Raw genomic sequence first — 72,089 nt, 5'->3', positions numbered from 1 at the left:
TATAAACTATCAGGATGACGGCGCAAGTTCAAATCCAGGTGATAATCTGTCGGTCCTATTGAAATCCTCGTTAAATCTGTTTAATATGAGCTAATTGACCAATTTCAACGAAATTAGGTTTAACAATATTCTGACATTCCCTTATAACGGTGTGCGAATTCGGTCTACAACCACGACTACTTCTCATATAAAACAATTTTTAATTTCTTATTATGTCATTTCGCAGTGTAGTAATTGAAAGCCAATATTGATATCGGGTTAAAATATAGTGCTGTTGTGTTGTTATTTTATTTTTTTTAAGTAAAAAAATATTCAAATGACTCTTACATTAATTTTGAACACATGCTTATAATTTTTAAAATACAGGTATGTTTCAGAAACCGAATGAAACTGATGTGATTTCAAATGATTTCAATTAAGGTGTTCTGAAAACCGAATGATTATATTTATTTCGAAGTCTATGTATTTAACATCGAAACAGCTGTTTAAAGCAAATGACATTTGTTTTTCAAAAATTAAAATTTTCTTCAACAAATATAAGTGCTGCCGTGAGAGATTTGCAAAATAATGACCTCGCATGGCAGAAGATTAGAGATTCAGGGATAATTCAAATCTGGTTAAAGTTTCTAATGCATTGTTGAAATACATACTTTTATAGACTATTTAACTTTGTAGCGCATTATCTTGAAAACAAGGTTGTATGGTATTTCTGTTCCACACCGTTTCAATCTGCGGTTTGTGTCCTTCCAAAATACTTCACCAAAATCTTCATAATTTCCCCTAAAATTGAATAGAACTGTCTTCTCTTCAATATTTTTGTGATTGTTCCTAAAAAGTTAATAAAGCTAAAGTTAGTTTAGGTAGTCACGAATGATTTCGCTTGGATAGCTAGAAACGGCGGTTCGTTGTGATCAAAAGACCATCGCATATCAACAAAGCGCCTTAAGGCAGCCATAAATTTGTTGAGGCGGCAAATATCATATAGATGCTTCAACCTTAATCTAACAAAAGTTGGACAGTGGAAGATGAACCGCGTGAGACCCAATAAGACAGTGTTCATTCACTTCTATCATTGCGACGAGATGAACCTTGCTAAGATCTAACAATTCAGTAGACCGCTAACACCTGCTAGTTGTTAACTAACGCTTTTTGAGGTCACACGAGGTCCACTGATCCAGTGCTACAACTCAAGAGGCCAACGGAGCATCGACCCAGTCAACTCATCATTTTGCAGCTTCCAGCCATTCTGCTATGAGCTGGCACCCAAACCAGTCTGACATCGATGTAACTTTATGCTACTGCTGGTGCCAGCATGACTGTTCCGCTGTCGGACTGAGTGCACGCCTCTCTGAATGAAGTTGAACTTCGATGCAGTGCTCCTACTGCTATCTTAATTGCAGTTACTTCTGCCTGAAAAATACTACAGTGGTCTGATATCATGAAACTAAAGTTAATAGAGAGCTCTTGTCAGAAGACTATCCCTCGAACCTTTCTTAACTTACATAACACTTGTTGGTATCTACGCAGAAAAAAACCACACGTCATAAGTTTTTTGTTAACAAATTTTGTTACACAAATATGTGTTTTCAGAACAAGAAATTTTATTTCGAAATCACATCAAAAAATAATTTGATTTCTTTAACAGGCAAATTCGATTTTTACACCATGCATGTGAAAGCGAAATACAGAACATGGCTGATAATTTTTTTTATATATAAATTGTTTTTCCTTTTAACATAAAAACATAAAAGGTATCTATGCTCTTCCCCTGAACTTAGGTAGCTTAACCACCTATTTTCAGCCAAATCGGTTTAGCCATTCTTGAGTTATAAATAGTGTAACTCACACAACTTTATTTAATGTACATATAAAGGGTTATCCGTTTTGAGGTTCTCTACTTAAAAAAAATACAGAAAATTCAAATTTAATGGGGAGTGTTTATTATCCTTCAAAAGAATATACTTTGGCATTTATTTTTTGAAAATTATCTCTTTCAAATGTTGGCCGCGGCTACGTCTCAGATGGTCCATACGTTGAGTTCAATTTTCGATGACTCGATCGATCATTTCGATTGGTAACTGAATCGAAGCGGGATTGTCCGCATATGCTTTAGACTTTACATATCCCCACAGGACAAAATCTAACGGTGTGATATTAAATGATCTTGGTGCCCAAAACGTGAAAAAATCTGCTCACTAAAGTGTTCTCTGAATAAATCTGTTGATTGATGCGATGGGCGCCCACACATCTAGTCGAAACCAAATGTCACGAGCTTCAATTTCAGGCATCAAATAGTTGATTCATCATGGCGCGATAACGGTCAGCATTGGCGGTTACGTTCTCACCAGCATCATTTTTGAAGAGATATGGACCGAAGATTCCACCGGTTCACAAACCAAACGTCGGATATAACTTTTTAAGAGCCAATAGAGCGAAGTGATGTCGCTTGAGAAGGTCGAGCGGCTTCAGTTCTTGCACAAGCTGTATTTTGTACGCTTTAAATTTAAAATCTCGACGTTAAATATGCCAAGCCGTTCCGTACGTCAGTCCGAGTTGCTGGGAACGGCGCCGAATCGACTATGCACGGTTGTTGTTGTTATTGGAGTAACGGTTATCTAGTCCCCGCTTGGATGGTAAGCTAGGGGGGGCCCAGTAAACGAGCTGTTTCGACAGGGTTGGACCATGGGGAGATGGGTGATGAGTGGGGTTCGCTGGGTATGCAAAGAGGTTGTTAGTGGCATGCGGAGATTCATTGAAGGACATATATTGGGTATGTCGGGGTCGATTCTAGGTACTCCTACTTACCTAGAATCGACCCCGCTACAGTATCCAGAACGAAGTTGCGAGAGGGTCACTCTAGATTTACGAGGCAACTCGAGCTCTACGTCTGCGATGGATGGTGATTTGACTCCTAGTACGCCATTCACTGAGAGGGAGTCGATGAAGGTGGTGGAAGGTTTCTACGAAAACACCCCAGCAGAAACTGCTTGAAGAGGAGTTCGTTATGTTTCTTAACCGGAAGCATACGGGCCTCACTATAGAGGTGTTTTATTGGGGACATCAAGAGGCATCTTGTGATAGTTCGGAGTGTAGTGTTTTGACAAGTTTGAAGCTTCTTCATCTGCTTTGCACCACATCCAGGGGACCATATTGGAGCAGCATAGTTTGCGACCGGCTACATCAAAAACAACCGGCCGGCCGATTGCCTTGTAAATTGCCACCAACGTTTCTTTGTCTTTCCCCTGCCGGGAAGTGATTTGATGATTTTGTTGCGGCAGTTATCGCGGTCGTGTGAGGAGTGAAGGAGCACTGGCTGTCGAATGTAACGCCTAAAATTCTAGGGTTATTGGCTGTTAGAATTTTAATGCCATCGACTGATATGTCTAGATCCAGTCTGTATTCCATCGTCCAGTTTGTAAAGGTGATCGCTGTGGATTTAGTAAGGGAGAGAGTCAGGCTCTTTGCAGAAAAGAAGCGAGAAAGGTCGGAGAGATAGCCGTTTACTTTCGAGCACATGCCATCGATTCTATTGCCCGACATCAATCTCATGCACTCATTAAACAGTAGCGGGGAAAGGACACCGCCCTGCGAAACCCCCTGTTTAATTCTTCTAAGTGTTGGACCTCGAAACTGTAGGGATGAATGTCGACCGCTCAGATAGTTCATAGTCCACCGCTTCAGCCCTGGAGGGAGCGTGGATTGTTCTACGTCCTCAAGTAGCGTTGTGTGGTTGACTATGTCAAAAGCTTTTGACAAGTCCAACGCTACGAGGGTCGTCCTCTGGTTTAGGCCATGAACTATCTGGGCGCTTATGACGCTAAGTGCTGTGGTGGTGTTGTAAACTTTTCGGAAGCCATGCTGGCCTGCTAGACTCAGGTGGTGAGTGAATGTCGGAAGTAGCAAGGCCTCAAGTGTCTTCACTACTGGGGAGAGGAGAGTTATCGGACGATAATACTCCCGTATGTTAGTGGGTTTCCCAGGTTTCAGTAGTGGGGCCACTCGGTATAAAGCGAGCAGTAGCAGCAGCGATCACCTTGCGGAATTGACGCTCGCCAACGATGACGTAGGAACGGGTAGTGCAGTGAAGGTGCTCTCCGTAAATTCTGTGAAGCCGACTCAGTTAGCTTTGTTAAAGTTAACAAAGGTGCGGTTGTCCACAGAAATAAAGTCTCGAGGCTTTTCGATCGAAATAATTATGGGCAGACGGTCTGATGAGAGAGTTAGCATAGATCGCCAGGTTATGCTATTTATCAGATCATCGCTAGCGTTAGTTATATCTGTCGAGCTATTATAGGCGCCCATAATTCTGGTGGGGGCTTCGTCATTCATTGTGAAGAATGTCGAATCGTCAATCTGTTCCGCCAGCTCCATCCACCTACGATCGTTTGACAGGCAGGAATGCTAAAGAATTTCGGTTTTCACCACGAAGCAGCGCACCTATGTTCGGGAGATATCCTGTTGGGCAACATGTAACTGGGTCGATGCATATATTAAATATCTCACGCTCGACATCGCCTGACCGGACAGCTATACCCTGACATTCAAAGACAGTGTCCCTGCGGTCGATGTCGACAAAGATGAGACGATATTTCACGGTGTTGTGCAGTATAAAGGCTAGGCCTCCACCATTATCTCGCTCGCGATCTTTACGTAAAACGTTGAAACCTGCACAACTCAGAAGATCTGGGCAACTGTTTTACTTGGTTTCTTGGACCGCAGCTATCGATACGCGTTCCGGGCTCATAAATGCAATTATCTCCTCGATCTTACTCTGAAGTCCGTTGCACTTAAATTGTATAATTCGCGTTTGTCGCGGGTGTCCGGTTCTGATCCTGGGGGTGAGGGAGGTACGTGTAGGTGGTGGTGGTTGCAGCTGTAATATCCGCATGGGCAGTTGTCTCACTGAGGTATTGTTTGGCGACGACACTATGGGATTACGGGGGCAGACTCCTACAGCACGAGGCAACATACGACGCACTTCACTCACGTTTAGTCCGCAGGCCGGAACACGACAGAAAGTGACACCAGCCAGTGCGAGAATTGCACTTGACTGAGGAACCAGGAGTTGCTGAGTGGTTCTCGCACGAGAATTGGAGCGGGATGAAGGTAGGCGGGAGGGGGGTTGGTCAGACTGGAAGTCATGCTGCCTTGAGCTCCTTAGGGCCTCGGAGGTCCTTTCTTGGCCACTCGACTGGAATAACGGCGTAGTGCGCGAACATGGTGCAGATTGCACAGCCGTTGAGCCAGGTGTCGCAGTAGTGCGTTTGCAGCATGTTGCCACGTAACTTGTGGTCAACTCCCTATGAGCCTTGAGGCCTGAGCAGGTCTTGAGATGGCTATATTAATTGCATGTGTTGCACCTAACCGAGGTGGAGTTTGGATGGAGCCTTTTAGCGCAGATGCAGCAGAGGATTTCCTCGGGGCCCGGGTTGGACTCGATGTCAGCACGGCGTTGCTAGGCGTTGCTATAAGGACGACAAACTTAAACTAAAACTCACAGATCTAAACAGGGTTAGATCGCCGAAATAACAGCCCTTGGTCGGATAAAATCCGGGTCAATTCCGGTAAGGGAACTGGCTGTTGTGTGCTTCGTGTACACTCTCAACTACGGCCGCTGTATTTTTTTCACTGCTTGCTGGACGTGGTCTATTTGGTCGAATATTATCCAATAATTAATGTAGGGTCTCATTTTCGTACTTCAAGCAATATTCTGAAAAAATAATTAGGGTAATTGGTTCAGCTGTTCAGCGCTTCGCAAAACATTCAGTGATTAATTTTTACATTATAGATAGGTCATTCGATGCTATGGCTACGATAATATATATATATATATATATTAAATCTTTTACATACAAGTATATTATAAACTATTTAATGCAGGGAAAATATTATTTACGAATAAAGGTGAAAACGTAAATGCTGGTATAGGAATAAAAGGGATTGTACTGTGGGTTTAATTTAGAAAATGATTCATACAAATTTGTCAAAAGAAAAAATTTTGAATTTTCCATTTGGAATTTTACTGAAAATAATATTTTATTTATTTTTTTTCTTTTTAATTTTGAAAACATGCTCATGTTTAGAATATATTTTTATATGAATTGTTTTTAATTTTTAAAATTTGAGATTTAAGCTATCCTACCATTTATGGGGTTACATACAGTTAGAATTTTCAAAAAATCGATTTATTTTATTTTTTTCTTAATGTACATATATTTAAGAATGCACACAAAAAATTTCATATCGTTCCGGTGAATATTTTCGAAGTTATACCCAAATTTGAAAAGGCGTTTCAGAGTGCTTGGAAGTACAAATCCAGAGGCTACCTGAACGCTGCCCCTTTTATGCACCTGCCTATTGTAAATGCTTCCTTCTAATGTATTTAGATGTTTAACTCAACAGTGTGATTGTTTTTTTTATACCTGGAATAGACGACTCAATGTAAGTTAATAAAAAATTTTATCATCCCTTGTAAAGTGCACTCCAAACTTTTTACTCAGAATGGTGTTTTCTAAGTCGGTGACCAACATTACTCGAAAACGGCTACACCGATTAGTCTCAAATTTTTACACGAGCTTCTTAAATATATTTTTTGGTAAGTAAAAGAAGATTTTTTTTCTCCAACAAATATTTTTTTTATAAACATTTTAGGGCTGAAATTTCCTTGAAATTTTTTTTTTTTTGTTTTGAGAAACCGCCATTTTGTTATAAAATTTTATTTTTCTTAATGTTTCTATGAATTACTAGATTTAACATTACTTTAGCGAAATCTGTTTGGTTTTTAATTTCAGATGATCCAGTTCAGAGATATAGTGGTCACCGCAAAACGTCTTTTTTGAGAGAAGCTCCCGGAGATCAGCTGTAGCTCTTTTCCAAATAAATATTTTTACTACTGCTAAGTCTTAAAATATAGTTAAAAGATACCATAATATGTGTATTATTTTTTGGATCAATAAATTTGTATAAAACCCCTTATGTTGGATCAACCTGGACGCAATGTGCTAAATCGGTTCAGTAATTTAGAATAGTTGTATAACCCCGGACAAAACGTGACACTTAATTATTAGTTATACAAGTACAGAGATTTTATACAACCTCAACTCATATGGGACTACCCCCTGAATTTAAGCATATTAATGATGGGAGGAAAAAAAACTAACAAGAATTTTTTTAGTAGCGGATGGAAAAGAAAAAAAATCAGCACTAAGTCACTTTGTCTATATGGCAAATGTGAGATGCAGTGTATGGAATATCTTAATATCTAGTATAAGAAATTAAAGATTTAAGTTCTTCTTAAGATTTTATTATATATAATGATAAACTTCTTTTGAATTTTACAATGATATTAATATCATTGATTTCAATATAAATTGTATGCATTTATATGATTAACAATGCGAACGGGACCCGTCTTGAAACACGTATCAAGAAGTCTAATATAATATATGAGCAAATTAACTTCCTTCGTTTATTTAAAAAAATATAGTTTTCCACAAACGCGCGGAAGAAATCAAATATGATAGTTTGAGTGATCCTGATGAATAACTGATCTCTTTATTTCAATTTACTCTTATATATATAATTTTCTTATTTGCTTAATTCTTGTCAGTGCTTAAGTGTCAGTTACAATATTCGCTTATTCAGTAATTGGTTTTATTGTTTACATTTTGTGGGTGGTCTTAGCGTAATGAAAAAAATATTGGTTACTTAAATAAGCAAAGATGCTTATTAACAAGCTGTATTATTGCTAAGTGCAAAGATACAGTTTAGTTTATATTGTAACTAACGTAAAGCTACTGTGTGGAGGCTGCCGTTAACTCCCCCCTAAGATGAATCGTTCCAGATGAAATATCATTTTTCGATAAGTTATTTATTTTATCCAAAATAGCGTTATATGATATTTTTTGAGATTCTATATTTCTATTTATTTTAGAAGTTTTATAAGATTTTTTAAATTTTACAATCCTAACTTTATGAACATTATTAACAAAATTACAAGTATGTACCATAAAAATGAATGATGTTTAAAAACTTTCATTCGTTCAAGTAGCCAGAGGCATATACATATATGTCCTCCTTACCAGGATCTAGTTGTAGGGCGGTGCTTTTTCTGGCTAGCTTATCTGCTACACAGTTCCCGGGGATGTCACTGTATCCTGGGACCCATTGCAGGTTTACCGTGAAATAGGATGTCAGATCCGCCAGAAGATCATGGCGTTCTTTCCCTGTCTTCGACGAAATCCTATGAGACATCAGCGATTTCAAAGCCGTCTGGCTGTCTGTATATATAAATATATTTCTGGATGAGATCACACTTCTTGTCAGTACGAAAAGGCTTTCTTTAATTGCGGTGACCTCCGCTTGGAAGACACTGCAGTGGTCTGGTAACCGGAAGGCGATTTTGGTGTCTAGTTTAGCTGAGAAGACACCGCCGCCTACTCAGTTATCCAGTTTGGAACCATCCGTATAGAAGCTTATCCCTGCTTCCTTGTCCTCTACGCCCCTTTCCCACTCCTCTCTGGAGGGGAAGGCAATATTGGAGACCGGATTTAGATTCAGCTCTGAAGGATTGCGAAAATCCGTGGTTATGGGAAGAAACGGGAACTTCCTAAGTATCATAGAATGCCCTTTGTTACCGGCAACTAGTAGGGAGGATTCCCTCAGTCTCAGAACTGACTTCGCTGCCATTTGCTTGCAAAACAGATTTATTGACAGTAAGTGTAAAATTACGTTGAGTGCCTGGCTTGGCGTAGTTCTGAGAGCCCCCCTGATGCAAATACTGGCTGCTTTTTGTAAACTTGCCATGCTTCTAATCGCATATTTTTTTCTTGTAATTGGTTACCATACTAATATGCCGTAAGCCATGATCGGCCTTACAATTGCTGTGTAGAGCCAGTGAGCTACCTGAGGCGTCAGTCCCCTTCTGGACCTCACCATTCTTTTACACGTGTATAGCGCTGTAGCTGTTTTCTTTACCCTCGCTTCCAAGTTTTGTTTCCAAGAAAGCTTCCTGTCCAAAATTAGTCCCAAGTAGCTTGCTTTATCTCCTATCGTTAGCCTGGTGCCAATTAAAGATGGCGCCGTGATTTCTAGAGTACTGTGTTTCTTAGTGAACAATACTAGTTCTATCTTGCTAGCTCAAATTCAGTCCGCATGATACGGACCATCGATTAATATCGTTTAATATTGTCTGCATAAGGCTAGCGAGGGTATTCGGGAACTTGTCTCTAACCGAAACTGCCACATCATCAGCGTAGGCCACAACATGTACCCCCTTCTTTTCTATATCCATAAACATTTTATTCATTGTCAGGATCCAGTAAGTGGGGATAACACACCTCCTTGGGGTGTACCCCTTTGGACAGATCTGCGCATCGTTGAAGCTCCCAGTGATGAAATAATTGACTTGCCCAATAGCATGATTAATTTCCGGAGAGGCTCAGAGATGTTCAGATCTTTAAGCGCGCTCAATATGACCTTCGGTTGGATGTTATTAATGGAACCTTCTATGTTTAGAAAAGCTACGAGGGTGTATTCTTTTATCTACCCTTATAATATGCATGCTGCGAAACTGCCATTTTTCCTGGATTTAGTTGCCCCTTATATGTATTTCTATTAGTCTCTCCAGCGTTTTTAAAAGAATTGATAAAAGACTAATTGGTCCAAAATCCTTTGGATTAATGTGAGCTTTTGCCAGCCTTTGGTATATATATCACCTTGACTTCCCTCCATACCAAGCGAATATAGTTTAATTTCAGTGCTCCTCTAAACATGGTTGTTAAACAGTTTATTGTTTAGCTCAGGGACTGCTGCAACTGAGCCGGGAATACACCATCTGGTCATAAAGCTCGAAGCTGCCTATTGCCCATTAAACATTGCTATCTGACACTATTTCTAGCGGAGCGGACTCTGAGCCCACTTCACTCTCCAGTATATGCTCCCTTATGTGGTTCTAGGAACTGTCTGGGAAGTGAGTATCCATTAGTAGGCCTAGAGTCTCTTCACTGGATACCGTCCAGCTGTGGTCTGGCTTCTGAAGGTATCCGATGCTATGTTTTGACTGTGTCATTATTAGTCGAGACGCTTCTGCCGTATTCTCTATGTCATTACAAAAAGATTTCCACGAATTTTTTTTTGCCTTCCTTACCTCCTTTTAATATGACCGTAGGAGGTGATAATAGTCATCCCACTCTTCTTCTTTTTGGGATAATTTGGCAAAATTGAATTGCTTCCTGCAATCTTTCTGCATGTTCTTAAGTATTGGAGACCACCAAGGAGGTCTAATTCTTCTCCTACTGTATGTTAATGGACAATACACCTCTAGTGCTTGACGACAAGAATCTGTGAACTGTTTAACGAGGATGTCTAGGTCCTCTTTGTTCTCTCATGTGCATCTGCCAGTTCGTTTTCCTATGATTCCTAAATTTCTTGTCCCTAACTATATTCTCTTCAATTATACACTCAATGTTGCAGTGATCTGAGAAGGAATGCTCCTCCGGTACCCTCTAATATGTTATTTTATCCACCAGTTCTTTCGCTACATGTATTATATCTAATAATTTCTGTCGGTTTCTGGTTATAAATGTTGGCGTACTGCCTTTCTTGCAATAGCTTACTTCCTATTAAATAATAAAAGAGCAACTCACCCTTTTCATGAATATCCGTGCTTCCTTATAGTGTGTGGTGCGCATTGGATTCGCACCCAAGTATAATCAAGCACTTGGATGCTTCGGTGTCTCGTATCAATTTTTGATCAGCTGCGATGGTACTGCTACCTCGTCATACGGCATGTAGCATGATGCCAGCCGGTATTTTTTTCCGCCCGTCTCCCAGCTTACTACTGTAGTGTCGTTACAACTGTAACTGTGTGATAAAATCACATTAAGCTTTTTACTTGCCAATATACACATAGCCAATAAAGTCTGCGTTCACCCGACACATTTTTTAAGCGAAGTAAAAACACAATGTAAATAGGTAATTCATTCAAATTTTCTACATGTATTTCTTCTTTATATGTTTAAGTTCAAAATGCAAAAACAAAAATGTATATTCCTATTTTTATTTTTGTGATAACGGGATTTTAGTGTAAGGAGAAGTAAACATAGGCACCATTAAGTCTGCGTTCGGTTGGGATGGGATATCTTTTTAGTCTACCGCTACTAGCCTGGCTCCGGGGTAGACCTCCCCTACCTTAGCCATCAGGCATCTGTACACGACGGGGGTGGACCTGGATTGCTTGGTCGCACTTCCAACGCCACATTCGTCAGTGTGGATTGCTTCCACTTCCATTGGGCTCTGGGGATTTTTCCTCCGGGATCTCCCTCATCCAGCACCCCGATGACAATACGGTTCCGGGCCATATGAGCAAAAGATTTTGCGGGCGTCACGCCCTTAGTCTTCGGTTTCTTAGCTGACATTTGTTTCTTAACTGCCACTGCCGGCGCTTCCAGCTTGAAGTTAGGTAAGACAGCTCTCGCGCAATCAATGGATTTCTGGAGCTCTTTTGTGAGCTCCTCAATGGTTGGCGGTTGCAGCTCCACTTTCCTCAGCAGGTAGGCATCGCGTCGCTTCTCTGCATACCTTGCCTCCGCTGGGTTGTCAATCTTAAAGGTAGGCCATTCTGGTCTCTGGCTGCCCACTACTGGCAGCATCACTTTTGGCATCTCCCTCCTTCCCCTGCTTAGCAGCCAAGCCTTGGCTACAGGGGTTGGTATGGGCTGCCTCCGGTGCTGTTGCTTTCCTGGCGTCAGTGTTGGCTTCTGCACCTTTAGTGTTTGCCTTTGCTCCAGGACCAAGCTTTGCTCCTGTCCTCGCCTTGGCTGTTGTCAAGCTTGTGCCAAACGCTGCTCTCCTCTGGAAACAACTCGCTCCCTCCGGCCTTTCTGAAGGAGATCCAGACTTCTTTTTGTTTAAATTGTTTTTATTTTGTAACTGGCTCATATTTTGGACCCACGAATATAGGGGAAAGTATGTCCGCTTGCACATAGCCCCCGCTACGCAAGTAAGGCTATCTTATTACGAAGAGCACCAGGTATCCGTAACCTCCGTGCTAGACTGGGCTATTTAATGGTCCCCAGCCAGGTTCATCTTCGGCACGGGTCGCATGACATCTTGATCCAGCCCTTTGCACACCTCCTACCAAAGTAAGACCTCCTATCTAGACACCTAGATAGGAAGCCTGACCTTGGCTAGATACCTCACTACTGCAACAGGGGCGAATAGCTGCCAGCTCGTCCTTGCCTACGTCGTGAAACTGTGGTATCTATTCCCAGTCGGCATCCTCGTGGAGGGTTCAGTGGAGGATTTTTGCCAACCTCCTTGTTTGGTATACCCATGGGAACATTTTTTCAAATGAAAACTTGATAGTAAATGTTTCTTTTAATTTAACCTTTGTTTCATATAAGTCTTCAGGTGTACAATATATTGCAGTTACAAGATTTGGTTGTACAAGTAAGAATTCTTTTAGAATAGTCATTAAATTTTCAAGTGTATTCAATAATATGTCTAGTTTTATTAAAATATTAATAGATCCGTGAATGGTAAGGCGACCTTTACTAAGAAGTGTTTGTTGCTTGAATTGATTCAATGGTTTTTCAGATTCTTGAATCTGTGAATTATCAGAGCTCTCTGCTGAATGTTGTGTGTCCATTTCTGATGAATCATCAGGGTCGCATCCACGACTATATTATTTTTTCCAGGTTTATAAATCATTTTTAGAGCATATTCCTCAATAATGGTATGCCACATTTTCATTTTTACATTAGGATTTCTCGAAGAGACTGCGAAAGTCAGAGGTTGGTGATCTGTTTGTATTTCTAAATCTGATACTCCATAAAGGTTGTTGCTTAAAGTTTTTAATGCCCAAACTATGGCATAAAGTTCTTTCTCATTAGTTGCATAATTATTTTCTGAAGAATTCAATGCTTTAGAGATAAATGTAATAGGTTTTCCATCTTGGCTAATATAATTTTTTTATTAAAGTCTGGTTGCTGCGAAATCTTTGATAAATTTTCTATAATATCCAGTCATTCTAATGAAACTTCGAAGTTGTCGTACTGTTTATGGTAATAGAAAATTACAAATCGCTTCAACTTTATGCGGATCCGTTTTGATTACATCTTTTGCAACTATATATCCTAAAAATTCAACTTAATTTTAAAAAAACTTTGACTTATCTAATGATATTTTCATATTCGATTTTTTAAGTATGTTGATTACGCGATTCAAATGTTTTATATGATCGACTAAGTTGCGTGAAAAACAATTATATCATCAACATATACGTGACAGAATTTTCCAAAAAATTCTCTTAATACACTATCCATAGCTCGTTGGAAAATAGAGAACAGATTTTAGAATCATAAGGGCTTTTATTTGGTCGTAGAACTTCGTGTTTAAAAGATTATCGATTTCTTTATTCACAAAAGCATTTGATGCTAAAGGATACTGATAATGTTTACTCCAAATTGGAGTATTTACCGAGGTTCTTATTTCCGCACGAATATCCGTACGAAACGGTAAATTCATGTTTATTGAAAAATGAATAATTTCATTTATTTTATTTCTCATTTTTTCCGCAAACATTCAATTTTTCTTTATTTATGCTGGTATTTGCGTCGGCTGGTGCTTCAGAGAATTCTTCCTCCAAAGTAATTTTGTTTAGATAATTTTCTTTATTGTCGGTAAGTACATCGACTGGCGTTGTAGAACTTTTTTGTTCCACAGTAAATTTTATTCTTTTGTTGCCGGTATTACCATCGGCTGGCGTTGTAGAACTTTTTTGTTCCACATTATATTTTCATACTCTCGCAACCTGTTGCTACAGAGTACAATAGTTTTGTTCACCTCACGGTTGTTTGTATCACCTAAAACTAATCGAGTTAGATATAGGGTTATATATATATATATAAATAATCAGGATGAAGAGACGAGTTGAAATCCGGGTAACTGTCTGTCCGTCCGTCTGTGCAAATGTGATGAAACTTGGTACACGTTTCTTGATACCGTAAGACGGTTTCTACTGCAGATGGGCGTAATCGGACCACTGCCACGCCCACAAAATTAATTAAAACAAATAAATTGCCATAACCAAGCCCCACAACAAGATACACGATGGTCCCGCCCCCTAATAGGTTAAATGTGAGTATCTCCTACACCACTGAAGCCATAATAAAAAAAATTTACTGGGAACAAATGTTTTTAGCATCTCTATCGACGGTGTGAAAATGAGTGAAATCGGATGACAACCCCGCCCACTCCCCATATAACGGTACTGTTAAAAACTACTAAAAGCGCGATAAATCAAGCACTAAACAAACCAGAGACATTAAATTTTTATCTCGGGGATGGTATGAGATGACTTTATAGGAACCGCGTTCAAAATTAGACAGTGGGCGTGGCACAGCCCACTTTTAAGTGAAAACCCATATCTTGGGTTCTGCTCAACCGATTTCAACCAAATTCGGTACATAATATTCTGCTCATATTTCTATGTTATGGTACGAAAATAAGGAAAATTGGATTACAACCACGCCTATTTCCCATATAACACCATTTTAAAATTAATCTGTTGACCTTCTACCGGAAATATCGGCCAATCCACAAAGAAATCTCAAACGAGTATACCATTTGACTTTGCGAGAGTATAAAATGTTCGGTTACATCCGAACTTAGCCCTTCCTTAGTTGTTGAAATTGGGTTTGTGGAAAACGTAAGTTATTATTGAAATTTCCGTTATTGATGTTAGTACGTTGTCTGTAATAATTCGGATTTTTACTGAAATGGGATGCGAAAATTGCTTTTTTTTTGAAAATTTGATTCTAATTCTTATGCTTTTGCCAACGCATTTGGCAAATCACTTGGTGAAAGTGAAAATAAATTTAGCCAATATTCCATTTAGACCTGTTATAAATATACGCAACGCGTCCCGCCTATTTTTTGCACTTAATTCTTTAGTTACGGCACTATCCGATCCGTAAGTCATTATCGTTTTATTAATAAGTAGAGTTAATTTTTCATTGACCTTATTATAGTATTCAATAATTGAATAAGTACCCCGTCGCAAAATGCTCATCTCCTGTTCGATAATATGAGCTGGTCGCTTGTCCGCGTAAGCAAAAGCGAGTCGTGCCAAAATGGCATCGAAATAAAGAACCTTTCCGTGAATAGAAAAAATGTCGTTAGCATCGTTTGTAATTTTATTTCTTAGTATAGTTAATGCAGCAACTCATTGCGTTATTGGCTGTTTCCCTCCAGCTAACGCATTTAGTTTGTTTTCCATTAAATTCTGGTAGTGACTTGACCACCTCATGTGACTCATCACAATTGGTATGTTAATCGATCACTTCTATATTATAATCAACGACTGTAGTTGCCTGTGTTAAATCCTGTAGTTGCCTTCGCAACTCCAATCTAAGAGAAGCATTTGTTTCAGTTATTAGTCTAGCAAGAAGATTCTCTTTCTCACTATTTAAGGCCATTTTTTATTATTTTAATGCTTGTATGTTTTAAATATGGGCAAGCTTCAGTTCTATGGTTGCTCTTGCAATGATTACAATAGTACAGCCTTTCGTATTTTAGTGTACTTGAACTATTTCCCATTAAAGAAAATATATATTTTCTTCTAGGAAAGGATGCTTTTTATTTTTAATACAGTTTTAACCTCTTTCTTTTTCGTATAATCAAGTCATAGCTATTGTTTCAGATAATATTGTATCCCTATTGTAATAGTCCTCAACTGTTGCTACTTTGTTTTTTACTATGTATTTAAAAACTGCCCTCATACATTTTATTTTATATTTTTTAGATGGGTCATCCTTTAGTAAATAATTTTTAGAAACATTTTCGGTTTTCCCTAAGTTTCGAACAATTTTTTTTTAATTTATCAACATCCAAACCTACTGGTAATGGCCCTGACATATTTCTAATAAGTATATAATAACTAATGTGCTTTTACTTTTCTTATCTTGTTTGTTTCCACCTTGTAAACATTTTTTTTTTAATTTATTCCTTTTTGTTGTCTGAGGCGTCTGTCATTAGTCAAAGTTTTGGACATACAGTTTTTTAATATACTAATTACGACAGCTCAAATATTATCAAATTTTCTGGATAGTTTTATGTATTTATTGTACAATAAAATAATATTTGAAATAAATTTCCATTCACAAAAACAAAAGAGAAATACAACAAAAACTGAAATGAACTCATTAAGTACAGTTTTTCTCGTAAAAAGTAAATGGCCTAAAATTACATTATTTAATATTTGGTCCAAAGACCTTTGTGTTTAATTACAGTTTTTACACTTCTCGGCATACTTTTAACTAAATTTTCTATTATTTCCTTCGGTATGCTCAAATGCAAATTTTTAATCGGGTTAAGGTCGGGACTTTGTGCCATTGGATGAGTTGAAATCGTTGACATTGGAGCCAGTGAGTAACAATTTTGGCGGTGTTTCGAATCGTTATCTTGTTGAAAAACGATCTCTTCCTCTGGATAAGCACACTTGTCTAAAAAATTCGATAAATTTGACTGTAAATATTCAAATAGTCTTCTTTTTTCATAACTCCAGCGATTTTGACTAACGGACCAAATAGCCGTTTTCCAGTTTTTCACGGATCAGTTTTTATGTTTCTTACAAAACTTTAGGCGCACCTTAATATTTTTATTAGATAAAGCAAGTTTCTTCTGTTTAACGGCGGCCACAAAACCAATCCTTTGAAGAGCTTTCGGAGCGGTCCATTCGCTGACAATCTTATTTATGGCGATTGCAGCCTCCTTTGGTATTCTATTATCCGCTGTAGTGAGTCTTTTAACTATTTGGCTACCATCAGCGTTTGTTAACAATCGTGGGCGTCCTCCCACGTTCGGGGAACCAACCAACTTCTTCTAGCCACAACACTGCTCACAGCTAATTTTCACTTTTTGTCAAAAAAACAACCTTTGCTTCTACGCCGGATGAAACTTTTCGCATTTTGTATGAAAACACTGATTGCATAATAACGTATGTTTATGCAACTGATAATCAACTAAAACTGAAAGCTAACCCACGCTAAGTAGTTGCTCGTTCAAAAATATGAGTTCGGCGCAAGTTCATTTACAGTTATGTTTTACGGCATCAAATCAAATTCAAAGCATATTAATTTAATATTTAATTATATTAGTACTAGAGTTTTGTTGTATATTAAACAAAGAACTAACACTACAAATTTGGTAACGTTTGAGCTAACAGTTCAAATGTTAAAGCACTGAATGTGCAGAAGTGGTGAGCATCCGAACGGTTTTGCTCGCCACTGTATATATTTAAAGTTTTTTTTCCATAATATTTTTTTGAACCTTTCTAGGAAAGGAAACTCTTTTATTCTGGAGGGTCTGGAGCATTTATAACATGCTTTTTTTTATCCTCTTGCAACTTGTTGCTACATAGTATAATAGTTTTGTTCACCTAACAGTTGTTTGTATCACCTAAAACTAATCGAGTTAGATATAGAGTTATATATATAATATATAAACGATCAGGATGAAGAGACGAGTTGAAATCCGGGTGACTGTCTGTCCGTCCGTCCGTCCGTCCGTGCAAGCTGTAACTTGAGTACAAACTGAGATATCTTTATGAAACTTGGTACACATGTTTCTTGGTATCTTAAGACGGTTGGTAGAGCAGATGGGCGTAATCGGACCACTGCCACTCCCACAAAAGCCATTTTAAAAAACAAATAAATTGCCATAACTAAGCTCCACGAAAAGAGACAAGACTGTTGGTGTTTGGTTCACAGGATTACATTAGGGAGGGGCATCTTCAGTTTCATTTTTTTTTTAATGGGCGTGGTCCCGCCCCTAATAGGCTTAATGTACATATCTCCTAAACTGCTAAAGCTATAAAAGTAAAATTCACTGGAAGCAAATGTTTTTAGCATGTCTACCTACTGCGTGAAAATGGGTGAAATCGGGTGACAACTCCGCCCACTCCCCATATAACGGTACTGTTAAAAACTACTAAAAGCGCGATAAACCAAGCACTAAACAAGTCAGAGACATTAAATTTTATCTCTAGGATGGTATGAGATGTATTTATAGGAACCGCGTTCAAAATTAGTCAGTGGGCGTAGCACCGCCCACTTTGAGGTGAAAACCCATATCTTGGGATCTGCTTAGCCGATTCAAACCAAATTCGACGAGTAGTACGAAAATAAGAAATATCGGATTTCAACCACGCCTATTTCCCATCTCCAGTATGCAAATCAAGCAACAATGATTATATCGGCGTAAAACTTTACGTGAATATTACGTTTAAAGTATGCCACCTGGTGACCAAAAGTTATCTAAATTGAACCAAAACTGTTCAAGCCCCTAGGTATTAAATATGCCTATAGTTGACTTTTTACCGAAAATATCGGTCAACATAGAACAAGGCGGCAAGATCCACAAAGAAATCTCAAACGAGTATACCATTTTACTTTGCGAGAGTATAAAATGTTCGGTTACATCCGAACTTAGCCCTTCCTTACTTGTTTTTGTATGAATTTGAGTACTTGTAAGTTTCAGATTTACAATGCTCACAGTACTTAGGCTTAAAATATTTTTTATTACTGGGATTATTTCACAAAAGTTTTATACAACTTTATTGTGTTAAATTAAATATCTATACAACAAAGTCGAGTTTGTTACAACACTTATAACTCGAGATCGGCTATACCACTTTTCATGGTTTTTGGTTCGTTGGATTTGTCCCCGCCCCGAATAGCAAGATACATCTTAAAAATAATGAAAACTAAACGAAAACATAATTATAAAAGATGAATCATTTTCCCTAAATGTTACTTTGTCCCTAAATGTTACCTTCCAAACATTTGTTGTCCATCATGTCAAATACTATAAGTAATGGTTGACATGCGTTCAGAAATAATGACAAATGATTAACGTTTATGCGTTCATAAACTTATTTTGTGTAAATTAAAGTTTATATTCTCGAAAACAATTTCTAAGATTTATTTTATAAGTTAACGAAAAATTAAATGTCTTTTTATGTTGTCTGTGATTTTTCTAAGATTAATAATTACTAGGGTTAAAAAGTGCACTATCCACAGTAGTAATCCATGATCTAAACTATTGTATTTCCGAAAACAATTTCTAAAATTTATTTTATAGGTTAACAAAAACGTAAAATTCTTTTTATTTTGTCTATGATTTTTTAAAGATTTATTACCAAGGTTAAAAAGTGCACTATCCAAAGTAGTAGTCTATTATCTAAACTATTGTCTCTGTCTCGAAAGTTCAGGTACTCTTTAAATTTGTTTGTAAAAGCGAGGATTGCTGCATGCACACATTCTAATTCGGTTAGTCGAAAGAATTCGGCCAGATCAAGTAGATGACGTCATATGTGCGGAGATTCCTGATCCTGAAACCGACCCAGACCTACATGATGTTGTAATCAAGAATATGATTCATGGGCAGTGTGGCACCATCAACCACCAATCACCGTGCATGGTCAACGGCAAGTGCTCCAAACGGTATCCACGAAAAATTACGGCAGGGACCATCACAGGCAACGATGGTTATCCACTGTATAGGCATCGATCGCCCGATGATAATGGTAGAACTATCACAACTAAAGTGAAAGGAAACGATTTTGTGGTCTACAACAGTTGGGGTGTTCCATATTCGCCACTTCTTTCCAAAACATTCAAGGCACATTATAATGTTGAGTATTGCAATTCGGTCAAGTCAATTAAATACATATGCAAATATGTTACGAAAGGCAGCGACATGGCGGTTTTTGGTATCCAAACATCTAATACCAACGATGAAATTACGCGCTATCAAGTCGTTAGATACGTGAACTGCAATGAAGCAATTTGGCGTATATTCTCATTCCCTATTCACGAACGTCATCCCACTGTTACACATTTGGCGGGTGCATCTAGAGAACGGCCAGAGAGTTTATTTCACAACTTCGAATGCTGCTCAACGTGCCGCAACACCTCCAGCGACAACACTGACCAGTTTCTTTGCGATTTGTCAAAGCGATCCGTTCGCACGAACGTTGCTGTACTCAGAGATGCCACTTCATGTCATTGATTTTGACCACTGTACGTGCGAGATCAGAAACTGCGTTAGCAGTTGCTTCTTCTGGAATTGCGGCCACATTGTTAGACGGATGCCGTACGGCTCACTCCGCGTTAAAATTGCCATTAAACCTTCAAACTACTGAACAACCGCTATGTAACATTTCGAAACACTCCGCGATGGCCAAAGTTTTGTAGCATCAAAAATCATAATATGGGACGAATGCTCAATGGCGCACAAACGCGCATTGGAAGCTCTTGACCGAGCATTAAAAGATCTACGCAATGACTCGAGATCTTTTGGTTGTGCAATGATTTTACTATTTGGCGATTTCCGACAAACACTACCAGTCATTCCAAGATCCGGATATCATTGCTAACCACAAAAATACTAAATGGTTAAGTGAGCGAACAATTTTGGCGGCCAAAAATTAAGATGTAGCTGACCTAAATATTATAATTTAGAATCAAATCGTAGGTACTCTGTGTCCTTTCAAATCTATCCACTGTGTAACGAACGAAGATGAAGCCACCACACAACTTGCAACTGAAGTTTAGCTCGGTAGTCATCATGCTTAGAAATTTAAACCAACGAAAGCTGTGCAATGGAACACGTTTGGTGATAAGAAATCTGATGAACAATGTGATTCACGCGTTGATACTCAAAGGAAAATTTAAAGATGAGGAAGTTCTTATTCCAAGGATTCCTATGATCCCAACGGATATGCCCTTTGAATTTAAACGAATTCAATTCCCGATTCGTCTTGCCCTCGCCATGACGATTAACAAATCACAGGGCCAATCATTGACTATTTCTGGCCTCAATCTAGAAAATGCATGTTTTTCTCATGGTCTATTGTACGTGGCATGTTAACGTGTCGGTAAAACATCCGCCTTATTTGTTCTTGCGCCTGACAAAAAAACAAAGAATGTCGTTTACCACAAGGTGCTTGAATAAACAGAGTTAATCCGAGTGAATCACATGCTACACAACATACTTTAATTAAATCATTTTTTTCTGACACGTGTTTGACTAACTTAATACTTAATTTTTATTTGTATTCTCTTTCTGTATGTATTGTTGATCATAATAAAATACTTTTATGTATCTATCTATGTTCATATTTATTTTGTATCATTGTAGTACATTCATCAAAGCCTAAATTAGATCAGCTAAAAGGTAACACGACATTAATTGACTGTTAGGCGGTACGATGTTCGCCGAGTCAGCTAGTAATTCAAATAAAATAAATATGTAGAAACAATGTAGTTAAACGTTAGTGTATAATAAGTACATAATATATAAGAAAAAGTTAACTATAAATCGAGAAATTGCAAGATAAAATTTGTAAAATTTTAATTTAAAATGCAAATATCTCGAAAACTATATTCTTGATATGGAGAATCTCTTCTATCCAACCATCATACAGGGTGGAAACACTTCAAGCTATAAAACTGTAATTTTTTGCTGTGAACTATTGTGTTTAATTTTGCAAACTTCTTAAACTTTAATTGATTTTTTAGTGATTTAATTCAATATTTAGTGATTTAACTCTGAGTTGCAAGCTATGTATTAAATGTTCTTAAGTTCTTAAGTTTTATTATTAAAAAGTTTAAATTTTCGAATTTTTGGTGCCGAGTCAGCTTTTTGTTTCATTTTGTTTTATTTTATTATATTTATATTTATATTTTATTAACACACTAATTTATTCTACATCCATTAAATTTTGTTTTACTTACTCTTTTATATGATATTCATTCTTGTTGTTTATTATGTCCTTTAACTTCCCCAATTGTAACATTAAAGGCGAGTCAGATCGCTATGTTTCATGCTGGCTTTGTGATGGGCTTGCCCATATTAAATGTGCTGGACTGACAGGTAGAATCTAAGATTTTATTCTCGACTGAAGGGATTGCGTTGGTCCTGTTTAAATTGTAGATCTATTGAAATCGATCTATTTAAAGTTTATAGGGAGACACGCAATGGCTTTGCCGAAATCGGTCGAGATCTTGTAACTCTCACTGAAAAATTTAGGCACTACGAAAAATTGTTCAAATCTTTTAAGTGCCTGAATTATTCTCATGAAGCCTCTAAACCTGCTCCTAAGCGTAACGTCTTTCCGTTTAAATAACACTTAGTTCTTCTGTACAGAAAAGAACGTCTCCGCCCAATGACCTAATAAATCTCTCTTCTCTTTGCCCTCAAGGTGATAAGCCGTCAACTTCCAAAGAGCTCAATTCCCCAAAAGCTCTATCTAATAGTAATAAGTGGGTCATAATTCCAGAGGTTCCCCCTAATAGCTTGTAGCATCTATTAAAAATTTTTTAGTTATTCCACCTAAAACGTCTATATTTATTTCTAGACTTGCCAAAGATACCTTGGTGGAGGACATTAAGTCTTACATTTCGTCACGTTTAAAATTTGATGATATCAATATCCGTAAATTTAACTTCAATTATGATAGAAGTATATCATCGTTTAAAATAGACGTATCTCGAGAAACATTCAAAAAGATCTTAGATAGTTCATTCTGGCCACCTGGCTCTTTTGTACGCGAATTTAAGCCTAAACTTAGAAGTCAAACTGCAACCACCGATATAAAAAACTGATTGGTAAAAATTCGCTAAGCATTTATTATCAAAATGTTAGAGGTCTTAATACAAAATTAACCGAATCGTATTTAAACAGTTCCAATTTTAATTTCCATATAATTGGATTTACAGAAACATGGTTATAACCTCACATTTTTGATAATGAGATTTTAAACAGTGAATTTCAAATAATCAGATGTGATCGACTGAACAGAATCGGTGGAGGCTTGCTGCATGCACATTCTAATTCGGTTAGTCGAAAGAATTCGGCCAGATCAAGTAGATGACGTCATATGTGCGGAGATTCCTGATCCTGAAACCGACCCAGACCTACATGATGTTGTAATCAAGAATATGATTCATGGGCAGTGTGGCACCATCAACCACCAATCACCGTGCATGGTCAACGGCAAGTGCTCCAAACGGTATCCACGAAAAATTACGGCAGGGACCATCACAGGCAACGATGGTTATCCACTGTATAGGCATCGATCGCCCGATGATAATGGTAGAACTATCACAACTAAAGTGAAAGGAAACGATTTTGTGGTCTACAACAGTTGGGGTGTTCCATATTCGCCACTTCTTTCCAAAACATTCAAGGCACATTATAATGTTGAGTATTGCAATTCGGTCAAGTCAATTAAATACATATGCAAATATGTTACGAAAGGCAGCGACATGGCGGTTTTTGGTATCCAAACATCTAATACCAACGATGAAATTACGCGCTATCAAGTCGTTAGATACGTGAACTGCAATGAAGCAATTTGGCGTATATTCTCATTCCCTATTCACGAACGTCATCCCACTGTTACACATTTGGCGGGTGCATCTAGAGAACGGCCAGAGAGTTTATTTCACAACTTCGAATGCTGCTCAACGTGCCGCAACACCTCCAGCGACAACACTGACCAGTTTCTTTGCGATTTGTCAAAGCGATCCGTTCGCACGAACGTTGCTGTACTCAGAGATGCCACGTTTTTACACTTGGAACGCTACATCGAAGAAATTTCAACGTCGGAAGCAAGGACATTCAGTTCCTGGTCATGCAGGTCGTATGATGATGCTATTGGTCGTATTTACACAGTTCATCCGAAGAACGATGAATGTTTCTATTTTTCACTACGAAGTTTTAATGGTATAGTGTGCCCCACATTTCATGCAGCATGTCAAGAGCTCAATTTGCTTGAAAACGATGCTCATTGGGACACAACAATCGCTGAATCAATTGTTTCTGCATCTCCAAATCAGATACGCACATTATTTGCTATCATCATTTCGACATGCTTTTCATCGAACCCACGTGACCTGTGGAACAAATACAAAGATAACATTTTAGAAGACATTTTACATCGAATTCGTGTCAGCACAAGAAATCAAGACATTTAGGCGAATTAGGAGATGCATAACCTTGCTCTTGATCGAAGATATGTGTTACCTCATTTTCGATAGTTTGTTAGCCAGGTTAGGAATGTCAGCGCCCGATTGCGGCATAATGACGTATTTAATAGAGAAGTCTATGATACATTGATTAATGCAATTTCTGAAGGAAATGGTTGTTTATTTTTTCTGGATGCCCCTGGCGGAGATGGAAAGACATTCTTCATGTCATTGATTTTGACCACTGTACGTGCGAGATCAGAAACTGCGTTAGCAGTTGCTTCTTCTGGAATTGCGGCCACATTGTTAGACGGATGCCGTACGGCTCACTCCGCGTTAAAATTGCCATTAAACCTTCAAACTACTGAACAACCGCTATGTAACATTTCGAAACACTCCGCGATGGCCAAAGTTTTGTAGCATCAAAAATCATAATATGGGACGAATGCTCAATGGCGCACAAACGCGCATTGGAAGCTCTTGACCGAGCATTAAAAGATCTACGCAATGACTCGAGATCTTTTGGTTGTGCAATGATTTTACTATTTGGCGATTTCCGACAAACACTACCAGTCATTCCAAGATCCGGATATCATTGCTAACCACAAAAATACTAAATGGTTAAGTGAGCGAACAATTTTGGCGGCCAAAAATTAAGATGTAGCTGACCTAAATATTATAATTTAGAATCAAATCGTAGGTACTCTGTGTCCTTTCAAATCTATCCACTGTGTAACGAACGAAGATGAAGCCACCACACAACTTGCAACTGAAGTTTGGCTCGGTAGTCATCATGCTTAGAAATTTAAACCAACGAAAACTGTGCAATGGAACACGTTTGGTGATAAGAAATCTGATGAACAATGTGATTCACGCGTTGATACTCAAAGGAAAATTTAAAGATGAGGAAGTTCTTATTCCAAGGATTCCGATGATCCCAACGGATATGCCCTTTGAATTTAAACGAATTCAATTCCCGATTCGTCTTGCCCTCGCCATGACGATTAACAAATCACAGGGCCAATCATTGACTATTTCTGGCCTCAATCTAGAAAATGCATGTTTTTCTCATGGTCTATTGTACGTGGCATGTTAACGTGTCGGTAAAACATCCGCCTTATTTGTTCTTGCGCCTGACAAAAAAACAAAGAATGTCGTTTACCACAAGGTGCTTGAATAAACAGAGTTAATCCGAGTGAATCACATGCTACACAACATACTTTAATTAAATCATTTTTTTCTGACACGTGTTTGACTAACTTAATACTTAATTTTTATTTGTATTCTCTTTCTGTATGTATTGTTGATCATAATAAAATACTTTTATGTATCTATCTATGTTCATATTTATTTTGTATCATTGTAGTACATTCATCAAAGCCTAAATTAGATCAGCTAAAAGGTAACACGACATTAATTGACTGTTAGGCGGTACGATGTTCGCCGAGTCAGCTAGTAATTCAAATAAAATAAATATGTAGAAACAATGTAGTTAAACGTTAGTGTATAATAAGTACATAATATATAAGAAAAAGTTAACTATAAATCGAGAAATTGCAAGATAAAATTTGTAAAATTTTAACTTAAAATGCAAATATTTCGAAAACTATATTCTTGATATGGAGAATCTCTTCTATCCAACCATCATACAGGGTGGAAACACTTCAAGCTATAAAACTGTAATTTTTTGCTGTGAACTATTGTGTTTAATTTTGCAAACTTCTTAAACTTTAATTGATTTTTTAGTGATTTAATTCAATATTTAGTGATTTAACTCTGAGTTGCAAGCTATGTATTAAATGTTCTTAAGTTCTTAAGTTTTATTATTAAAAAGTTTAAATTTTCGAATTTTTGGTGCCGAGTCAGCTTTTTGTTTCATTTTGTTTTATTTTATTATATTTATATTTATATTTTATTAACACACTAATTTATTCTACATCCATTAAATTTTGTTTTACTTACTCTTTTATATGATATTCATTCTTGTTGTTTATTATGTCCTTTAACTTCCCCAATTGTAACATTGAAGGCGAGTCAGATCGCTATGTTTCATGCTGGCTTTGTGATGGGCTTGCCCATATTAAATGTGCTGGACTGACAGGTAGAATCTAAGATTTTATTCTCGACTGAAGGGATTGCGTTGGTCCTGTTTAAATTGTAGATCTATTGAAATCGATCTATTTAAAGTTTATAGGGAGACACGCAATGGCTTTGCCGAAATCGGTCGAGATCTTGTAACTCTCACTGAAAAATTTAGGCACTACGAAAAATTGTTCAAATCTTTTAAGTGCCTGAATTATTCTCATGAAGCCTCTAAACCTGCTCCTAAGCGTAACGTCTTTCCGTTTAAATAACACTTAGTTCTTCTGTACAGAAAAGAACGTCTCCGCCCAATGACCTAATAAATCTCTCTTCTCTTTGCCCTCAAGGTGATAAGCCGTCAACTTCCAAAGAGCTCAATTCCCCAAAAGCTCTATCTAATAGTAATAAGTGGGTCATAATTCCAGAGGTTCCCCCTAATAACTTGTAGCATCTATTAAAAATTTTTTAGTTATTCCACCTAAAACGTCTATATTTATTTCTAGACTTGCCAAAGATACCTTGGTGGAGGACATTAAGTCTTACATTTCGTCACGTTTAAAATTTGATGATATCAATATCCGTAAATTTAACTTCAATTATGATAGAAGTATATCATCGTTTAAAATAGACGTATCTCGAGAAACATTCAAAAAGATCTTAGATAGTTCATTCTGGCCACCTGGCTCTTTTGTACGCGAATTTAAGCCTAAACTTAGAAGTCAAACTGCAACCACCGATATAAAAAACTGATTGGTAAAAATTCGCTAAGCATTTATTATCAAAATGTTAGAGGTCTTAATACAAAATTAACCGAATCGTATTTAAACAGTTCCAATTTTAATTTCCATATAATTGGATTTACAGAAACATGGTTATAACCTCACATTTTTGATAATGAGATTTTAAACAGTGAATTTCAAATAATCAGATGTGATCGACTGAACAGAATCGGTGGAGGTGTTCTATTTGCCGTACATTCCTCTATCCCATCTGAAGATGTTCTTGTTCCAGGAACCGACTCATTTGAATTTAAATGTATTAGAGTCTATGTTAATAGTTGCTTTATTTATTTAACCCTGTCTTATATACCAAGCCATTCTTACTTATCTGTATACATGCATAGAAATAAATAGTGCTACTTCGATGGCAAATAATGCAGATTCAATAAGGAGATTTCAATTTACCGTGTGCTTCGTGGAAAGCTTTCGATGACTATATCGTACCGATTTGCAATCGGTTATGTTTTCATGAGTTTTTCGAAAAAATGTCCGAGTTGGGTCTGAACCAAATTAATTTGATTCCGAATAAATTTGGTAACGGCTTAGATTTAGTATACGTTGATACCTCTTCAAAGTGTTCCGTTATTCAGAGTAATCCTCTTGTTCTACCATAGGATTGGTATCATCCTGCTTTGGAAATATCTGTCGAAATCATGAGCAATGTACGCGATAATAATTATCAAACTTCGTGCTTCCGTACTCGGTTCAACTTTGCATAAGCTAATTTTTAAAAGTTAAATACAGAACTTTCTACAATATCATGGCCTAATTATAATGGTGATATTGAATTGAGTGTCTCTCATTTTAAAAACATTATTACGAAATTATTTGAAAAGTATGTTCCAATAGTAATTGTTAATAAAAGTAAAAGTAGAAGTCCGTGGTCGTCGAAAGAGTTACATAAATTGAAAAACAGAAAAACTCGAGCCCTTAAATATTTAAAAAAAACCGGTTCACTTGTCGACTATTCTAAATATTCCGTATTGCGCCGACAATATTTTGACCTAAACAAAAAATGTTACAATAATTACTTAAATAAAGTAATAAAGAATGTTGTAAGTAATCCAAAATTGTTTTATAATTTCGTCAACTCCAAACGCAGGATTTCCAAATTTCTGTCCGCAATGAAATACAAATCTATCATTTCAACTGACAATGTTATTATATCCAATATGTTTGCAGAATTTTTCAAGTCAAACGACTGTAATAATTCTTCCAAAACTTTTTCTTATCAGCACGTGCTGTGTTCGAATACTTTAATTAACGATCCAATTATTTCTAAAGAAGACGTCCTACTTAAATTAAATAAGTTAAAACCATCTTTTAGTTACGGCCCAGACAGGATACCCTCATGCTTTGTAAAAAGAGTGCCAAATATATTTACTTGCCTTTGACAAGGATATTTAATTCCTCTCTTAAACACGGTATATTTCCTTTAATATGGAAACAGTCATTTATAATTCCTTTGCATAAAAGTGGATTTAGATCCAACATTGAAAACTATAGAGGTATCGCTAAACTATCAGTTATACCTAAACTTTTTGAAGCTATCATCACTGACCATATAACCTTTTCGATTTCTCCATTAATTTCCTCATCTCAGCATGGATTTCGTAAAGGGAAATCGACTCTAACAAACTTGCTTGAATTTGTAAACCATGTATCATTGGGTTTTAGGGAACATAAGCATACGGATGTTGTATACACAGACTTTAGCTTTCGATAAAGTAAACCTCTCGATTGTCATACATAAACTTGATCTACTGGGCTTTCAACCAAGATTTATTCAATGGGTATCTTCCTATCTTTATAATAAAACACGAGTGATATTTGAGGATACACCTTCAGATACAATTAATGTTTCTTCAGGTGTTCCGCAAGGTAGTCATCTTGGCCCGATTCTGTTCTTGTTGTTTATTAACGATATCTCTTCAGTAATTGAATTCTCAAAAGATTTATACGCTGACGACGTAAAGCTTTTTAAATCATACACTTCAACTGAGGAAAGGTATCTGTTGCAAACAGACTTAAACAATATGGTTGCATGGTGTGGTAGAAATGATTTGCCATTGAATCTGAATAAACGTAAGACGATGTGCTTTTCCCGTAGATCTGTGCACCCCTCTTCTCATGTAATAAAACACCATATTCTGGAACAAGTTTTTAACTAAGTTGATTTGGGAGTTAATATGGACCCAAAGCTTAATTTTTGTCTTCATATTGACACCATGGTCTTGAAAGCAAAAGCTGTCCTCAGTTTTGTTAAACGTTGGTCTAAAGAATTTAGAGATCCGTATAACACTTTGTATAACTTTGGTTAGACCTATATTGGAATATGGCTCTGTTGTATGGAACCCTAACTACCAAATCCATTTTGATAAGTTAGAGTCTGTTCAAAAACAATTTTTACTTTTCGCCTTAGCGCATTTCCGATGGGATCCTAGGGTAAGTTTACCTCCATACACTAGTCGTTTAAAACTTATTAATCTACCTACACTTTCTAGTCGTAGTTAAATGCTTGGCATTATATTCATAGCGAACATCTTGAATGGAACAGTTTGCAGTTCTTTTCTCCTGTCTGAAATTAAATTTAATATCCCGATTCGTTCTTCGAGGCAGTTTAGACCTTTACTGTTAAAGTCCTGTAGATCACATTTTGAACTAAACGAGCCATTCCGCCGTATATGTCATGATTTTAATTCTCATTCCAGCACATTCGACTTATCTGACTCACTTTTCAAAATTAAAAAGACTTTATTGTTTTCTCTTAATGAATGAAAATGTAACAATTTATTATATTGTAACTATAAATCTTAGCTGTTGAAATTTTTGTTTTTGTAGCTGAGCAGTTTTAGATCTCTCAAACAATTAATCGTTGGGTTATTAGTATTACTATACCCCTTTTAACCCTAAAATTGTGGGATGGTATACTAAAGCCGACTAAGTCTTATAAAATGACATTTTTAGTGAAGAAAAATAGAAAAGAGCAAACTCTGAGGGTGTGCTTTCATAACCTCAATTGAGACACCCGATGGACAGGTATATGATATTCCTGATGATTTAAAGCCGGCAAGCAAACACACCGAAATAACCAGTATGAATGAACATCAAATGATAACCATTGGATCAGTGATTTTGAGAATGAATGCACACGCTTAGAGATATTAAGGGAAGCCGAAAAAATTTAAACATTAAAGTATTTACTTGGAAAACAGTGTCTAGATTGGTACACGAGTATGATAATAAAATGTTCAGTGAACGCTGGATAGGAAACATGGAAAACAAATTTTTGTGAAACATACGAAAACAAAGGTTGGTCACAAGTTAAATATGCATTTTCATATAAATTTCAATTGGGTTCATTACGAGAATATGCCACAAAAAAGGAAAGATTTTTACTAGAGATTAATAAATATATTTATACACAGACAATGATTCATCTTATTGTTATGGGTCTACCTGATTGTGTGATGTACAAAATGGATAAGGAAGCAATAACATCAACGGAAAAACTCAATAAAAATAATAATAATAAATTCAAAAGAAATACATTTGATATTAAAATAAGACTTGAAAAAATTAATCCTTGCAAACTTTGTGAAAAACTAAATTAAGGATGCCGTTTCCACCTTGAAGAAAAATGCTGGTTTAACCAAACCGATAACAATAAGAACATAAGAAATTATAATGAAAAACGAATAATTACACCGTTAATTAAAGTAAAATTAACATTCATACTTCGCTTGCAACTACTTGAAAAAATATCTCGTTTTATTCATTCTATCTTGAACAATTTATGAGAAGAGAAGTATAAAAATGTAATAAAAAGTTACTCTGAACTGAATTATTATCTTAATAACTTTAATTTTATTTTACAGTAATTAATCATGATTGATTATTTGATCTGCTATTACTATAATATAAACTCTTTGTAATTAAAAATTATTTCCTAAGCGATTTTTTAGTTTCAGTTCGATTTATCAATTAATTATTCGCGGACATGCGGTAGTATTGAAATGTCTTACGAACTATTTCGTAATCTAGTCATTCCACCTAAAGCTACACGGTTGCATGGGGTTTTTCCTGTTAACTTAGAGCAATCAACTTTTTCAATCCGAATACCGTCTAAAGATTTTACACGACTAAGTGCGACATAAGCTTGTCCATCAGCAAACAATCGCGAGCCTAGATAAACAACTGCATGATCAACTGTACAACCTTGCATCTTGTGGACGGTTGAAGCCCAACTCAGGATTAATGGTAACATTCGTCTTTCAGCAGTTCCATAGCTGTATTTCGCTGGGAACTTTATCGATATCGGTTTAATTATGTGCACACCATCTGAACCGAAATCGATACGGACTAAAGGGATGTCGTCCGCGTATACTTGGCTTCTGCGGAAATTGGCCAGACGATTTCCATGATAAAACCCATATTACGATTCAATAAATCTTTTGACACGTCAATGGTCGACCTTAACATCAATTTAGCTCCTACAAATATATTCAGTACTTTCGGAAAACCTCCAGTTTTATTAATATCATTTGATATCACAGAATCCAAGTCCTTGTTACCTGAATTTCGAGTAGCATCAATGAGTTGGTCTTGTGCTTTTATTAAATGAATAACTGTTCTTTTTTCTCGAAGAATTTTTTCGTTGTGTCTAGTAACTTGATCATTCGTTGGATAGATTCTTAACGCTCTCTCAATCGAGAATTCATTAGTAGCAACTGTTGAAACTTTTTCAATTAGGCCTTTAAGATGCTTAGAAGTAATTTCTCCAACTCTAAGGGCGTTAAGCATATCTATAAATGTCATGTCTCCTTGTTGGCGCATTTTTTGTTTTAGTTCCACTAAACGGAACTGTCGCCACAAAGTGTAGCGGGCCTCATACATATGTTCTGATTGCTGAAAAACTTGATGTCCTCGAACAGGTGGTAACTGCATTAGATTACCAAAGAGTATGACATTTATGCCTTAAAAACAAGCGTCTGGAGTTTTCAGCTGTCGCAAACGACAGTCGATCATACAAAGCATCTCATAGGGTACCATAAAATTTTCATCTATAAACAGAAACTCAACATATTGCCGTAATTGACGCATTCCTCTCAAATAATTATCAGTAAGAAGTGCCATATTCACAATTACTAAATCTTTTTGTACTGGTAGTTTTAGCAGACGGTGTAGCGTAGATCCTCCGATCAACCGTGCTGCAACTCCAGTGAGAGCACCAACTTTTACCACCGGTTTTCCATAACATCGGTTCACTTGGAAAGTTTGCCTGCTCCACCAGTTACGAAGATTTTCTCTCGTTTAATATTACCATTAACTTGGTTTTTGATGCTCTCTGTGATAAAAATGAACAATTGTCGTTGACCAATATTCATAGCATGTAGCGCTCTTTGAAATTGATCATTGCTTATTTCTCTCTCTTGTAACTCTTTCTCTTCAACGTCAGGATTTATCATCTCTGACTGTTCTAAAATTTCGAAGGCATGTATCTGTGAATGCATTTTCAAGCTGTTGGTCGCGAACTCGATTTTGGCACATATGTCCATTCGTTTCCCTTAAACAACACTCTCGAGCTAAGAAAGCTTCTTTTGCATTATCGAAGCCTCCAAGTATTTCAGTTTCCGAACGATAACGCATATATTGAAGGACTAAGCTATAAAAAAAGTTTTCTGGATCCTAAGCTGCTATAAAATATGGCACCCTGACAACTGCAGGAATATTGCTCATAACCATTTTGCTCTTATTCAACAGAGTGATGAGTGGACGATTTTTATATCTTTCAAAAATATTGCTGTAGTAGCCAACTGCGTGTCCACTTCTATCGAACTGAAATACTCTATAACGCTTTTCTGGCTTTTTTGTGTTCAGGAAAATACAATTTCGTGAACTGTTCCGCAATGGGATATGACAAAGCTGATATGCACATTCTGCAACTGATACAAGTATTTGTCATTTATGAAGAATCTTCACACATATTTTGCCTGTGCAATTCCAGAATCGACACCTTCAGGTTCTGCTTTTGATAGATACTTTGCAATATAGTATGCTATCGCTTCGTTTGATCCTCATTACTCTAGGTGGTAATTATTTATCCATGAATCTTCTTTACGGCGTTTAAGTAAGCAAATTCTGCCCCCATTACGGAGGAAATCATCAGAAGAATGTGATACTATTCGTGTCTCGTCACATTCTTGACGTGGAAAGTTGAATCGACATCTTAAAGAGGTAGACATCTTCGTACAAGTTTGTGTATGTCGATGAATTTGACATTTCTTCACAAGTTCGAAGAGCTCTGGATCTTCTTATTCTGTAGGGATTTTTCACCAGCAGTTACGATCAAGTAGGAGAATTCCTTCCTCTCTATCAAATGATGGATAATTTTCAATCCAAACCACCATATGAAGGTGAGGGCTACCACGATTCTGAAACTCAATACGCCAAGAAAAGTCTTTTACTTTTCCTCCAAATACCTCATAATTTTTTTAAATAAATTTCATTAGAGCATTTACTCTAATCATGAAATGTCGACTCAAAATCATTGGGTACTTTTCGATGAGTCGTTGGGTCTCATTAATGCCAAGCGTACTTGGATCAACGTCAGGTCTACCATCGGCTATTAACAAAGCCTTTCGCTTATCTCACCAGTGGAGATCATTCGAACTAAAAGTTAAAAAATAGGTTGGAGCTCCTATATATCTGATTTGAGCTAATAGCTCATTTAAGGCTGATCTCCAATAGGCTGCAGAACCTCTCAGATTCTTGAGATAAAGATGGACGTCTTTAACTGCTCCTTATTGATTAACAATTTTCTTGCCGCATGCTGATACGATAAAGAATAAAAGACATAGTCGTTACGTTGAAATCTTGTGTCACTTCCCAAAATCCTAAACTGATAGTAGTCCAATGCTGTAATTTTTACAGGCCTCTGCTCTGTAAAACCGTTCTTCCCATAGGGGAACAAAAAATACCAGGCAAATTCTTCTGCTTTCAGTTCATAACCCACATTTACGATATTGTCTTTCGTCTTGCGGGTAATTTTATTAAGGTTTCGTGAAGCCTGTAATTCATCTTACACATTAGTCGGTGCCATCATTGATTTGGGAAGTGATTGTTTGCGAAGTTGCTGCTACCACATCAATGCTCCAATGAGTGTCTACCTCCTCAGAATCATCATGTATACTACCCAAGACTTCAACATTGATGTAATCAAGCGTAAATTGTACAATTTTGCTGCCTGTTATACGTTTACATATCCTCACGAACTCGTTAAAACTATCGCATTCAATAACACAAGCCTTTCCATTGTTATCGTTTGCTCTAGATCCCTTTTGGCCACAAGAATGAGTGTTACTGAAGTAATATTTGTTATCATAATGCATTACTCCAAACGATTTACCATCTGTTATTAGAATGCCAGCGTTATATACCATAAACAGATCTTCCAATCCTTTACGAAGAGTACTTCCAAGGTTTGCTTCGCTTGATTTGTTGTTCAAGCTTCCATATATGCTTGGTTCTTCATCAAAAGTTGTACGAAATCTTTTGCCAAATGCGACCAAGTCATCTTGGATGACTGTGAAATTTCGTACTAGTACGTACGTAAGTATTGATCATTTCCTATAGGCTAAATTTCTCTCCGTTTGAAATATTATATTGCCGTAGATTTGGTCACCTGTTATCATATTGAGATTCAGGATGTTCATAGACCAATATTGTGGTGAAAAAATGCAGACCTGGAGAATATTTGCTAAAGCCATTGCACAACATTGTAGTCATGAGAATCCTGATGTGAATATGAGATCGTTTCCTTGATGCCATGAGGCACGTACAATTCTTGAGGAATCACCGATTTCCATATAAGCACTGACATTCTCAGTAGATTCTTCACGCCGTCTCATTAGTCTCTTCAGCTATCTCGAGTGGTGCTTCTTCAACTCTAATAATATAATTTTCTTCAATTACAACGTTCTGATCGATAGTGACATCCTTGTAAAGTGGATTGTTCGAGATTAGCCAATAGAGTGCATCATATAATTTTTTCTTTGATATTGAAAACTGTCGTGTTACATTAACGTTTTCTAAACGCTCAGTAATCACGACTATTCCAGCATTATATGCGGTTCTTGGTAACATGTTAAGAAGATTTTCAGTAACTTCAAAAACATCTTGTGCCACGAAAACTATATTGCCCAAATACTCCACTCAATCTAATAATTTTTACAAATGGAATAATGCGTGAAATTGTATGTTGTTCTGCTTGTGATAATTTTACAGTTAATTTAGGAATGGAACCTGGGTCCAAATTGCTCCAATAAGATTTAGACGGCGCAAAATTTTTCTTTGAACTCAAATGAGTCTTGCACTGTTTACATACGATCAAACAATTCCTCTGGTTGATTTCTGTAGGCAAATATGGTGCTGACTTAATATCTACAATCCATTTAGAGATCTGATTTAGATAGCACCGTTTAGCGCAAATTTCACATATTTTATCACAAAACGTGTTAATTGACTGCATGAAGCCTGATATACTGGATCTACCTAATCTTTTCGACTCTGCGTTTCGTTGCCGCATGTGCTGTAACTGAACCGCTTTGTCTTCTTCTGACTGTGAAGCTCGATATTTAACATTATGTTGCCGCTTGTACTTTAACCGAGCTGCTCTGTCTTCATTTGATTGTGAGACTCTACATTGCTTCACATATAGACGCCTTTTATGTTTTCTCTCGACCATTGCTTCAGCCGAAATTTGTGAACGTGTTTCTTTGTTTTTGTCTCTTTTTCGCTAATCTTTACTTTTAAAATAAGGGGAAACTGTTATCAAATTATCGCATTGTCATCGGTCCTTGACATGTGTGCAAAGTTTCAAATTGATCAGACTTCTAGAAACCGGCGAAAATTGAGCTCTAAGATTCCATTACATACAAGGTGCGTTCCAAAGTAAACAGTAAAAAAGTAACAACGTAAACTTTAGTGGCGCCATCTATATGTCGACTAGTGCGTAAAGATTTCATGATATTTCATCTATTGGAAGTGAAGTTATTGCGTTTTAAGTGTCAGTATGTTTTTGTTATCGGTGCGAAAATGAGCTTCGAACAAAGAGCCAACATTAAATTTTTTTTTTTAGATTGGTAAAATTTTTACCAAAACGTTTCAATTGCTGAAAAGATAAAAGGTTTAACAACATAAAAATTAATTATTTTTATTATAAAGAAATAAAATTATGTTTATATTGTAGATGGAAAAGACTTCAAATACGATTTTCTAATTGGACTTGATGCTATAGGTACAAGAGTTTAATTTGATTCAGAATGAAACATTGGAAAAAAAACAAAAATATGAACTAGACTTTGCGAAGAAAGGACTAAATATTAAAGACAATCCTAAAATTGATGATAAAATAAACTTGAACTTTATAAACTTTAATGAGCATATAAAAGAAGGAGAATTTATAATGGATCTAAGTCATTTAAATAGTCAACAAAAATAGTAAAAAAAATCTAAATAAATAAACTTATTGAAACATACAAATCAAGCTTTGCAAAATATAAATATGATATTGGGACAGTAAGATTATGAAGCACGCACTGATCTACTTGTAGACAAATACTGCAGTAAAGGACATTACAGATGCTTAATCGAGGCGTTCAAATATCTTTGAACATGCTTATTTTAGCATCGACAATGCCAAGGAATACACATAAAAAAATCACATAAAATGCATTAACATGCATTCCATTCAATAGTCTATAGTAAAAACCTATTGATTTCAGATAAGAACATGCACATGTTTATATGTACACATTGTATCCAATTGGTTCTAAAAATACATTTAGGCAATTGCTTGTGTAAGTTTTTGTCGTATAAAATACGACGTACGTCATAAAATAAAAAAAATATAAAAATATATTTGTTATTTCATTGAGCAAAGCTCCTTTATTGAGTGATAGTTCTTTTTACAATAAATCTTAATTCTATTTTTACATAACATTCAACTTAACTTCTAAAGCAACGCTGCCACTGTTGTTTATGAGAAACGGTTGACATTCCGTTCCCACTAAAAACAAGTGTTTGGTCAGCACTTTCCGATTGCGCGTGCAATATGGCCTTCAGGTGAAGAGTCATATTGCACTTTATGTCTAATTTGAGAATTTCGTATTATTAGGGAGGGATAGCTTATTTGGTGCTAACTTCTCCGCGTTTAAATTCGAACGTCCTCGTTCGACTCTCTTACAAAACATCTTGACAAATTTTGAATACCAATTTCATTTGTATTGGTTTCAGTTACTTCAGAATTATTTCCAAGTTTCATTTTTTTAAACGTTAATATTATTAGAATTAATATTACAAAAATTGATAATATATTTATTGAGAAAAATACATTATTTTGTTTTCTTAATAGATTCGTTTGAAATTTTTTATTGATTCTAATGACAATATTTCTTCTAAATTATTATATTTAGATAGTGAATGTAATATTGCTGGTAATGGCTTTTTTTGTTATTATATTGTAGTTGTACAATATTCCATCTATTTCTAAGCTAGCATTATGATATTTTATTGAATATGGGCCATTTACCATTAAACTTTCATTATTAATTTTTATTACATCATTAAATTGATTTAGAAATATTAAGTCGTTTGGAACTTCATCGACCGATTTTATATGTTTATTATTAATTTTCGTACAATTTTCCGTTTTACTATTTAATAAATGTGTGATAAATGCGTCATCTGATATTTCTTTTACTGCGTTTTTAGAGCAAATAGATATGCTGTTATATGATTTACAATTGGTATATATGCCATAAACTTTGTTTGGATATAATAATATTAATTTAAACATTATTTTATTTATTAATTCATTTTTCTTTAATGGTCGTATTTCTGTAGACCTACATTCTTCAATTCCCGTTGTCGGTAAACTTATTACATAAATTAAACAATTTTCGTTTGCTGCTAATTTGTCTTCAGCGAATTCTAACGCTTCGTCTATATTAAAAAATGGTATATTTTAATTTTCTATAAATTGCAGATTTTCTATAAATACCTGATACACAAGGTAAATCAAATCTTCTTTTATTACAAAAATTTTTCAAATTATTTCCTCTACCTTTCACAATACTAATCAACTATTATAAATATTATATTATTTTTGCATTAAAAATTACTAAAACATTTATCATAAAATTATTTTAATACAATAATCATAAAACAAAAAAAAAATAATAATAAATATATATAATATTATTCAATATATATTGATTTTTGATAGTTTTGTTAGTTAAGAAATTATAGTCGCTATGGTCAGGATTTGGATGGATCGCAGATTTCCACGCGGTACTTATAAAATCTAGTGCTCTCTTTTGTAATATTTATTTGTTTTAATTGAATTTAAGTTGGTTTTGGATTGGTGTATCATGGATTATAGATAGATAAAGATTGAGGTATGCACCGCGACCTATGGTCTATTGTCCCCTAAGTCACAACGACTCATCTAGCCCCAGCATATTGATGAACTCCAATATACTGCTAGGTGCTAGTGAAGCGATGCGATCCCTGTTTGAAAACATGGATCCCAGGGTCTTAACTTTGCGTCTGCAGACTGCTGTGCAGTCTACCAGCAGGTGTACTGGGGTTTCCGACTCCATGTCGCAGAACCGGCAGTTTGCAGAGGAGACCAAGCACATGTTAAATAAATGCTGTTGAGCCGGCAATGTCCGGTGTAGAACGCGACCAGTAGCCGGAATTTGTTCCTCGGGAGATTGATTGCGGTTTTAAACCGTCTGAGGTGAAGGTGAACCCCCGATTAGCAACTTTGCATGGCGCATGCCTTGGAGATGTTGCCAAAGTCTCTCCCTGACTGCTCTTTCTTCTTTACGGAGCAGTTCTTAAATGGTGTGTGGACTAGCCGCTACGCACGGTTCTGGTCCTACCATGTTTGTAGAGGCTGCAGAGCGGGCCAACTCGTCAGCCAGTTCATTTCCTGCTATACCCATGTGACCAGGCACCCAGATGAGGTGCACTCTATTGAGACTTGATAGGCTGTTCCGCCGTTCTATACACTCCTGCACTAGTAGCGATTTGACCTCAAAAGCTGAAATCGCTTTAAGTGCCGCCTGACTATCGCTGAGTATTGCGATACTCTCTGCTGGGACGAGATTACCTTCTCTTTCTGTTTGGCCGTCTGTTCGCCCACTATATGTAACTGTGTTAACTCCAGCATTACTTTCAGTGCTGCTGTCGGACACCACCGCGCTGACGCGCAGATGCAGGCGAGTCGTTGCAGCTTCGATAGTCGAAGTCCTACCGAGGTCTGCGATGCTTTGGAAACCCAGGCCACCACTCCATATGTTATGATCGGTCTCACAATCATGGTGTACAACCATCAGATAATCCTTGGGTTGCAGCCCCATGATTTCCCAGCAAGTCGATTGCACACCATGAGCGCTTTCGTAGCTTTGGCTAAGGTCAGGTCCACCTGCTGTTTCCACCGTAGAATGGCCTGCGTGAGGGGTAGGTACTTGACCGAGTTGGCCATATCCAGCTCCATACCGCCTAGGGATAGGTTTCTGAGGCCTGACAACAACCTGCGTCTGGTAAACGGTATGATTGTAGTTTTGGAGGGGTTGATATTTAAGCCAACCCCACTACACTATTCCTTTGCCAGCCTCAATCCCCTTTGTACAATATCGCAGAGAGTGTCTGCGAATTTACCCCTGGCTAATATAACAATATCGTCCGCATATCCCTGACAGGGGATTCCGTTGCTAGTTAGCAGCTCGAGAAAATCGCCCACAACTAGGCTCCAAATTAGGGGGGATAGCACTCCACCCTGTGGACAGCCTCTTGTTGTGCCAAGACGAATCCTAGTGTCACTTACTGTGGTTTCAGCAATCCTGGTGCGCAGTACTGCTTCAATCCATCTGCGCACCGGCAATCCATCTGACACGCTCTCCTGAGACGTATTGTCAAAAGCACCTTCGATATCGAGGAAGGCGCATAACAACACCTCACCCCCGTCTAACGAACTTCGGATCTCTGAAGTTAGCTGATACAGAGCAGTATTGGTTGATCTGCCTGCTCTGTAAGCATGTTGCATCGCGTGTAGCGGGGCAGCCTTCAGCACCTTCGATCTTATTTCGTGATCAATGATCTTTTCCATACTTTTCAGTAGGAAGGAAGTTAGACTTATTGGTCTAAAGGAGTTTGCCAACGAATAGTCTTTCCTTCCTACCTTGGGTATGAACATCACCTTTGCAGTACGCCAAGGTTCTGGGATATATACCAGCGCCAGGCTATCCCTCATCACCCGAACAAGGTGGGGCAGTAGGACCTTCCCCCCCTGTTTTATAAAAGCTGGAAGGATGCCATCCGCACCCGGAGACTTATATATTTCGAAGGAGGCCACAGCTCACTTGATGGAGTCCGCAGTGAAGAGCTGTTTAGCGACTGTCCAATCAAAGCGAGATGGCTTTCGTTCGACCCTGGGTCGAATTAGGTCTTCTCGAATTGTCTCCGCGAAGTGCGCAAGTAGAAGGGCCGTAGCTCTTTCCTCTGCACTGGACGTATAAGTCCCCTCTGGTCTTTTAATTGCTAGTACTGTGTCGGTCTGGCCCCTAGCCAGAGCCTTATGCAGCCTTGCAGCCTCTGGCTTTGAGGAGACGCTTTCACAGAATATAAATTCAAGTAAAGATTCACCCCGTGTATTGCAGTCCGTGCTGCCCCATTCCGTGTGAAGGGCGTTGGCGTCGCATCCCAGGACGAGGGGCAGGTTGTTCTTCCTGCAGTATTTCACGAGGTTTCCGACGGCCTCTGGGGGTGCTGTCAGCTTGTCTCCCGGCAAGTAGTCCGCTGCCAGGACGAAGTCCGCACCTTCGTTACTTTTTGGCTGCACAGCGACCAGGTCTTGTGTTAGGAACTCTGATATACAAAAGAAATCAATATCGTTCCTAAATACTATACAGGTTCTAGGTCTCTCACTTGAGAGATCCCAGATTACCTTATTATTCACCGTTTTGAGGCCTCTGACCTCTCCCTTGTAGATCCATGGCTCCTGGACGAGCAGTTTGCCCAGACCATCCGCTGTGAACCTGCTCGCGATGACAGCCGAGGCCGACGCCGCGTGGTGCAGGTTCACCTGGGCAACTTCTGTTTGTGGACCCACTATAGAATCGGTTCCATGAGGAGCTCCTCACCTTCGCCGTCCTCCGCGTTGCCACCCGCTAGGTCCTTGAATCCCTCGAGAAGCTCTTGCGTGGAGGGTAGCGCCCCCCCTTGTTCGCCAGCCTTCTCCGTAGGAACCTTCACCATGGTCTCGGCAGTTGCTGCCTGCTCCGACGTACTGGTGCCGGGATGAGTCGCAACCTCATCTACCAGCATCTTCTCTCCCGTTTCGCTTTCGGAGGCCGTCTTAGGCTTAAATGGCCTCAGGACCACCGAGCTGAATCTGTAATTCAGTCGGAGCTCGCTCTCCTGACGAATTTATACGATTCGTCATCGGTGCAAAGATTGAGCCTCCACCCTGAATCCTCGACCTTGCTGGTGACTACTCACATGGCCGATATGCTAAGGCCCTCGTTTTGATTTTGAATGAGCCCGAGAGCAAACTCATATGGCTTACCTGCGCACCTGGGGAGGAACACCGTCATGCTATGCATGGGCAAGGTGCCTTCCATTCGCTGAGGCAGATGGATAATAGAATAGGATGAAGAGGATGTGCCATTCATTTTTTCATATTTTTTTTTTTGTTTCAAGAGTACTCATTATATTACTGTTCTGCCTCTATAATATGAATAATTTTAAAATTTCCTGTTTGCAATTTTGCTAGTCCGATGTCTATTGTTATTACTTGGGAAGAACTGTAGTCTAGAATTTGCACATTTGCTGTTGTTACCGCAGCAAAAAATCTAAAAAGGAGAGGATAAGGTTTTATTTTTCAAATTTTTTTTTATATATATATACATATTTTTTTTTTATAATGCTTTTGTGGACTATTTTGCCGGATTGTGTTGTAACTGTGGAGTTATGATTTTCCTTTACTATTTCTTTTTTATATTTTGAAGTCAGTTTATTTGCCGTATCTTTTGTTAATTTTGATATAAATTGTTTGTCCAATGTTATCGTTTTTAAATGGTTTTCTGTTTTTATTGTGAAGAGTTAAATTTTGTTCCTGTTTCTACCTCAGTCTCTGTATATTATTTTGTCTTGCATTTTCATATTTCTCAGGGTTGGTATAAATTCTTTGTCCAACAAATGATTCGACAGGTTTTTGTTCTGTAGTTGAATGTATGGAATAATTGTATTCGTAAACTGCTCTATCTAGAAGTTCTGGAAAGGATCTTTCTATATTCTCTGATTTCAAACATCTTATTATTTCTGATAAAGTGGAGTGGAAATGTTCAACTTGTCCATTAGTTGTGCTGGTGTGTGGAAGTATTATTTGTATATTAATCCTAAGTTGGTCTTTTAACATAAAAATTATTGAGTTGGCGTTTAAAGATTTTTCGTTGTGTATTATAATATTCTGCGGTACTCCAAAATTGAAAATGATTTGTCTAAATTGTTCTCGTGTATCATTTGAAGATCTTGATTCTATTAATTTTGCTTGTGCGTATTTGGAAAATTTGCCAACTGCTGTTAATATTACATTTTTGTCGGCTATGTATATAAGTATCTACTATATGCACTCTTTGTCGTGGATATTTTGGAAATAGGGTTGCTTGAATTTCTGGATTATTAGGGTGTCTATCGTATTTGTTTACTGCGCAAAAGCTGCACTGTTTAACTATTACTTTGATTATATGTAACATTTTTGGAAAATAAAATTTTTCTAAAATTTGTTTTTTATTTTCTATTGCATTTCGGTGAGTTCTTTTTTTTTATGTTCTATTAATTATATTTTAATTATATTATATATTATATTATTAATATTTGGTTATCCTGTTCTTCATTCGATTCTAGGTTTTCAACTTTTGTTTGTGTGTGTCTTACTTTGTAATTACTAAAATGTATTGGGTAATTCTTATTGGGTTCTTGAATTCTGCCGATTATTTCTTCTAAAGTAAATATTCCATTTATTACTGAAGGATTGAGTCGTCCTTTTAAAATTGCTAATAAGTCTTCTGTTGAGTAAACTGGTTTGATTATTATATGTCTATGGTAAGTTGGGAAGGGTTATTTAAATTAATAGCTATTTTCTTGTCCTACTAATAGGAAGATTTGGTTTTTAAAAACATTTATTGGTGTTTCTACTGAGGGAATTAGACTATGAGATGAGCTGTCATCTGAGTTTGTGGCTAATGATAATGAGTTTATTTGAAATGGTCTAGAGAGTGCATCTGCTACTATGTTGGATTTTCCAGGTTTATATTATATTTTAGTTCATAGTTATACTCTTCGAGTGTAGCTTTCCATCGTTTTAATTTAGAATTACTATTTTCATTGCTTAAGGCATAAGTGAGAGGTTGGTGATCTGTATGGATTGTTACTTTCGCAGTTCCATAGAGATAGTTTCTAAATGTGTTTAATGCCCAAATAATGGCAAGCATTTCTTTTTCATTGACTGCATAGTTTTCTTCAGTTTTACTTAATGCTCTAGATATAAAAGTTATGGGTTTTTGTAAGCGTCTGTGGTTAAATCGAACTCTTTTTTATAATCAGGATATTGTAAGATGCTTTTGCTTCGTCGTTAATTTGGATTTGAATTTTTCCTGAAATATTTGTTGAAATTCTAACTTCTTCACCACGCATTAGAGTTGTGAGTTTCTTTGCTAACTTTGCGTTATATTTTATAAAGCGTCTATAGTATCCTGAAAGTCCTATAAATGATCTAAGGTCCTTAAGTGTTTTGGGGTATGTAAAATCTGCAATAATTTTTACTTTAGATGGTGGCCAAATGAGTTAAGATTCCGCCTCGAAGAACTCAAACACACCACACACAATGCAACACTGGCACACCCACCACAATTCACACGGCTAGCTTATGCTACTGTGGGGGTCAGCAGGTGGCGGATAGCTGAACGGCCTCCAGATATGAAGGTTAGCTGCAAATATTCAATAAGCAGTCCCCGACCAAAGCAGCAGAGATGGAGGGTATAGCCTAAAAAGCTATATCTGCCCTACGAAGTTTCTGTGATGGGGTGACTCGACACCGCCCATAAATAAGTGTCAAACACAAAAACCCCGAAAGCGTCTGACTCAGATTGAGCGGTTTACTGGGTAGCGTCTGCCTCCAGGTTAGGAGCGGCTGAGCAAACCACCTTCCAGTAGGTATAAAATGGTACGGGTAGGATCCCGGAAAAACAAAACATGTCTGGGAATAGTACAGGAAAATTAAAAGTTACGGTGCAGGGTGTAAAAAGCCCAGTGCCGGCGGTTTTGGGGGGTGAGCAAGCAGGCTCCCGACCGTCGATATCCAACGACGATGCGATGGTGGACCACTTGGCCATTGCATCAGATACAACTACAAGTTTGAGCAAACCAGCAGAAACTGATCCATTCAGGCGAGCACCAAAACTAGCCCGATCGCCAGAGAAAACGCCCGTCGAAAAACAAGCACGAGCTCGGTCTTCTCCGCCCGCGCTACAAAAGGAAATCCCGACGCTGCTCCAAAAAAATGATGTTGTGCAAGATTACATGCACGAATTGGGAGAAAACATAAAGAAATTAACAGGTATGATGAGTCTCCCACAACGCTCCATTAATAACCCCATGAGGGAGCTTCTAAACACAATTGTGAAGCTGCATGCAAGTGCACAGAAGGATCTCGCTAAACTGAAGGTTTCCAGTACACAAAACCAGCCCATACGGAATGCTGTAGTAGCCACACCGAAAAGGCTACGTGATGAGAGGCAAGCGACGCGAAACACCCCACCAAAAAGGACCAAAAGGTCGCAGGGTAAAGACTTGCAAAAGGAAAAGGAGAGCGTAGAGGAAATATGCGAGAAGCCAGCTAGTGTAGGGAAAAAAGAAACACCAAGAGACGAAGCTTGGGTTACAGTAAAATACAAAACCCCCAAAAACAAAAAAGCGAAGAAGGAAAATGCCAAGCTACCGCAGCCACCACGACCGGATGCTCTAGTCATAGCAAAAACTGGAGATATGTCCTACAGTGACATACTGAGAGCGGTCAAAAAGGATGGAAACATGAAACAGCTCGGAGAAAACGTGTCGAGGATAAGAAAGACTGCCAAGGGAGAGATGTTGCTCGAGCTAAGAAGAGCACAAACAGGGAGTATCCATGAATACCGGAAGGAAATAGACAGGATATTAGGAGACCAGGCGCAGACTAGAGCTCTGACTCACGAGTTAACTGTTGAAATTCGCGATTTGGACGAAATCACAACGAAGGATGACATAGTCGAGGCCAGTCGTTCACAAATTAAAGAACTGAATCTCTTCTGCGTCGATTCAATAAAACATGTAAAGAAGGCATACGCAGGTACACAGAAGGCGGAGATAAGTCTCCCAGTGCAACAGGCAAGGCACCTACTAGGCGCACAAAAAGTCAAGATTGGCTGGGTAGTATGTAGAGTTCGAGAAAAAGTAAACGTAAAAAAGTGTTACCGATGCTTTGAATTCGGGCATGTCGCAAAAATGTGCACGAATCCTGATGACAGGAGTAAATTGTTGCATGAAATGCGGAGAAACTGGACACTATGCGAAGGACTGTCGTAAAGAGCCACTCTGTGTCTTGTGTAAAAGCAAAGGAAGAGCGAGTGCAAACCATCAAATTGGGAGCCGGAGATGTCCCATTTTCTTAGAAGCCTGCCAAAAGAAAAGGAAATGAAAATATTACAGATCAACCTAAACCACTGCGAAGCCGCACAAGAACTGTTGACGCAAACCGTGTACGAAAGGAACGTCGATGTTGTAATGATATGTGAGCAATACAAAAACCTGAGCTCTGATACGTGGGTTTCTGATAGCACCAAAAAAGCAGCAATCTGGACCTGCGGTGATAAAATGATGCAGGACAAACCACTGACACAAAAATCCTTCTACACGAGAGTAAAAATCGGCGGAATACACTTTTACAGTTGTTACTTGCCACCAAGCCTTCCACAGTCGGTCTTCGAAAAGGTTCTCGATGATTTGGTTGGGGATGCCCACGCAACCAAACCAAACATAATAGCAGGAGACTTCAATGCATGGGCCTTAGAATGGGGAAGCAGAAGCACAAACCAGCGAGGACATGCGTTACTGAAAGCCTTCGGGCTACTTGATATTGTCCTGTTAAACACAGGCTTTAGGAACACTTTCGAAAAAAATGGTCGTGGTTCCATTATTGACATAACGTTTGCAAGTAAATCTCTGGCACGAACGGCAGAGTGGCAGGTGTGTGACACGTACACGCACAGTGACCATTTCGCAATTATAATAGATGTAAGCAACTGCTCCTTAAGACAAAGAAGAGGTGCGCGTGAAAAAAAGGTACAAGCTAAAGGGTGGAAGGAAAACACAATCGATGAGGATTTATTCAAACTCGTATTGAGTGAAGGCATACCCGAATCAGAAGACACCAACCAACAGGCTAAGTTGCTTGTTCAACATATTTGGAGAGCCTGTGACGCCGCCATGATTCGAAGGAAACAACACCCCAAACGAAAGCCAGCATACTGGTGGAATAATGATATCCAACAATTGCGAGCTGATTGTAATAAAGCGAGGCGACAGTACCAGAGAAGTACAGGCACGGCAGGTCAAGATGGTTTACGTGAAAACTTCAAGGCCAAACGCAAGCAACTGAAAAAAGCTATTAAAAATAGCAAAGCTGTGTGTTTCAAAGAGCTTTGTAACAAACTCGATGAAAATCCCTGGGGCGGTGCGTACAAGCTGGTCATGTCTAAAGTTCGAGGTCCTAAAGGAAAAGCGCCAACCTGCCCAGCCCTTCTGAAAAGTGTTGTGGAAACACTCTTTCCAACACAGCCCACACGAGAAGAAGAGCGGTTTCTCCCCGAGGAATCAGAACGCATAGCTATACCAGTAGTTACCGATATGGAGGTTATAAATGCTGCTACACGTTTCGGCAATGCTAAAGCACCGGGGCTGGATGGCATCCCAAATCGTGCTCTGAAGATTGCACTAAAGCAAAACCTAAAATGCTTCACCCAGCTATATACGAAGTGCTTAACCGATGGTATTTTCCCAAAAATATGGAAAAAACAACGTTTGGTCTTATTACAGAAGCCAAACAAAACAGTTGGGGATCCTAGTGCATATCGACCACTGTGCATGATAGACACAATAGGGAAAATTCTGGAGCGGTTGATCTGTGAACGTCTTGAAGCACACCTGGAAGAAGTTGAAGATGGCTTATCTAGCAACCAATACGGGTTTCGCAGGAAGCGCTCGACTATCGACGCAATCAAGAAGCTGACCGGAATAGCAGATAAAGCAATTGAAGGTACTAGGTGGATGCATGGCACAAAAGAATACTGCGCAATCATCACTTTCGACGTGAAAAATGCGTTTAATTCAGCATACTGGCCACACATAATACGAGCCTTAGAGAACCTCAATATTCCGGTATATTTATTGCGGATTATAAGATGTTACTTGTCCGACAGGCTGTTGTTATACGACACTGAGGAGGGGGTGAAAAGTTATGCAGTAACTGGTGGAGTTCCACAAGGCTCTGTTTTGGGCCCAATGTTATGGAATATTTTATACGATGGAATATTGCGTCTCCCTCTACCAAAAGAAGCGAAAATAATCCCAAATCCAAAGCGTTTGTGTAGCTACGTCTCAGAAAATTAAAAACTGGCTCGACGCGTCAAAACTTCAGCTAGCGGGGCAGAAGACAGAAGCAGTCCTGATCTCGAGCAGAAAAAAACTAGAGACCATTACTCTGAACATTGACGGGCATGAAATTAGAACCCAGCCATCTCTAAAGTACCTGGGTGTCATAATCGATGCGAGACTCAACTACAAGATGCATATTGAAAAAACCTGCGAAAAAGCTGCCCGAGTGATTTCGGCACTAGCGCGAATTATGGCTAACATAGGTGGACCAAATCAAGCGAGAAGGTTACTTTTAGCAAAAGCCAGCCAATCAGTTATGTTGTATGCGGCACCTGTATGGGCACAAGCACTGACCCATAAAATATATGCCAAAATGGTGATTTCAATGTTCAGACTAAGCGCCATCAGAGTAGCCAGTGCATTCAAGCTGTTAGCATTATATCCGGTATAATGCCACCAGATATAATGGCACTTGAGCTCAAACGAATATACGATACCAGCAAAATACTCGGCAGGTCATTGACAATAGAGGAACAAAAAGAAGAAAGACAAAAGAGTTTAAACGAGTGGCAAAACCGCTGAGACGAAACAACCAAAGGGCGGTGGACACACCGGCTTATCAAAAATGTTAAAACCTGGGTGGAAAGAAAGCACGGACAAACGGACTTTTATATGACGCAATTATTAACTGGCCATGGCTGCTTTAGAGAGTACCTGTACAAGTATGGACATGATAATGGAGTGACGTGTTCCTTTTGTGGTAATAGTAATGAGAATGCTCTACACATTTTTTTCTATTGCCCGCGATATAATGTGGAAAGGACATTGCTAGAACAACAGATAGCAGAACCCGTATCACCGGATAACTTAGTACCACATATGCTGCGGTCTGAGCAGGTGTGGCTCGCCGTAAAAGACCTGGCCGCAAAAGTTCTAATAGAGCTGAGACGAGCAGAACGGCTGCGAAAGAGAGAAATAAGAGCAATAGATAGAGTATAAGTACACTGAGATGGAAGAGCCCATAGGCTAAGCTAACCTTGCAAAGAAATACTTTACGGTAGTCCCGCAAGGTACATACAAAGCTGACGAAGTTAAGGGTTTAGCACGTAGGCGTACCGCTGCGCGAGTTCGGCATATTAAAAAAAATATGGACCGGGCGTGGTCCCGAAAGAGGTGCACTTAGCGCACGGTATGAATCGTCCATGCTGTCACTTGTGGCAGTATCTTTCAGAAGATTCCCCCTTCGGATACAAAAAAAAAAAAACAAAAAAAAAACACCCACCACACCTGGAAACCGCAGAACACCCACACACAACACACAACTCATCATACATACACACACCGACTAGGATCTCTACACAACACACAGTACAAAAATATCTGTCCTCGAAGCGGACGGCCCTTCTCTCAGCGATTGTCGTCTAACAAACACCGAACTTGCCTTTGGCGCGTAACCGCATTTTCTTGGCTCGTTTTATTTATCATCGATAATTGTTATATTCTTTGAATAAGTTCTCCACTGGTATGCGACCAAATGAGTGATTGCGTGAAGATAATCTCTTCATAATTATTAATAAATAGACAGTTTTGTGAACATTTTTAAAACGGAAAACCATACAATTTTGATTTAATTTACATACTCGGAATTATAAAGTGGCAAGTAAGTGGTGGTGTTAACATATGGTCCTTCGAGCCCTAGTGGACGGCACTATGGGTTACAAAACATAAAATAAAAAGTTTTAAAATAACGTGAAAAAAAACAAGAACCGGTGAATTTATTGGCAAAAACAAAAAAAAATAATTAAGAAACAGTAAAAAAAAAGTGCCTTTATTGACAAAAACAAAAAAATCAAGTGCAGTGACAAAGTGAACAAAAAAAATATATATATGTACATATGCTTTTGGTGCAGTGACCACAACAACAAAAAATAAAAAAATATATATATATTCATATGCTTTTGGTGCATAAAAAGTGCAGTGACCACAACAACAAACAAAATATATATATACATATGCTTTTGGGGCATAATTAACAGTGCAGTGCCCCAAAAACAAAAAAAAAACGGGCGCGGAAAAACAAAATACAATCAAATGAAAACGGACGCGAATTAAAACCCATATGTACATATTAACATATAAAACGGGCGAAAAGTAATACAACAAAAACCTCAAGGAACATCCCAGGAAAGGATTGGATACACCTACAGGCAAATACAGGCTATAGTCCCCAAAATCCCTTGACGGATATTCAAGTGAGTTGTATCGATTCCGTTTTGTACCTCATTACTGCAGGGTATATGTATATTTATTACGGTTTCAAAAACGGTTGCTAAATTATTGTATTTGCGGTATTTCGGGTTTTACCGAAAAAATTTATACACATAATATACATATATATATTATATATACATATATAATTTATATATATATATATCTAAATATATATATATTTTTATTGCCTAGGAAAGCTTACCTTCGTGTTTAACACAAATATTCCAAATCCAAAACACAGATATATGATATATACATATATATGAAATTCAAGTACTCTACTTGCAAAAATATCCGGCAATACCCCTTATGCTTGATCAAGTAATAAGCAGGTTTGCCGAAAACAAGTAAGCAAAGGCAGATAAAAAAAAAAAACACATATACATATGTATACCCACATAGCAACATATAACGAATAAAAAGAGATATAAGAGCAATATTCTCAAAAAACAAAAAAAAAAATAAAGAATTACCTATATGCCAAATCTCTCATTACATACATAGGTATTTACATATTTTGCACAATATATACCAAAATTTTTAGCAACTTCTAATTTTGAGCGCATGCAAATATATATTCGTAATATTATTAACATATTTTACCTACAAAAAAAAGAGAAGAGAGAAAAAGATAAAGAAAAAAAAAATTTTTTTAACATATAAAATATACGTACATTATTTTACTCTTATACATACGTACATATTTACATTCATATACCGAGAGAGCATATTTACGAATCGTAGTGCACATACTATTACTTTGTTGCTAATTACGTTTATGCGCTCTTTCTTAACTGATATACCCTGCTAGGGTACCACTGAAAGTTATAGAACTTCAAAAAGCGCATTCGAAAAAAAAACATTTCAAACGGTTCGGTAAAGAAAAAATGGAATTCTTAACAAGAAAAATAATTATTTATATTTCTATAAATAAATAAATAACAATAATAAAAAATTGTGAACAATATTATATACATTGCTTCTATACAATTTAATTTAATACCAAAGTCCAATTTGGCACATACTCGGCAATACCCGTTGTTGTTTGGCAAACAAAAAACAAGTAGGATTGCATATATATGTCTAAAGTACATTGATCTCTTATACGAGCTCTCATTGACATATACTAATTCGCTTATAGGTATACCCTATAACGCATACGAACACAATAAAGATATAAAAAATAGATATTGCAATTTTTGAATAATTGTTGAAATAAACAATACAATCGAGATAAATAATAAATAAATACCGTAATAACGAAACACGCTATCTTATTTAATCTGATTTAAAAAAAAATAAAAAAAATAAAAATAAAAATAAACCGATTTACTGATTATCTTATTTAGATAAAACAGATTACGCGTTACAATTACGAATTTCGCTTAAATTTAATCACTTTACACTGAGAAAAATCATTTGATTAATTGAATTTTTTTAAATGAACGCAGATTCTAAAGATTCTAAATCTACACAAATATTATAAGTACCAAAATGATTTCGGACTAAAAAAGTCCATGTACACCTGCAGAAGCTACACGCTCAAAGAAAGGTGCTACAAAACAAAAAAGGGGGAAAGACATTACATACAGTAAATTCATTGCGGAGAGTGACAGTTTAATAAGATACTGCACTCGATTTTCATCTGCTCCGATTCAAGATAATTCTGAATCGGCATTAGAAATCAAAAAAGAAAATCTCGAAAATTTTTGGATACGTCTCCAAGCTTCATATGACGCCATAGTAGAATCTGACGAATCAGATCTACCAGAAAATTTTAAGTCCTCGGCTTACGCCAAATATTAAAACTGCTTAGACCAGTTCGAAGACACTAAAGCAATGATTTCCGATCAGCTGAAGCTAATAAAAGCAATTGCACCTACTCCACTGGCAGAAAACACAAAGTCAGAAATTCCTCTGGCAACTAAAGTGTTAAAAACACAAACATATGTAGAAGATATCTTGTCTGGAAGTCACAGTCTTCCACAAGCATACGAGTCACTATCACAAGTGGTAAAAACCCTCAAAACCGCAGGGTTTCCGTTGAAAAAGATAACGGCGAACCACCCCAATATTTTAAAAAATATACCACATGAAAATTTGTTAGATACTAATTTCCTTAAATTTGAAAAGGAAAATACAACAAAAACTCTGGGGATCCAATGGAATGCGATATCTGACCAGTTTTCATACACGACAGAGTCAATATCTGCGTTATCCGCCATAACAAAGCGACAAATTCTATCCTCTGTGGCGAAACTTTTCGACCCCGCAGGATGGCTTTCGCCAGTTATGATACAAGCCAAAATCCTAATACAAGAATTATGGCTAGATGGAACCGACTGGGACGAACAAGTAAAACCACTTCGTTCAGAAAAGTGGTCCCAGTTTGCGAACAATCTAAACGATATCTCACAGATACAAGTCCCACGATGGGTAAATTATGCCCCAGAGCACAAGGTCGAACTACACGGCTTCTGTGACGCTTCTGAAAAGGCATATTGCGCAACTATATATGTTCGCACACAAAACGACACTGCGACCACATGCCACTTACTAGTAGCAAAAGCAAAAGTGGCTCCTTTAAAAACAATAAGTCTGCCACGACTTGAATTATGTGGAGCGCTACTATTAGCCAAACTCGTGTCCATCGTACAAACGCATTTAAACATGGCACAATATAAATTATATCTATGGTCCGATTCCGAAATTGTACTAGCCTGGTTAGAAAAACCACCACATGCATGGAAGACGTATATTTCCAACCGAACGACTCAAATACTTGACCTAGTAGGATCAGCCACTTGGCGACATGTAGCCAGTGCTGACAATCCTGCTTATCTAGGTACAACAGGGTGCAAACCCCGGCACCTTGTCACCACCACCCTCTGGTGGAATGGCCCCCGATGGTTAACAGAATCTCCTGATTCTTGGCCACAATCGCCCATGCGCAATATAATTGCCCCAGAAAGTCGAAAAATCGACTCCTTTCACGCAACATTACAGGATAATGACATGAGCGATTTTCCTCGTATTTTCCTCGTATCCCCGAGTCCTCAGGGTAATCGCTTACATGCTCAAGTTCATAGAGCGACTCAAAATTAAACTTAAGGGAGTGTCTTCATTACACCCCCAATGCGATACAGTGACGCACCTAGACTTACAAAAAGCAAAGGTCGCTCTTATCGCATCTACGCAAGCGCGTTACTTCAGCCGAGAAATATCATTACTAAGAGAAGCGAAGCCGATAGATAAAAAGAGCTCACTCTTAGTCTTAAATCCATTCATTGACACGAAAGGAGTACTCCGTGCGAATGGTCGGCTTGCCAATTCAAGCCTGACGTATAACGAACGTCATTCCATAGTTATCCCAGAGAAATCGCAACTTGCCACCTTATACCTTAACTATGTCCACGTGCTATTGCTACACGCAGAACATCGCCTCATGCAACAAATCGTCCGTCAAGAGTTTTATATTCCAAGACTCAAGCCCAAAATAAAAAAATGCATTTTCATGTGCAAGATCTGCACTATGCATAAGCAGAAGATGCGAACGCAGATTATTGCTCGCTTCGTCGGATGACGCGGTTTTCCATCAAAACTCATGAGCGACAATGGCAAGACATTTATCGGAGCTCAAAGAGCCACAGAAAAACAGTTCGTGAATTTTGTCAAACAAGTCTCACCTGAAATTGTACAAAAGTACGCTCCCCAAGGTATTAACTGGCAGTTTATCCCTCCAAGCGCTCCTCATATGGGTGGTTTATGGGAATCAGCTGTAAAAAGCTTCAAATCCCACTTTAAGAAAGTAGCTGGAAACTACAAATTTAATTATGAAGAATTTACAACATTATTAATTCGCATTGAAGCCGTTCTCAATTCACGGCCACTAACGACACTCTCGCAAGATCCCTCAGATCTCACAGCCCTAACTCCAGGGCACTTTCTAAAAGGAGCACTCCTTCTGGCCATACCTGAGCCAGGCATGGAGTCGCTATCCTTACAAAATAGATGGGAAAGAATTAAAATTCTCCATCATGATTTCAGCCGCCGATGGAAGGAGGAGTATATAAAGGACCTTCATAAAAGGTACCGCTGGAAAACTCCCGAAAAGGCGCCAAAGCTTGGAGATTTTGTCTTAATCCATGACGATTGTCTTCCTCCTACAGAATCGCGGCTTGGTTGCATAGAGAAGTTACATCATGGTTCCGACGGTCATATGCGAGTAGTTGACCTCCGTACTCAAAATGGAACGCTAACCAGACCGCTCGTTAAACTATGCTTCCTGCCAATCTCAAATTATAACGAAAACACAAGTAGTAAACCATCCGTTCAATAATACTTACAAGAAAAAATTGAAATATCCGTCTAAATAACCGAAAACAGAAATAAAAAACCGCAAATATAATATGACCAATTACAATCATATACAAATAAAATAATGGGTAGACTTATACGATCACCAAACCAATTAAAGTTGGTCACATATAGAAAGATATCCATACTCTATACCACTGAATCGTAACTAAACAAGCCCTTTTCTCCATACAGGTAGATATGGATACAGAGATGCATTCTACCCCAACGCCAACAATGCGATCGGCCATCACTGTGCCTCGCCGTGGGGTTATTCCAACAGCGGCGCCTCGTACATCAGCCGCAACCGCACCGTCCAGCACCGCTCGTAACGGTACACGAGAATCTGCATCCGTTCCGTCTCCTCCAGAGGCGCCTTATCGCATCCGATGCCCCCTTTGTCGACGTCCACACAAACTGCAGCACTGTGGTCTCTTCAAAGGCATGACGCCGACACAACGCCAGCAAGTTGCCTAGGCGCATGGGCATTGTTACAATTGTCTGGCACATACCCACATGACTCAGGAATGCGTCTCCGGGGCTTTGTGCCAAATGTGTGGCAGGCAGCATCACACGTTGCTTCACCGTACATCGAGGCGAGAGATCAGTCGACAGCCTGCCACACGAATCTGTGGCGCAAACTGACCGCAGCAAACCAATCGCGTGGCACGTCGCCGAAGAACGGCATCCCGATCTGACTCCCGTCTATGGCGTCAGCAAAACATCGCACCTACTAGGCGTAGGCCGAACTATCGCCGCACGTCCGGACTCAGCAACGTTGTGGCAAGGTTGCAACAGTTACAACGACTAAGATTCCCGCCCCGAAGAACTCAAACACACCACACACAAAGCAACACTGGCACACCCACCACACTTGGAAACCGCAGAACACCCACACGCAACTCATCATACAGTCGCACACATACACACACCGACTAGGATCTCTACACAACACACAGTACAAAAATATCTGTCCTCGAAGCGGACGGCCCTTCTCTCAGCGATTGTCGTCTAACAAACACCGAACTTACCTTTGGCGCGTAACCGCATTTTCTTGGCTCGTTTTATTTATCATCGATAATTGTTATATTCTTTGAATAAGTTCTCCACTGGTATGCGACCAAATGAGTGATTGCGTGAAGATAATCTCTTCATAATTATTAATAAATAGACAGTTTTGTGAACATTTTCAAAACGGAAAACCATACAATTTTGATTTAATTTACATACGCGGAATTATAAAGTGGCAAGTAAGTGGTGGTGTTAACAGATGGGCTTGTGGAAATTCCAGCAGATGAAATTATAAATCCTAAGAATTCTACTTGAATTCACATTTGTCAGCTTGAACTTTCATATTAGATTTACGGAGTGTATCGAAAATTCTGTCAATATGCTCTGAGTTTGATTTTGACTCTTTGCTAAATATTATTATGTCGTATATATAGACATAACGTATTTTTCCAATGTGTTGTCTAAGTATATCGTCTAATGCCGTTTGAAATATGGATGTTGCATTTTTTTGGTAAAAATGGTAGTCTACTGAACTCATATTTTCCGTTGTTCACAGAAAACGCTGTTGTTGTTGTTCACGCCCCACGTCAGACTCCTTAAGAGGAATTTGATGGAAACCACTTTTTTAATCGATTACTGAAAATATTCGATTTTGTGAAAATATTCTAATTGTGATAGTACTTAGTTTATATCTGGTATTGGATATCTGTCTGCAATAGTAACCGTATTTAGTTTTCTGTAATCAATAACCAGTCTGAATTTCTTTTCGCCTGGTGCGTCGACTTTTGGGTATAACCCATATGGGTGAGTTGTATGGTGATCTGGATTTCCTAATAATACCGTCCTCTAGTAATTTATTTATTTGTTTTTCTACTTCTTGCTTTAAACTAATAGGATATAGGTAAGATTTTGAATAAATAGGTGTGTCTGAATTTGTTTTGATTTCTGCTAGTACTTTTGTTGTATAAGTTAATTTTTCGTTGAAAAATAAGTTTTTGTGCTTTTGTATAAGTTGTTTAATTTTGTTCTTTTCTGAAGCTTTCATATGCTCATCACGGATTTGGATTATATCTGAAGGATTGTGTTATATCCGAAGGATTGTAATTGTAGTCACTATTTAGGTAGTCGTTATTTTGGCAGTCATTGTCGTGTTGGTAAATGTGTTTGGTTCGAGTTCTAAGGGTATTTTGATGGTGTCTGATAGGGTATTTTGCCGAATTCTTGAGGTCATGGTCGGTTTGTAAAGTTTATAGCGTTCGTTCTTAAACTAACATCTACATCTACTGGCTGAGGTGGTTTTGGTGGTCTTGGAGGAGGGGATCTTTGTTGTTGTTGGTTGAATAAATTGTTATTTTGAAAATGGTCATAAGGATTGAAATTGTGATTTAGTGGTGGAATGTGAGCTAGTTCGGGGTGGAATTTGTTTTGGAGGAATTTTTGTTTGTTGTTTGGGTATATTGTGTTTGGAAATATTTTGATTGAACGTGTTGTCGAGAGGGTGGCGGTAAATTGTATTTTTCATTATTGGCATATTGTGCTCTGAAACTCTGATTTTCGAGTTTCAAACAAAGATGTAGGGCCCCGGGAAGACCTTTTGGCTCTCTAATCCCATGAAGTCTGGAGAGATCTCCTAAGAGTCTTCTAATAAAGGTATCTAGTGCTTTAGCACGATAGTTTTCTGTCAGTAGATGTACTGCTTCTTCTCCTACCTCCATGGTAATTTGGTATTCTAATGTACCTATGTCTCGTTTGTCAGAATAGTGGCTTGTTAGGCAACGAGATATTGCCGTCCAGGCTATGTCTGCTTTCCCTATTATCTTGTTTCTAATAACATTTAGTATACCAAAATATTGGGGCGTTCCCTTGGTAGGTTCATATATCCTAAGGATAAGTTCAACGATTTTTTTCCAGAAACTATATTTTGAAGCGTTCCCTAAAAACTCTCTTAATGAACGTACCACGACGGGAATTTTGTCCATTTCACTCATGTCATTTCTAAATCGTTCGCCTATTGTCTGGTCAGTAATGTTTTGAATTGGATTATTGTTTAAAAAGGATTGAATTATGTTTTGTCCGGCTGTCTGAAGAATTTGAGTCACCATGTTTTTTTATTAAATTACCAGCTGACCCGGCGAACTTCGTACTGCCATAGCGTAGCTTTGATGCACTACTATATTTTGTATAGTTGACAGTTGTCCTATCTTAGGTATGAGTACCTATTCAATATAAACTGGAATCTATAATATCCTCTATTTAAAAATGAATCCCTATTTCCCTGGTCTCGTCATAACTGAGAAGGACTTTCCAAATTTCATAATTTTATAAACACTGAGCTCAACACCACGCGAGTTATGTATAATGACGGCATACACTGCACCACATCTCATGATCCGCCAGTACGTGACTCAAACAGCAGACTCAGCATATTTTAAGCTTGCTGGAATGTGCGGTACAGCCGGACATAGCATCAAGCTCGAGTTGCCGATCTGGTGTGAAGCCAGTCTGATTTGTGAGACAACACAAGCGAGTTGTGTGTTTTAATTGTATAATTGGTTTCTACTAAATATATAATTGGCGCAGTCGACGTTCCGCGACCCAGATGGGAAATAAATAAATAAAAATAATAAATGAAAATCAGAATCAAGTACTGTGATTTCAAACTACAAAAAAAAATGTTTTAATTTAATAACTATTTTAAATATCGGCATTGAAAGCTTAACACAAATTCTCCAATGCAGCAGCAAGTAATTCAACAACTTAACAGTAAACGCAAATTCAGCGATTTGTAATATAACGAAGGTGCAAGAAAAGTAACTTAAGAAGAACTTTACAACTTTAGAGAGTAGAACTTTTTGAAAAAGTCTATTTATTTTTGGAAAAATTAAAGAACTGCAAACAATCGTTTAAAAAGTGATATATACATGTGTATATATATAACAAAAAAAAAAAAAAAACAACCCAGTGTGATTCCTGAGACTTTCCTACAAAAATCGTACCCCAGTTGAAATAACTAAGAGAGAAGAGTTTTATAATAATCAACAATAACAAATAACAGCAGCAGCAGTAGCAGCAAGCAACATTAACAGTAAGGGCAACAACAATAACAACAGCAGCAGTAACAGTAAGGGCAATACAAAAACAAAATAACAACAGCAGCAGTAACAGTAAGGGCAATACTAAAAAAAAATAACAACAGCAGCAGTACGTGGAGAGCATTAACAATAGTAAAAGAAGGCAAGTGAATGTTATAGATTCGAAGCATACCTTTATAAGCTTATATTAATTTATATTATACAATATAATTAATTTTATTTGAATCATACTCTTACGAGAGGTAAAATACGAATTGTTAAATATACAAGATATTGTACATTTATTTATTGTATACTATTCTATCTATACATAAAAATTTGTGAAGATGGCTCAAAATATACAAGATTGTTTGGTCGCCATTACCCAATTGCTGCAACAAAACGCCCAACAACAAAATATAACGTTTAGGCAAAGAGTCGAAAGGGACTTAAAATATCTAGCTCCTTTCGAAGGAAATGTAAAAAAATTGCCATCCTTCATTGAGGCTATTGACAGAGTACGAAGGGACTATGTAGGACAGGAAGAAATGGTTTTTAGAGTGATCTATGACTTAAAAATTGGTGGTTCAGCAAAAAATTTTTTGCAAGCAAACCCACCTCAATATTAGGCAACTTGTAAAGCTAAATTAAAACAGCACTTCAGACCAACAAAAGACCAGATGACTTTGACCAACGACATCACCTATCTTAGGGTGGGTAGTATCGTTGAACTTAGTAGAAAAGCTAAGGAAATAATTGATAATGTTACGGAATATTGTGCTTTAAGTGAGTCAGGAAATATACTGAAAGAAATATTTACAGGAATGCTTATACAAAAGATAAAGCAATTAGCAGCAGGAACATTCGCCTATATGGTACGAAATATAACGGCATGGACAGACATGACAAATACAATCCACAATTTCATAGGGCTGGACGATGGAAATTTAAATTGTACGTTTTTAACAAAAAATAGAAATTCGGATTCATTTTCTCAAAATACTAGAATGTTTAATAATAACAGAAACCAGAATAATCAAATAACAAACAATTATAGGAGACAAAATGGTAGTGAGCAAAATATTGATCGTTTCCAAAGTAATTCAGGACAAAATTCTTTTTAGGGCAAAATAATTATCACCCAAATAATCCCCACAGACAAACTAATCCTGGAAATTCAGGTCAAAATAATCAATATCGTAGTAATAATAATAACGGTTACGGTAATTCTGCATGGCAACCTGTACATGGCCCAACACCCATGGAGGTTGACACTATGAGTAGAACAAAGGAAACAAATAACAACGAGGAAAATTTTAATTTCACTCACTCTATTTAATAAGAAATGGTGTGCATTAGTAGACCCAGGCTCTACCATAAGCATACTGAAAAGAGCGAGTTTCGAAAAGTATAATTTACCAGTTTTAGAAAAAAATAAAACAATAATCAGTACACTGAATGGAGAAATAAAGGCGATGAACGAAAGAGTTAAGACACCATGCCCACTAGAATTTAGATACCCTCAAAATGCAAGAATGCGAAGGTTAAAAATGGATTATAACAAGCCATACGACCTTATACTGGGGAATGATTTTACATTTAAAAATGTGAAAACGATAAACATTGAAAACAAAGAAATGGTATTAAGAAATGGTGTCAAGCTTCCATTCCATACGAAAATTATGCAGGAGCAAGTTTATTCGTTGGAAGAAAGTGAAGTTAGTAACATTCAACTCGACCATTTAAACCCAGAAGAAAAGATAAAAATAAGTAAACTATTAAAAAAGTACGAAAAGCTAATTTATAAAGAAGGAGATGATCTGACAAACACACTTCCATGCAATCATGTATGCAGTGACTTATTTTAGACCATACATATACGGAGCAAAATTTAAGATATTAACTGATCATTGCCCGATTAAGTATCTTAATAACAAGTATAAAGGGAAAGAATTTGCACCAAGACATCAAAGGTGGCTTCTAAAACTCCAGGAGTACAATTACGAAATAGAGTATGTAAAGGGTAAAGATAACGTAGTAGCGGACTTCCTTAGTCGAATTGAAAATTCGTCTAAAATAACAGATGGGAACGACGATGAATCAAATTTAGAAATGTCGGATACAGTACATTCGGCAGAAGAAGAACTGCTAGAACACTTTGTAATCAAGGAAGAAATAGTGAATAAACATAAAAATCAAATCATATTAACGTACAGTCCAAAATTTGAAATACAGAGACTCCATGGAAGAAAGATGATAGAGATCAACCCAATGGAGGAAGAGTACATAATAAAAGAGGTGTTATTAAAGGAAAAGGATGTGTCGGCATATTCTCAGAAGTCACTGAACCTGATTATCATAAAATTCAGATTTTAATGATTTCAATGTTTTCACATGATAATAATTTTAAATTTGTCAAATGTACAAAAAGAGCAACAGAAATAGAAAAATAAGAAGATGTACATAAGCAAATCTCACTTTACCATCGTAATGAGTCAATGCGTAGCGGAATAAACGAAACTTACAATACACTTAAAGACAAAATATACTATCCCAAATTCAAAGAGCACATACAGTTAATAATAAATAACTGTGAAAAGTGCCAAAGAGTTAAGTATGATAGGAAACCGATAAGACCAAAGTTTAAACTAACAGATAAAAACGAAATAATACATGTAGACATTTTTCATTTCAAAAAGCAGTCGTTGTTTTACAGTTATTGACAAACTGACAAAATTCGCGGCAGCATACAACATAACTGATAGAAATTGAAGGGGCAAGGAAGGCTATTATAGTTGAACATTTCGCGAAATTTGGAAAACCGAAACAAATCATAATGGACAATGAATTCAGGGCCGAACAGTTGATACAGTTATTAAAGCAGAGAGAAGGAGTAGAGGTACACCTAACAAAACCAAATTCCCACACAGGCAATGCAGACATTGAGAGGCTGCACTCAACCCTGTTAGAGAAACTAACAGGAATTGATGGTCCAAGTCTCTCAACAGAAATGAGGATACAGATCGTTATAGGTAACTATACTGACCAATATCACTCAACCATTAAATGTACACCCAATAACGCAAAAAATAGTATAGATCCAACCATTTAAAAAAAACAATAGACCAGGTGAAACAACACATAATACAAGAAAGAAATAGGTACAGAGAAGACTACGAAGAACTGAGATCGTCAGGGCCAATAAAAAACTACAAACGAGTACGACACAAGGACGAACCGTATTTCCGAATTACCCCCTGCAAAACATTCATGTAGCAAACATAAAGAGGCCACTTAAATTAGCTAAAGCAGAGAAGTTAGGCACCGAAGAAGAGGATGAGAGGTTGAGCATAATAGTACATAATGGTGACATATAAAAAAAAAAAAAAAAATTGGTGACAGCGTTCCTGCAAGTAACACCATGATCCAACTCGGCGATGTAGAAATAGTTAATGAAGTATGTACAATACCCAAAAGAACTAACAATTTTAGTAGAAGAAATAGAGAAAAATGTAAAACAGGCCGAAGACCGACAGGATAATATAGCTGCGGCTAAAAACAATTTGATACATCCCGGAATGTTAACAAAAGAAGAAATAGATGGGTTCGATATTGATTTGAAATTAGGTAAAATAGGAGTTGTGGCATACAAAGAAGAAGCATTAATATTCGCTATACAAATCCCAAGAAGTTTTTTTAAAGAAAATGTAAAATTAATTAAACAAAACTTGCAAATAAATCAAGAGGATGAATTAATTGTAATAATAAATAAAGAACACTATGTCTATAAGGAAAATACTGTATTAAAAAAATTAAAACTAAGCAAGAATTGTATCATTTCTGATGATTGTGAATTTATGTATAACAATATAACATTAATTCAAGAAATAAGTGATGACACTTTAATAATAAAGAATGCACATAATGAAAGTCTCATTCAGACTTGTGATGAAAAAAACTTCATATTGCAAAATAATTATATTATAAATTATGCAAATTGTAAAATAAAGATTAACCACGAAAGTTTTAATAACAACAAAACCAAATTTATTGAGAAACTTGTGCATCCTGTGAGGATGTTGAATCAAACTTATGAAACAAAAATAAGCTTTGATAAAATAGTACTAAATAATTTTAAAAATATCAGAGAAATAGAAGAGTTAAAATATCATAAGAACATAACTTATGTCATTAGCGCCACCGTAATTATAATTACATTAATAAGTCTAACTATTGTTATTCTCATTTTAAGAAAAAATAATAACAATGTAAGTTTTAAAATTATAAATAAAAGTAGTCAGGAGACTTCTCAGAGTGGCTCTGGGAGAGTTATGTATAATGACGGCATGCACTCCACCACATCGCATGATCCGCCAGTACGTGACTCAAACAGCAGACTCAGCATATTTTGAGCTTGCTGGAATGTGCGGTACAGCCGGACAAAGCATCAAGCTCGAGTTGCCGATCTGGTGTGAAGCCAGTCTGATTTGAGAGACAACACAAACGAGTTGTGTGTTTTAATTGTATAATTGGTTTCTACTAAATATATAATTCGCGGGCTCTAGAAAGCAACTAATCGCTTTATTTGAATGGATGTTAGTTTTGCACATACATATATGGAGTTCTCACAGTTTCGCCCACATGGTGCCGCTATACCCTTCTCTGCTCTGAGGTTCATTCTAATTCTTTTTGATAAACCATATTTTTAGTTTTATGTTTTATTAATGTTACCGTCAAAGTCGGTACATATAATTGTGGCGCGTAATTTTCAAAAATTAGTAAATTAGTGCGATAGAATTTAATTAAGTAACCACATTTCCGAACAAACGATGCTCTTTTAATATAGTCTAGACATTCGTTACGCGCGTTTTTTTAAATATGCAAAATTAAATGTATTTTTTCAATCTTTCTGGGACATTTTCTTAATATTTTTTTCCGTAAAAACCTTCAACAGAGTACTAGAAAACTACAAAAAAAACTCCCAAATCGGTCTAGCCGTTCTCAAGTTATGGCGTGACAACGGGGAACGGGTTTCATTTTTATATATTATATATAGATTTACTTCGGGAGTAGGGTTATTGCTTAGCTAATTATATTATGCGGCTTAGTCATTTTCAATTAATGTTATAAAAACAAATTTTTATTCTTATTTAACTTCAATAAAATTATTTGTTTTTGACTGCAGAAATATCTTTTTATATGATTTTGTTTTTATTTACTTGTTAATAACCTCTGGAGGGTCCCGTTTTTGGTGAATCGCTGAATTATTTTTTGTTTAAATTTTTTTTTTTTTTATTATAGACTGTGCAAGTCTTTGCTTATAAGTATATATTTCTTTCTTTATTCAATTGTTAATAATCTCTGGAGGGTCACTTTTTTGGTGAATCGCAGAGTTATTTTTTGTTATAAGCTGGAGGGTCCCCCCATAGATTGTGAATCGCAGCTTAAATATTTTTTATTATAGGGTTTATAATATTATATGGTTTTATATTTAGATATTTAAATTTGAAATTATTCACAAATGTTTAAAATTAATTATATATATTTATATATACAATATATAAATTATTATATATCTAGAACTTACAGTAGTATGATCATCATTTTGGTGAAGCGGCTGACGTTTTTATCCTTCGTCGTCCTTTTTGTGTCTGCTACTAAGGGGCCTCCTTCTTAAAACTCTTCTGTTTCGATTATTTTATTTTATTTATTTTTCTTTCGTGGCACTTTTTTCAAATATTTATTTATTATTTTTGTGGCTCTTTATATTTTTTTTTTGAAAGTTATTTTATTTTTCGTGGCACTTTTTTAGAATTTTGATTTATCCTTTTTGTTACACTTTATATTTTTTTTTAAGTTATTTTTTTTTTCGTGACACTTTTTTCGAATATTTATTTATTCTTTTTGTGGCACTTTATATTTTTTTGAAAGTTATTTATTTTTTTAAACTTTTATTAATATTCCACATGCGGATTGCTTTCTCTCTTGGAAATTTACCGAAAAACTACTCGGGCGCCAGTTAGGGTTTGTCGTATAAAACCATGAAAAAAATATAAAAATATATTTTTTATTTTATTGAGCAAAGCTCCTTTGGTGAGTGATAGTTCCTTTACACTAAATCTTAGTTATATTTTTAATTAACATTAAACTTAACTTCTAAAGCAGCGCTGCCACTGTTGTTTATGGGGAACGGTTGACATTCCGTTCCCACAGGAAACAAGTGTTTGGTCAGCACTGTGTTGTGTTGTCCCGAGTGATGATGTATGAGTGTGGTGTATTGTAGTAGGTTATACTAGGGTGCGCCAGTTTTCCCAGAGTACAGTGGTGTGTATGTGTAGGAGAGGCTTATCATTTAACCACTCACATCCAAAACAATAAACAATTGTGACTATAGAGGAGCTACCGCAAAAATAAACTATGCCAACTATATAATAAAATATTTAATAAAAGCATAATTCCTCAACATTGGAAAACAAGTCTCATTATCCCTAAAAATACAACCGGTAAAACTTCAAAAAGAAATTGGGCAAAAATTACGTCTGCATACCACACAGTAGCCCTACTGGCCATTGGTGCTTTCCGGACTACTCCAATAGCAAACATTTTAGCCGAAGCAGGATTACCTACCTTAGAAAACAGGTTACTCTACATCACAAAAAGCATGACTGTCAAACTACCCTACGCAGAAGGGTCATCTATGAAAGCTAAAAACTCTAAAAAACAGGTTAAATAGAAAGCGAAAATCAAAAAAAGTTTCAGCTTTACAAATGCTAATCGACGACTCTCTACATTGATGGTTCAACGCACAATAACATTCTTGCCTTCACCGTCATTAGTAACAATGCACCAATAATGTCTGCAATTCTACCATCATTCGCCTCAGTTTTTACGGCAGAAGCAACAGCCATTCTTCATGCTTGCCAAATAGCAAAAAAGAGTAGAGACAAACACATAATCTTCAGTGACTGCTTATCATCGCTCAAAGCTATCCTAAATATAAATTTTGCTGACCAAACGATTTGCCAAATCAGAGGTATCCTCAACTCCAATGTAGAAAAAATAAAACTGTCATGGATACCCGGCCATCGGCATACAAAGGAATACTCTAGCTTACTCCGAAGCCAAACTAGGAACTACATCCCCCTTAAAACTTATAATTACCATAAACAAAAATTACATAAAAAATCTCGCCAAAAAATGTTATCGTAAACCCGAAAAAGAATGTTGGACCAGATATTCGCACTACTACAAAATCACAAATCCCTACCGATGTCCTCCAATCTACCCTACGACTATAACCAGGAGACAGTGCATTACATATACACGCTTTCGACTTGGGCACACCAGATGAACACATAAACACATATTGGAAAAGACCCAACGGCCAGTTTGTCCTCATTGCAACATGGCGAATCTCACAATTCAACACCTAATAGAAGACTGCCCAACATTAGAGTACGTCCGCTTAGAACTAAACAATCACAACTTTAGAGAATTGTTAACAAATGTAACTCATTCAAATATAAAAAGTTTATAAAATTTATCTGTTAATTAAACATTTAATTTGAAGTGCGATAATGTAAACAAATTAGTTTTTAGTATGTATTTTTCTAAATACGTCATGAAGATGATGGGCTTAGTTGCTAAAGCTGTTATTTTTATTACTGTAAAGGTGTAATTATTATCCTTTTCAATAAATAAATAATAAATAATAATAATACTGAACAAAAATAACATGAGAGTTTGACACCACTCATGCGTGATCTGTCGAAAACCGGCTATTGAAAAAAGAACTTGGATCACCCGTTATTTATAGTTAATGTGGACTTGTACATTTAATAATTTTATTTGATTTTTAAATAATATGCTTTCATAATAAATATTTTTGTATTATTGTACATCTACTTGGATCACCTGTTATTTATAGTCAATGTGGACTTGTACATTTAATAATTATATTTGGTTTTTACATAATATACTTTCTAATAAAGATTTTTGTATTATATTTCTTACTAATAGATATTAATTTTATAACAACAATACATACATATTCCCTCATATTAATCTTATATACTCATGTATCGGCACATGCACATATGAATGTATGCATGTAAATTTATATCTTCGTCGAGCATATTAAAAAAAAAAATTACTTAACCGCTTACGCGCGGATTAGAAAAACACGGCTTATTCCGTTTGAATATTAGGTCAAAATAAGCAACGTTTATTATTAAATCAGTTCTATTTATACACTTAATTCTATTTACAAAAATGCTTATTCAGTAATTGGTTTTATATTTACTATTGTTTACATTTTGTAGGTGGACTAAGCTAAACGAAAAAGCATAGCAGTTACTTAAATAAGCAAAGATGCTTATTAATAGGCTGTATGATTGCTAAGTGCAAAGATACAGTTTTGTTTTTAAATAGCGTAAACTACTGTGTGAAGGCTATTGGTAACTTCCCCCTCTCTAAGATGAATCGTCCCCGAAGCACTATTATTTTGAGTTGATTTATTTACTTGTTGTAAAAGAGCATTATATGTAACCTCTTGCAGTTGTATATTTTCGTTTAGTTTGGCAATTTCGCGTGATTGTTTGAATTTAATATTATATGTAGTATTATAGAAATTTGATGGTTTTATTCCGTTCTGCTAACATATTTATATTTTCCAATTTTAACAATTCATTCGGTGTTTCTAAAATTTCAAAATTATTAACATGATTAAACTCTTTGAAATTAGCTGTAACAATTAGACCGTTTTGATCAAAATTTTTATTTGAAACTTATTACAATAAATAACGTCAGTCATATATATTTATCACAATCCGACCAATCGATAGCGATAGTCAATATATTATATAACACTATAATGCTTTCAGAGATGTTAATTGTAGAAGCTGTATTGAATTAAAACTTGAAGTCGTGAAAATTATTTGATGGGAAATGATTGTGAAAAGGTTAAATCTATTCTATAACGGCTATTTATTCTTAGAGTTAATTATCAACAAAAACTGAAGTTATCGTAATGCCATAGGATGTACAATATTTTTGGTTAATCCTTGAGAGGTATAAACAAATAAATTCGATGCTTTTCCTACTCTCGAGCACGCAACGTATAATCGGCCGTGAGAAAAGCACGGATTTCCTAAATCTAATGCACAAATCGTCATTGTTTGACATTGTGCCTTATTAATAGTCATCGCAAATGCCAAGCAGATGGGTAATTGTAAATGTTTAAATGGTAATGTCGAATCTGAAGGAAGAAGTACAACTTCACCTTGAAATTTTCCACCCAAAATAGTGGCTTTAAAAATGTTGCCCATGATTTTTTTATGACTAATCCTCATTGGTCCTTGTGTATTTTTCATAGTATTTTATTTCTACAAAAAATGTCACGTCTTCGCGGAAGAGCAAGAAAAATAACCATTTTTTATTATTTTTTTATTTACATATAATATTTCTTAGTTTTGTATATTCACTATGTGAGAACTAAATGTCCAGAGGGAATTTAGCCCACACAACACATGAAGACGCACCCTGTTAAATAAAATCAACGCAACGAGTATTGGGCTGCAACGGGAAAATCACGCCACTTTTAGCAACACACGCCATCCTAAAGCAACATGTTGCGACACAACAGTTACATCACGCCACTTCTAGCAACACACGCCATCCTAAGGCAACATGTTGCCACACAACAGTTAAATCACGCCACGCAAGCGACACAGCGAGTATTGGTCTGCAACGGGAAAATCACGCCACTTCTAGCAACACACGCCATCCTAAGCATCATGTTGCGAACGGGCGAGCAAGCAACACACGGCTTGGTGGAAAGCAAGCAGGCCGATCAGCAGTCATTCAGGATCGGACTGCGAAGGCGAGCACAACGCTGGACGGATGATTGAGGACAGGACCGTGAAGGCGAGCACAACGATTGGCGGGCTTTGAGGACAGGACTGCGAAGGCGAGCACAACGGAACTGGACACGGAAGGTAAGTCACCCCGGGACGCACGCTGGCAGGGTAGTATACGCGATAGTATACCAATTATCCAACGGGAGCGCGGAAAGGTAAGTGACGTTTCGTGCGGTAAGAAGTGAATGTCTCGCAGTGAGTCGATCCTCTGGCAGGCATTTCACTCCTTAACGTGGGAAGGCCCGAAGTCACGCGTGAAGTGGGTAGTGAGTCGATCCTCTGACCTGCTCCACGTTTGGCATCGCGGCCGCTGTCACTGCCCTCCGTAATTCCGCGTGATAGTGACGCGCTAACGAGTTTGAGAACCACTACCCTGTCAGAACGCCAGCAACGGGTGACGCTCCTTAAACGCAGTTCCAGAAATCGTGAAGGAAACTGTCGGAACGCCAGCAACGGGCGGCGCTCCTAAAACGCAGCTCCAGAGAGTGTGAAGAAGGGGAAACTGTCGGAACGCCAGCAACGGGCGGCGCTCCTAAAACGCAGTCCCAGAGAGTGTGGAAGTGGAAACTGTCGGAACGCCAGCAACGGGCGGCGCTCCTAAAACGCAGTCCCAGAGAGTGTGGAAGTGGAAACTGTCGGAACGCCAGCAACGGGCGGCGCTCCTACAACGCAGTTCCAGAGATCGTGAAGGTAAAACTGTCGGAACGCCAGCAACGGGCGGCGCTCCTAAAACGCAGTTCCAGAGAGTGTAGTAATAATATACAATAAAGTACGTGTGGTAGTGTGCAATTCTAAATAAAGAGCGATTTGTAAAGAGCCCCATAGTTTACAAATTTATTGTAACGAACCCTGGACACGGCGAGTATACCTCAGCAAATCAGAAGAAGCAGGGGCAGAAGAAAAGCTTCGTTACAATTGGCGCCCGAGCAGGGACTCGGCAAATCGTATAACATCAGGAAAATGACAGATCTTATGTGGTTGGACAACGTATCTAAGGAGCAACTAATCTCCTTCGCAGAGAATTTGGGCGTTGACCACATAGGCACCACGCGGGAAATTCGGAAGCGCATAACTGCACTGGCAGCCAAGGCGCACGAGGACTCCGAAATACAAGAGAAATTGTTAAAAATGGAAGCTGCATACAAAGGAAATGACTTCGCTTCACGAGACGAAGGCGATCAGAAGACACCACTTCCACCAGATCAAGGCAGAGGAACTGCGGACATTTTCGCAGAATCATCACGACGACTACCGCCACCAATAAGCATGCCGAATAGCGGCATGTCGATGCAACGGGGCCAGATGCTTACATTCGCACCTATCATCGACCAGGTGAGGAAGTGGTCCGTAAAGTACGACGGCGGGAGAGACCCATTAGCGTTCATCGAACGATTGGAAGAGCTTTCCGAAGTATACGTAATAGACACAGACCTTCTTCCAAGAACCATGCCCGAGTTACTGTGCGGTACCGCTCTCCAATGGTATCGCAACAACAACGAACATTGGAGGAGTTGGAGTACCTTCAAAAGGGATTTTTTGCGATTCTTCTTACCAGCACGCTACTTCGAACGCCTCGAAGACGACATACGGCAACGAAGACAACACGTGCGAGAAAAGTACAAAGACTACGTCCTCGCTATGCAGAACCTAATGAGACACGCTGGATATAATCAGGAGCAGCGGTTGGAAAGGATCTTCCGAAACAGCCACACCGATTACCTACTCTACATTCGGCGTCGAGATTTCGAGACACTAGCCGAACTTATCACGCTTGCAGAAGAATACGAGAGCATCCATGAAGGACATCGGAGAACTGTAGAGACGGCACGCCGCGAGATGACGAGACACATCATAGGTGACCACGAGGTAAGAAATACATCACGGCCAGACCATCCACCCGTCCAGTCCGCATCAGCACGTTCGCAACAGCAGCACACGGTTTCTCAACACGATACTACGGTAAACGCGCATCACCAACAACCATCCACGAACCCAACCTTTATGCCTGGAAACACATGCAGGAGATGTGGCCAGGAAGGACACTACGCTAGGAGGTGCCGTAATCCCAGAAAGATATTTTGCTGGGAGTGTGGTCGAGCGGATGTGCTAACCAAAGAATGCTGCGGCCAACGACAGGGAAACGGCCGAGGGTTCCGCCAGGAGAAAGGCGCGGCGGACCCACAGAACTCAGCGCCGACACGCCAACAATTATGCATCAGGAACGCGGCCGGTTGTACGCCTTAATCAAGCTTGGCGGAGAACCGGCGGAAGCCGTCATCGACACCGGCGCCTCAAAAAGTTTCGTATCGTCACGACTTGCAGAACGTATGGACACGACCGGGAGTGGTAAGAAGGTTACCGTAGCCATGCAAATACAAATGGCCGACGGTACCACCAGCAAGATTTACGACGCCGTTGAAACCAACATCCAACTCGGACAGTCATCACTCCAAGCAGTGTTGCATGTTATGCCCGGTGCGATTGATGACGTCATACTCGGGTTAGATACACTGGGGAGTATGGGAGCTAAGATATCCTGCGGAGGTCATCAGGTAGTGCTGACAGCACCAGATGCGCAGCATACAGCGGCCTTCTACACCATGCCACCAGAAAAGGTAGGCAACGCAACGGCAACTACACCAAAGAGCCGACTACAAAAATCCAGTAGAACGAAGTGCAACAAAAGACGTAAACTAAAGTGCAGGAGGATTAATAGAGTCGATCCTAGATCGACCATCAACGAGAGAAACGAAGCGGCCCGCATACGCGACTTCTTAGCAGAAGAGCTTCAAAAATTTGAAACCATGAGTGGAGTGACGACAGTGGCGGAGCATAAAATCACTATGACCGACAACCGCCCCATCAAGCAACGATATTTCCCACGAAATCCAGCGATGCAAGCGGTTATCAACAATGAAATCGATGAGCTGCTATCGAAGGGATGCATCGAGCCGTCTCACAGCCCACACAGCGCGCCGATTGTATTGGCCCGGAAGAAAAACGGTAAGTGGCGTCTATGCGTGGATTATCGGCAACTCAACGCCCGATCAGTACCCGACGCATACCCCTTACCTAGAATACAATACATATTGGACAAGTTACGACGAGCAAGGTATATTAGTAGTCTGGACCTCAAGAACGGCTACTGGCAGATACCTTTGGAGCAAGGCAGCCGCACATACACAGCCTTCACCGTTCCTGGGCGTGGCCTATTCCAATGGCGCGTCATGCCATTTGGCTTACACTCGGCACCTGCGACGTTCCAGAGGGTCCTCGACCAGGTCATAGGCCCAGAGATGGAACCACACGCCTTTGCCTACCTCGACGACATAATCGTGATAGGCTCTACATTCGAGGAACATATACAGAATCTACGCAAGGTACTGCAGAGACTACAGCAGGCCAACCTTCGTATCAACCCTGAGAAATGCGAGTTTTTTAAGAAGGAACTTCGGTATTTAGGTCACGTGATCAGTGACAAAGGCATCCACACCGACCCCGAGAAAGTAGCAGCAATCCAGGAGCTAAAGCCGCCAACTAACGTAAAAGAAGTACGCCAATATCTTGGGATAGCCTCCTGGTATCGCCGCTTTGTACCCGACTTCGCGACGATGAGCCAGCCGCTCACCGCTTTATTAAAGAAAGGGAGACACTGGAGATGGGGAGCTGAACAACAAGAAGCGTTTGAAAGCATCAAGTGTAAGCTAACGGAGGCTCCGGTTCTCGCATGTCCGGATTTCAGCCAGACATTTACCTTGCAGACGGACGCTAGCAACATTGGCCTTGGTGCAGTGCTAACACAGAAACTAG

General features: G+C 37.8%; 1 protein-coding gene and 1 pseudogene across 1 annotated transcript; both read left to right on the top strand.

The window, feature by feature from the left end:
* Positions 1-44,218: 44,218 nt before the first annotated feature.
* Positions 44,219-45,973, top strand: LOC138858119 (uncharacterized; annotated as a pseudogene).
* A 22,381-nt stretch (positions 45,974-68,354) lies between these two features.
* Positions 68,355-70,991, top strand: LOC138858075 (uncharacterized). The gene has a single exon (XM_070112541.1). The coding sequence runs from the start codon at positions 69,240-69,242 to the stop codon at positions 70,521-70,523; it is 1,284 nt and encodes a 427-aa protein (XP_069968642.1). The 5' UTR covers positions 68,355-69,239; the 3' UTR covers positions 70,524-70,991.
* Positions 70,992-72,089: the final 1,098 nt, after the last annotated feature.

Source organism: Bactrocera oleae, chromosome X (assembly GCF_042242935.1).
Source record: "Bactrocera oleae isolate idBacOlea1 chromosome X, idBacOlea1, whole genome shotgun sequence".
Taxonomy (NCBI): domain Eukaryota; kingdom Metazoa; phylum Arthropoda; class Insecta; order Diptera; family Tephritidae; genus Bactrocera; species Bactrocera oleae.
The sequence above is the reverse complement of the archived record's forward strand: the minus strand, read 5'-3'. Positions and strand labels throughout refer to the sequence as shown.

What these genes read in the sequence shown, in the direction of transcription:
- LOC138858075 (XM_070112541.1), top strand. Translation starts at nt 69,240, where the DNA reads ATGACAGATCTTATGTGGTTGGACAACGTATCTAAGGAGCAACTAATC.